This window comes from Callospermophilus lateralis, chromosome 15, assembly GCF_048772815.1.
Source record: "Callospermophilus lateralis isolate mCalLat2 chromosome 15, mCalLat2.hap1, whole genome shotgun sequence".
NCBI lineage: Eukaryota > Metazoa > Chordata > Mammalia > Rodentia > Sciuridae > Callospermophilus > Callospermophilus lateralis.
In genome coordinates, this window is record NC_135319.1 from 1,999,705 (window position 1) to 2,071,793 (window position 72,089).

Here is a 72,089-nt window from a genome sequence, read left to right on the forward strand (position 1 = left end):
TTTGGCAATCCTCATATCAGTAGTTACCAAGGAAGACTGACTCTGTCCTTGGTAAATCCAAACAAGTGAGACCACTGGGATTGGGACTGGGGCTGGCTCTCGGTGCCTGGCTTTCTGGATCCCAAGTTCAGAGATTTCCATTACCAAGGAAGTGAGGTGAGGTCACTTCCTTCAGGAACTCTATGAGATCACTTCCTTGGCAACCACCTTGTCCTACCAGATTCTTCCAAGGGTCCCATGAGGTGGAGGCTGCCCCTAATTCCTGTGACACTTTCACAAGTTAGAATGGTATATCAACCATAGGCACCTGGGAACAGCTCTCCACACAGGAATGGGTTGATCAATCTTCTCTACATTAAGAAAGGAGAGGCTGATTCAGATACATACCATCATACTGACCAGGTTGTTTGTCAAGGAAGATGACTTTTGCTCTATTAGGTCCTTCATAGCTGCCTGCAACTTCTCCAGGGTATCATTTCTGCATGGACCTTTGATGTTCTCAGCAGGTGGAAGATACCCTACATTACTGTATTGTAAGACAAACTCTGTCCCGGCTCTTCTGTAAAGTTAGTTTGAGGGTACAGTGTATGGTAAGGGTAATAACATGTTCAATTTAGGTTAGGAATCATACTTAGGAATGAACAATGATATTGGGAACTCGCGATATTTACGAGAATATATAGGTAAAATATAAGTATGAAAACAGAAATCTAGATAAGATTTGAATCCAAGAAGGGCATTGGGCTGTTGATTGGGATAATTAGCTTTGAATTATGTTCTGCACAGATGTCTTAGATAAATTGATAAACAGTGGCATAGGACCTTGTACCTTGGATAATTGATTGTCAAAGAGAACTTCCAGTCAAAAAGGGATAGTCAGTAGGATTAGTAAGATAGTCGGTAGGTTTAGAAAAAAGAGTGAGTATAGGATTTGGACCAAAAGTTCTTTAGCAATAGAATTTCGGATAGAGAGTGAATGTACATGTCAGCACATGTGAAGAGCCAGTAACAATGATGAACTCGGGAAAATATTTAGGAAAGCAGATATCAATAGAGACATTAGGAAATCAGGCAAAGTATTAAGTGAGGAATAGTATTAGTCATTTTCAACAGGATTGAGGTTGAATATATAATTTTAGGAAAAAAACAAATATGTAGTCACCAATAGAATTGATTTGACAATATTAAGCAACCTGGACATGGATGTTTTTAGTAATCCATGCTCACTATCCATTTAGGATTTTTGAAAGCTTAATATGATAGGTACTTGTCACTTCCTGTTTTTCTGTATGCTTAACAAAACACTGTTGAAACCTTGAGGACTGTTTGCTAATCTTGTTCCCAGAATGTGCTGTCCTCAACTGCCAAACTGCAGAATGTCCTCCCTCACCTGTTTGAACGCAAACCGCCCACTCGCCCTGACCCATCAATAAACTTCCCTCCCTGCCCTCTCCAAGGAAAGTATATAAGCTCTGCTAAAGCTGTTCTCATTGCTCTCTGCTCTATTCAAGTGAGCTCTGAGCCCCAGAATGCTAGAATTCCAATAAACCCTTTACTGTTCCATGAGACATTCTCTTGGTGATCTCTTCCTAGCCAGACCTTTACATCTGGAGGCACCAGCGAGATCCGGCAGCAGCGAACGAAAAACCCCCAATGGGCTCCATTCAGGATAAGTAAGGTGCCTTTTTCTGGTTTCAGGATTCAGGTTAGGGCTTGGCAAAATGGCTCTTGTTGATGAGTGTGAGCTCTCTCTGATGGTGGCTGACAGACGTGTCACAGAGCCACAGGCCACTTCCCTGGGGGACGCCCCAGAGGCCTCAGGAAATCAAGGAACAATAGTCTCCTTGACTCTGTGATATTTTGTTTCGGATTCGATATTGCCAGCCCATCAGGTTTTGCTGACTACTCAGTCCTGGTCTCAGTATTGGACGTCCATTGTCTGTCTTTATTGCGTTGTCTTTTCTGTGTAGTGTGTTGTTGCTTTCACTGTTTGTGTATCTCTCATTATGGGACAGAGCACTTCAACGCCTCTGTCCCTGACCCTTGATCACTGAACCAAAGTCCGCTTAAGGGCCCAGAATCTTTTTTTTTTCAGTAAGACGCCAGACCTGGCAGACTCTCTGTGCCTCAGAATGACCCACCTTTGGAGTCGGATGGCCCCCAGAAGGATATTTCTACTACCCACTAATTTGAAAAGTCAGAGATATTGTCTTTCAGCTGTGGCCACATAGCCATCCGGATCAACAGCCATATATCTTAACTTTGCAGGACCTCTGCAAATCTCCTCCTTCATGAGTGAAGCCTTTCCTTCTCCCTGCCCCCACACCTACTCTTTCCCCCATGATTCTATCTCTCAAACCCTTTGCTCCTCCTCCTCCACCGTCTCTTCTCCCTGAGTCTCAAGGTTCTACTGCACTCTCCTCACCCTTCTTATGCCCTGCCCTCGTCCCCCAACCCCCAAAGACCTCTAAGTGATTCCCCTGCTGCTGACTCAGCCTCTCCGCCATTGGAGGAAACTAGGCCGGCCCAGAGCCCTCCAGATGACTCCCGCGCCGCACACACAGCACCTACTTCCCTGGAGGAAGCTGACCCTTCTAAAAGTACTCAAAGAACTCCCTGGCGTTTTCACACCTGCCTACTTGGGATGACTGCCAACAAATCCTAGGGACTCTCTTCATGACAGAGGAACGACAGAGAAACCTCCTGGAAGATAGAAAAAAATATCTTTGAACCAGATAGGTGACCGACACAACTTCCCATCATAATCAAAGCCAGCTTCCCCTTGAACTGACCCAACTGGGACACCAACAGCTTTGAAGGTAGGGAGCATCTTTCCACTTATTGCTGGGCCCAAATACTGGGTTTCGAAGTGGTTGCTAGGCGACCAACTAATTTGGCCAATGTAAGAGAGATTATTCAAGGGCCTGATGAATATCCCTCTTTGTTTCTAGAGAGAATTATGGAGGCATATAGGAGATATACTCCTTTCGATCCTCAGGCAGAGGATCAAAATGCATCTGTCATGATGGCCTTCATTGGGCAAGCTGCCCTGGATATTAAAAGAAATTTACAATCATTAGATGGATTACAAGGTATGACTTTGAGAGATTTAGTCAGAGAAGCCGAGTAAGTATACTATAAGAGAGAAACAGAGAGAAAGAAAGAGAGCAAAGTGAGGATGAGAGGGTCAAAAGACAGACTAAGGCATTGACTAAGGTCCTGGTCACAAGAATAAATAGGCAAGAAATTAAGAAACAGGGAGAGAGGAAGGGATACCTGGGCCCATGCCAGAGCCACCCCTGGATTCAGATCAATGTGCCTACTGTAAAGAAAATGGACACTGGGCCAAAGAGTGCCCTAGAAAGAGACAGCCACGCCAGCCAGTCATTCTGAGTCTTCAGGATGACTAAGAAAGTCGGGGCTCAGATCACTTCCCAGTGCTCAGGGTAACTATTGATGTGAAGGGGACCCCAGTAAACTTTGAAGTGGATACAGGGGCAGTATAATTAGTCCTTAAGGCCCCACTGGGCATTATATCAAATAAAAGGTCTCTAGTTCAAAGGGCTAACACCAGTAAATATGGGAATTAGACAACTAAAAAAACCATGGACATGGGGAAAGGAAAAATCCATCACTCCTTCCTAGGAATTCCAGAATGCCTGGCCCCATTGATGGGCAGAGATCTGCTCACCAAGCTCCGGGCCAAAACAACTTTTAACCCCAATGGCCCCAAAATGAAATTTCTAAATCCTTCAGTAAAAACTCCTATATTCACGGCTTTAAATATGTCACTAGAAGATGAACAGCAACTCTTCACACCCCCCAAGACTGATCAAACAGGCAAGCTACCCCAGAAATGGATAACAGATTACCCAGATGCCTGGGTAAAAACTGCTGGGTTAGGCCTAGCCATGAAACAACCTCCAATAACAGTGGTGTTAAAAACCTCAGCCTCCCCAATCAATGTCAAACAATATCCTCTGAGCAAAAAGGCTAAAGATGGGATAAGGCCCCATATTCAGAAATATCTGGCCTTAGGGTCCTAAGGCCCTGTCAATCGGCCTGGAACACTCCCCTGCTACCAGTAAAAAAAGCCAGGAACCGGGGATTATCCCCCATTCAAGACATAAGAGAGATCTACAACAGAGTGTAGGACATTCACCCCACGGTACCTAATCTATACAATCTGCTTATCACTCTGAACCCTGAGCAGAAATGGTATACTGATATGGACTTAAAAGATGCTTTATTTTGCTTGCCTATGCATAAAGATAGTCAGTTGCTGTTTGCTTGCTAGTGGGTAGACCCAGAAACCAGAACGCCTGGTCAACTAACTTGGACTAGCCTCCCCAAAAGGGTTCAAAAACTCCCACACTCTCTTTGATGAAGCCCTCCACAGAGATCTGAACAGCTTCAGAACTACGCACAGCGAAGTCACCCAGCTTCAATACATGGATGACCTGCTACTGGCAGCCAACACCAAGGAAATCTGTGAGTCTGGGACTCAAGCACTATTATATGAGCTTCCTCAACTCGGGTATAGAGCTTCTAACAAAAAGGCCCAAATTTGCCAGCAAGAAGTAATCTTCCTGGGCTATTTCCTTAGGTGCGGGAAACGATGGCTCACTGAGCCCAGAAAACAAATGGTTGTGCAGATACCACCCCCATCTAACAGCAGACAACACAAAGAGTTTCTTGGGATTGCTGGGTTTTGCAGGTTATGGATTCCTGTGTTTGCGTCCTTAACTTCTCATTTATACCCGCTGTTAAAGGGAGATGCCCAATTGCAATGGACCCCGGAGCACCAGCAAGCTTTTGATAAGATCTAAGGACACTGACACTGAACTCCTCAACTTCACTGAGCCAAGCCTGCAATTTCAGAAAGCCCTACACTACATTAAAAATGTACATCAGTTCACTCACCTTGATTCAAAGAAATTGCAGGCATTCCTGAAAGATCAAGAACAGATTTTTCCACTACCTGACTCACAGCGAAAGGAAATAACTGAACAGGTAAAAAAAAAAAAAAAAAAAAAAAAAAAACCTGTCGGTTCTGTCAATAGGTTAATGCTTACCCTTCCAAGCTTCCTGTAGGAAAGCACCTATGAGGAACCAGACCAGGACAATTCTGGGAAGTGGACTTTACTGAAATTAAGCAAGACAGGTATGGACTTAAATATCTCCTAGTCTTTGTAGATACATTTCAGGATGGATTGAAGCCTTCCCCCGGCCCCCCAAAAAAAGGCGCAAATGGTGGTCAAGAAGATCCTGAAAGATATTTTTCCAAGGTACGGCCTGCCTAAGGTAATAGGGTCTGATAATGGACCAGCGTTCATGGCCCAGGTAAGTCAGGGGTTAGCAAGGACCCTGGGAATTAATTGGAAGTTACTGTGTGCTTATAAAACCCAGAGTTCAGGACAGGTAAAAAAAAATAGAACCATTAAAAAGACCTTAACGAAATTAAGCTTAGAGAGCGGCATAAAGGATTGGACTATGCTCCTGCCTTATGCACTGTTTCATGCAAGAAATACTCCCTCTGTTTCTGTGTGTAACCTCACCCCCTATGAAATTCTCTATGTGGCCCCTCCTCCAGTAAGGGACCTAACCCTAACTCTAAGACCTAACGATCCCTCCCACACCACCTTGCTTGACAGACTTAAAGATCTGGAAAGCACTCAGCAATACTTGTTGAAACATCAGGCCACTGCCTACCAACCTGGTGAAGATGGGACTCCACATCGATATCAAGTAAGAGACTTTGTCTACATAAGACGACATCAGGTGTCATCTCTGGAACCCCGCGGGACAGGACCATACCAGGTGATACTTATAACACCTACAGTGCTAAGTTAGACGGAATCACTTCCTGGTTCCTAATTCTCATCTCAAGCTTGCGTCCTGTCCAGACTCTGGCTGGAAACTGGAAAAGACTGGTAACACTTTCAAATTGCGTATTCGCCATGTGAATAAGACTATAGACTCTCCCCTTGGCCACGAGAAGTCCTAACCCTCATCAGCCCATTCAGCAGCGATGGCTGATCACAAATCCTACTAGACAAGAAGTATGGTCTATCTCGCAAAAAGCACCCTTAGGGACCTGGTGGCCATCTCTCCACCCAGACATTTGTCAGCTTGCTATAGGTCTTTCCTATTGGGAAATCCCTAATGAAGAGGATCCCAAAAAAATTCCATTAAATCCCTTCCATACCAAAGATAATGGAAACAAACATTATGGATGTAGGGACACGCGTGCCAGATGCAGGTTGGCTAGCCTAGATTACTATGTTTGCCCGGCAGACTATCAAAGCCAAAAACAGCCACGACTGTGTGGGGGAAAAGGCCACTTCTTCTGTATGTCATAGGGATTTGAGCATACAGGGGCTGCCTGGTGAAATCCAAACTCCTCATCAAATTCAGTACACAGCATTGGCCATATTACCAATTAGATAACCAAAACCGATGGCCCCCAGAGCGGTCTCTATATCCTCAAATTCTGCGTGACCTTTTCAACTTCAGCAAGTACTCAAAAGGGTGGAAGGAAATTCCCCTATGTGTAGGCCTTTTTCCTCCTTTGCTCACATCCTGAACTATGCTTCTCCAATAGATTCTCACCCCCGCCTTCTGCTGTAGACTCTCTGCTGTCACTCCCACATCAGCAACCTTATTTCTCAGCTCCAATTACTAGATCAAAATCCCAAATCTCCGTCGGTTCTCAGACCATTGCCCCCTTGCTGAGGTTGCAGGTACTGAGGTAGCCTTCCACCCACTCACTTCTCTCTTCTCCTGTCAGTGCCCGCACCGGGTCCCACCAGGTCCTCTTACCAGCTAACCCTAAGATCAAACCAGCTGAGGAGTGCCCTCAGATGCCTATCCAAGATGTAATTAAAATGGCCTTTAAAGTTGCTTTGTATCACAGGCTTTTTGTGATACTCACTCCCGTCTTCCCCTCTGTTCTACCTGTTCTACTGCTCAAGTTTTGTTGCCAGGAAAATCCCAAACACCTTTCCCATTATTCTTTTATATCACCTTTTCCTCATTCTCAGATCCACGGAGCTGTTCTCACCCACTGCCTTCCCCATCTTCCCCTCTGTACCAGGCCCACATAAACGTCTTAAACGACTTTCTCCAAAAGTCTTCACCATGGCTGAATTTAGGCCTTTCAGCAACAGAGTCCCTATAAAAGAGTTCAATGTAGATAAACTTCCTCTTTTTGTGTTGCTCTGTTCTACTTGGCCACTGGCTGGAAATATCAGCACTCCTAAGCTAGACACCACCTTACTAGTTTTTCACAAAATATGTGAACAAGGCATCTGGCCTTGAGCTGGGGCTTCATAGAGATGGCTACATTTCTAAGATAAAGAAGTTATCAACTGGGCTCCATGGTAACAGCTGGCAGGGAGAAAAAAAAGAGAACAAAAAAGCTCTTCCCCTCCAAGGTGTCCTTAAAAAGTTAACTTGCCAAGAACAGAGAAAAAAAAAAAAAAACAGAAACAAAACTGCTTTTTGTGAACTTCTGCAGACTGTGAACTTCTGAGCCCCTTCCCTTACATGCAGGGTACAAAATTCTGAAAATACCTAAACTTGGGGTTCAGGGATTAATTGATTACAACAGAAGCAATGCCCTGTAAATCTGGCTGCAACAAAATAAGACTGTTTCCCTGTCTTCTGTGCTATGTTAGGTGCCTTGCCTCGTCCGTCCCTACAACAATATAATTCCATATACTTAAACATTGTTTATGTTTTCATAAAATGGTCAACAGATATGATTAATTATGTAATGGTGCATAAGATACGAGTGTGCTCTATCATGACACAGGTACATTTAAATATCAAATAGGAGGGCATTCAACCCGGTTCTGCCGGGAACCTGTATCCCTACCTTCAGCCATCCTATTAGGAATAGGAGTTGCTGCAGGGGTGGTCACAGAAACCACTGCCCTGGTCCATGGGACAGAACAAATGACCCAATTAGAAGCAGTAATAGACCAAAACTTAAAGATATTAAAAACCTCCATCACAGCTTTACTCGAATCTTTAACCTCTCTCTCTGAAGTTGTTTTACAGAACAATCGATGTTTGGACCTCCTCTTCATTAGAGAAGGGCCCTTCGTCCTGCATTGAGGGAAGAATGCTGTTTTTATGCCGACCACACTGGAGTTGTAAAAGAATCTGTGATTAAATTAAGAAGATGCCTTGAAGAGCATCAACAAGAGAGAGAGGCCCAAAAAGGGTGGTTTTAGTTTTGGTTCACAGAGTCCCCCTGGTTTACTACGTTTTTATTAGCCCTGGCTGGTCCATTAACAATCCTCATATTATTGTTAACTGTAGGACCCTGTTTGATCAACCGTGTAGTTTCCTTTCTCCAAGCTCAAATTAGACAAGTTAAACTTATGGTAATCAGAAAACAATATACCACACTAGCAGACATAAAATGTGACACCCCCAATGATCACTTTTATGATTAAAAGTAACCAAAATAAGAAGTGAGGAATGAAAGGTTAATAAAATAGATACTTGTCACTTCCAGTTTTTCCATATGCTTAACAAAAAACTGTTGATATCTTGAGAACTGTTTGCTAATCTAGTTCCCTGAATGTGCTGTACCCAACTGCCAAACTGTAGAATGTACTCCCTCACCTGTTTGCACGCAAACCGGCGACTCACCCTGACCCATCAACAAACTTCCCTCCCTGCCCTCTCCAAGGAAAGTATATAAGCTCTGCTTAAGCTGTTCTCAGGGCTCTGTGCTCTATTCAAGGGAGCTCTGAGCCCCAGCATGCTGGACCCCCATAAACCCTTGGCTGTTGCATGAGACATTCTCTGGTGGTCTCTTTCTCCGATGCTCATCTGACCTTTACATTGGTAAAATAATAAGTGTGACCTTTGCTTTTTGTGTCCAGAATATTACTGTGATAAAATGTATATGTAAATAAGGTGACGTGAGTATTTCTTCCACCAATTGTGGTAGCAATATTTTGAATATGTATAAATTGGTATTGGGGGTACAAATATGTATACCCTATGTCTATGAATATAGAGATAATGCATGAATAGACCATACTGTGAATAAATAATATAACGGGTTCCAAATTTAAATAATGGATTCAACTGATATCTGAAAATACACAGGAAATCTTATATTGATATACATACAATCATTCCAACCACTTATACATCTAATGGTAATATTAGGATTATGGTTTATCATGAAGTGTGTGTGAGTTTTGATTCAAAAGTGATTATGGAAATTGAAAATAATGTGTTTGGAAAGAATTCTCATGAAAAGCCCAGTAAAGAAACCTAGAGGAATCCATGTGTTCTGAAGAAGGAAGTGATTGAAAGTGAAACAAATGCCTATAAGTTTGCTAACTTGTGGATGAAATATATATCCTATGATGTGCATAAATTGAAGAAATAGTAATGACCAGAGCTGAATATAATTGACCATCAAAATACACATCATGTCCCATATGTGAGTATATATATATATATATATATATATATATATATATATATATATACACACACACACACACACACTATACACACATACACACACATTAAATTAGCAATATATATGCCAATCGAAATTTATCATGACATATATATCATCCACAGATGCAAAAATATTTCTTTTACTGAACTTGGATTTATGTATAATGTTGTTCAACTAGGAAGCTCACCCATAGGTTGAATTCTCAGTTCCAACAGCTTTTAAGAGTAGTGATCACTTCTCACAAATTGTATTTGCCAAATCAGCCACCTCACACGAATGTACATGTGATACCAGGTAGGATTCTATATGTGAATTTAAAAGTACATGTGCTAAATATGCTACAGAGAAAGGGAAACAGGAATCCACATATTTGTTAACCTTATAAACACATGGAGAACTATTTCAATGAAAAATTGACTAGATTTATAACACCTACCATTAATCATGAAAAAGAAAAAAATACAACTATACACTGTGATTCCTCTGAACTGCTTGTATTCCTATTCTGTTTGTGTTATTTTTCTCCATCATATTAGGAATAGTAGTCAGAGTCTAGTAGGGTATGGGTTAGAGTCAGGGATTTGGTATATTGAATGGAAAATTGTAAAATAAATCCAATGTGTATGTAAATATGTGCTACACAAAAATGTTCACATTCTCATCCAGAACATTGCCTTGACATTGCCTTCGTTCCATGTAAGACACAATTAGAGGAGAAAAGTTAGAAAAACTGTGAATATATATCAGGAACAAAAAAATGCTCAGGAGTTCACAACCTCCGAGGTGGTAGAGGAGTTTTCAAAAGTAAGGGACAGGGTAAACATTCCACAAACATGGACTTCTGCTGGTGTAAAGACTACTTGAGAAACTTTCTCTGAGGTTGGCACTTAAAATATATGTTGTTGTCAGTAGCTTTAGCTTCCTTTGTTGGGAGACCATCAAATCTGGGTGTGCAAATATGAGACCTGGAGGACATTGTTTCTAATTTTCCAATGAACATGAGGCACAGTGCTGAATACTCTCTTTGTAGTTAAACTATGTTCACTGGGGTGTAAGTATCTCCCCGTGTGGACTGTGAAGCCATTTGGTCATTTTCTAATTTCCGTGGTGTTGCTCGCTGGTGCACTGGGAGTTTGGTATTTGCTTCATTAAATACAAGGAGTTCAACTGGGACACAGTGCTGGAGAGAGTTCTGTCACGTGTGGTGGGTCACAGTCTGCATGAGAATGTACCAACCAGGATTCTATCCCACATACGTTGCCCCCTTGTCCATAGAAACCTGATTCTGAACATTGCCCTGAAACCTCTCTATATAAAAAATGCCTTTGCATTGAAGGGTCTGCTGGCTGTACCATGTCAGACACAAGCCATCTGGAAGCCAATGGCAGATCCACATGGAACCACCACACATGTTTCATCACACACCTTCACACCACTGCTCTAGGCACACTAATGAGTAGATCAACTTACTGGCATCACTGTTCTACACAAATTTCATAAAACGCAGTCAATAAAGGTACTGTCTGGTACACTCATCATCAGCAACAGGACTTCCAAAAGTTCTCCAGTGCCACCTGGTCATGGGAATTTCAAAAAATTCATGGTATTTATCAAGTCATTTGTCAAGGATGAAGTTGGATGCTCTGTGGGTTTCAATTTATTCAGGAATCATTAAATGTTGAGGAAGATCATTTCAATGAAAGCTCTAGAGAACACTCACAGGCAAGGCTTCCCAAAGAGTGGCCAAGAGGTCACATGAAGCTAGGCCCATTGAGGTCTACAATGTGAGGTCCATGTGTGTTTTGAGTCACCTGTGGCTGCAAAGTCTTTCAGAATAAAATCATGTGATATCCTGGCTGAGATTCCCAGTGCTTTGTGGAAAGCCACCCTGGACCTAGATCTCAGGTTCCAAGGGCAACTCTCATGCATGGTCTAGTAAAATCCAAACACAATTCATGACAATTTTTCTCTGAGGTCAGTTCCGGAACTCAGACTCTAAGGGAAATCACACCACAGTTCAAGTCCAGGTGGACCCAGGCATCTCTTCCAACTGCCACACAACTTACCACAATTCAAAACAAAATGCTCCCACATGATCCTTATCTTCTTCCATGTTGACACTCATCATAACTTCTGGATGGAGTTTTCCATGAGGGGCACAGACCAAGACAGTGTCTAAAATAAACTCCCTTTCCCCTCATTTGCCTAAAATCAGTGTGGCCTGGAAATCCTGACTGTGAACTAGGAGTGATCAAATAGGCCTACCATTAATACTGCTCGGCTTCTCCAATTTGAGGCCTACTGACTGTGGGGTTTAGATTCTTTATGTGAATTGGAGTCATGGAAACACCCAAGCGCATATGGCTAGCCTCTGCAGAGGTTTGAATAACTCATTTGACCCAAAGGATCCCTATTCATACTTGATGGATGTCAGGAACCTTAGAGAGGAAGGCAAGTCTTCATCCACAATGACAGCTCTTTTGGCTATTTTGGTTTTGTATGCACCCATGGGATCTTTCCTTAGATCCATCAGGTGCTGATAATCTAAGCCACAGGCTCACACAGGGCCAAGAGGCTGATTCAGACTCATCCCTTTCCAAAGCAATTAAGCAAACAGCCACAGGTGATGCCCATTCATTTTCATTTGAAAACTGTTTTCTTCAGGCTTCACAAAGTCGTGGCCTGAGGAAAAGAACTTCGTGACATTCATGGCAACAGAATGATAGGTAAGCAAAAGGCCCAAAGCAGGGTTTCTCCACTGAGATTTAATGGTCACACTTATATCTGACTTTTCTGAGATGCTCGCCATTCACTTGAGCTATCCAGTACACGGCCATGTCACATAGCTTGGAGGTGGTACATACCTTAGAGACAAAACCATGAGACTCTTCTGGAGAGGGGCCAGAATTCCAGAAGATTACTGGAACTTAGAAAGATTGCAAGTGTTACCCATTGATAAGGCAATCTTAAGTCCATTCATAAATTGGGCAGGATGAATGCTGGGAAGCTTTCTACTAGACAGGACACATCCATTGATGCATTCTCTTTTCTAATGTCTACAACCACAGACACAGTGAGGTAAACAGACATAGAAACACTCGCCTTGTCAAATGACTTACTATAAACAGCTCATTCCACACCAAAAAAAGCGCCTTGCCAACCTATTCTCAGAACATGAGACAAAACCACAAACCAACACCCACAAAGGCACCTCCTTCCCCCAAGAAGGTCTGTGACTATCCGGAGTGTCCTCTGACTGGTGGGCCATACTATGTTCCCCCGAAATGGCCTGAAATGTCTCAGATCTCTTCTCCTTGGCCAACTCTGTGAAGGTGTCAGGACCCAGAGGTAAGCCACTACCTGGTTTCTCAGGAAAGGCCCCACTTCAGAGCTTTCCTGGCATTTGGCCATCCTCACATCAGTAGGTACCAAGAAAGACTTACTCTGTCCTTGGTAAATCCAAACAAGTGAGACCATTGGGACTGGCACTGGGACTGGCTCTGGGTGCCTGGATTCATGAATCCCAAGTTCTGAGATTTTCTTCACCAAGGAAATGATGTGAGGTCACTTCCTTCAGGAACTGAATGAGGTCACTGCCTTGGCAACCACTTTGTCCTACCAGTGGCTTCCAAGTGTCACATGAGAAGAAGGCTGCCCCTACTTCCTGTGACACTTTCACAAGTTAGAATGGTATATCAACCATAGGCACCCGATAACAGCTACCCACACAGGCCTGGTTTGGTCCATCATCTCTACATAAAGAAGACAGAGGCTGACTCAGACAGAACTCTTCATTCTGACCAGGTTGTTTGCCATTGAACATGACTTTTGCTCTCTCAGGTCCTTCATAGCTGCCTACATCTTCTCCAGTGATAATTTCTGCATGTAACTTTGAGGTTCTCAGCAGGTGGAAGACCCCCTACATTTCTTTACTGTAAGACCAACTCTGTCCCTTCTCTCTGCAAATTTAGATTGATGGAACAGTGTATGGTTAGGGTTAATAACATGTTTGATTTGTGTTAGGAATAATTTTGCAGGATAAATAATGCTATTGGGTACCTGCAATATTTATAAGAATATTATATGAAATATAAGTATGAAAAGAGAAACCTAGGTAAGATTTGAAGCCAGGAAGGGCATTGGGCCCTTGATTGTAATATTGAGCTTTGAATTACATTCTGCATTGTGGTCTCAGATAAATATACATACAATGGAATAAAACCTTGTACCTCAGATGCCTGAATGTCTAAGAGAACATCCGGTCAATATTGGATATTCGGTAGGATTAGGAAGGTAGTTGGTTTAGGTTGAAGAGTGAGTCTTCAACTATTGGAACAATAGTTCTTTAGCAATAGGGTTTTGTTTAGACAGTGAATGTAAATTTCAGCACATGTGAAGAGTCAGTCACTATGATGAACTGGGGAAAATATGTAGGAAAGAAGATATAAAATAGAGACATTAGGAAATCAGGCAAAAAATAAAGTGAGTAATAGGATTAGACATTTTCAACAGAGTTGAGGTTGAATATATGATATTAGGAAAAAACAAATATGTAGTCACCAATAGGATTGAAATTTGAGAGCATTAGGCAACCTGGACATGGATGTTTTTAGTAATATGTACTCACTTTCAATTTAGGCTTTGGTACAATCATAAGTGTGACCTATATATTTGTGTCCAGAATATTACTGTGATAAAATGTATATATACATCAAGTGACATGAGTATTTCTTCAACCATTATGGGGAGCAATATTTTTAAAACCTATAAATTAGTATTGGGGATAAAATTAGGTGTATCATGTGTCAATGAATAAAGAGATGATGCATGAATAGACCATACTGTGAATAAATAATATAATTGGATACAACTTTAGAAATTGGAATTGGAATAAATTGATATCTGAAACTATACAGAAAAAACTTATAATGATATTGGTATACATACATTCATTACAACCAGTTGTACATCTAATGGTAATATTAGTGTTACAGTTTATCAAGAAGAGTGTGTGAGTTTGGCTTCAAAAGTGATTATGGAAATCAAAAATAATGTGTTTGAAAAGAAGTGTCATAAAAGTCCAGTCAAGAAACATGGAGGAATACATGTGTTCTGAAGCAGGAAGTGATTGAAAGTGAAACAAATGTTTTAAATTTTGAAATTTTGGATGAAATATATATCTTATGATGTGCATAAACTGAAGAAATAGTACTGTACCAGTATTGAATAAAAATGAACGTCAAAATACATATCATGTCCTATAGGAATGTACTTGCATTGATGTTAAACTGGGTAAGTTTCTGCAGAAATTTTAGGATTTGTATGCACCTTTCACTGAAGTTAGTTTTCAGTACTAGGACACAAATATGTATTTCAGGGGGATGAATATTTCTGAGAATAATCTTGTGAAAAGTTGATTATAAATTCACATACATGAACATGAATGTATTTAGTGAGTGTATAATAACACACATATATTTCATATTTTAAAAAATCTGGAGAGTGTGTGTATATATATATATATATATATATATATATATATATATATATATATATACAAAACACTTACAGACCTTAAAAAAGTAGCAGTATATATGCCAATCTAAATTCATGGTAAAATATATATCGTCCACAGATTCAAAAATATTAATTTTACTGAACATGGATTTATGAATAATGTTGTTCAACTAGGAAGATCACCCATAGGTTGAATTTTAAGATCCAACAGTATTTAGGAGGAGTGATCTCTTCTCATAATTTTTATCTGCCAATTCAGCCGCCTCACAAGAATGTACATGTGATACCAGCTAGGATTCTATATGTGCATATAAAAATACATTTGCTGAATAGACTACAGAGAAAGGGAGTCAGGAATTCACATATTTGTTAACTTTAAAAACACATGGAGAACTATTTCAATTAAAAATTAACTAGATATATAACACCTACCTTACATAATGCAAAAGGCAAGTCCAACTATAAACCATGCCTCCTCTGAACTGCTTGTATTTCTATTCTATTTGGGTTATTTTTCTCCATCATATTAGAATTAGTAGTCAGCGTCTAGTAGGGTATGGGTTCTTGTCAGGGATTCAGTATTTTGAATGGGAAATTGGAAAATGAATGTAATGTGTATGCAAATATGTGCTACACAAAAATCTTCCCACTCTCATCCACAACAATCCTTGACATTACCTTCGCCCCAGGTAAGACACAATTAGAAGAGAAGAGTTAGACAATCTGTGAATGCATATCTGGAATGGAATACGCTCAGGAGTTCACAACCTTGGAGCTGGTAGAGCAGTTTCCAAAAGTAAGGGACATGGTAAACACTCCACAAACATGGAGCTCTGCTGGCCTAAAGACTTCTTGAGAAACTGCCTCTGAAGCTGGGCACTTGAAATATATGTTGTTGTAAGGAGATTTAGCTTCCATTGTAGGGAGACCATCAAAGCTGGATCTCCATCTATATGACATGGAGGACATGGATTCTTGTTTTCCAATGAACCTGAGGCAGCAGTGCTGAATTCTCTCTTTGTAGGTAAACTGTGCCCACTGAGGGCTAAGTGTCACCCCGCATGGACTGTGAAGCCATTTGGTCCTCCTCAACTTTTTGTGGTGGTTCCTGTTGCTGCACTGAGACTTTGGTATTTGCTTCACGGAATACAACAAGTTCAATGGGGACACAGTGCTAGAGAAAGTTCTGTCATGTGTGGTGCGTTAGGGTCTGCAGGAGAATGCACCAACCACGCTTCTTTCCCACATAGCTTGCACCCTTGACCATATCAACCTGATTCTGATCAGTACCCTGAAAGCTCTCCAAATAAAAAGATGACTTTACAAATAAGGGTCTGCTGGCTGAACCATGTCAGTCACAAGCCATTTGGAAGCCAATGGCGGAATCAAATGGACCCACCACAGATGTTTTATCACACACGTGGCCACCAATGCTCTAGACCCACTACTCAGCAGGCTCCAACTTACTAGCATGTATGTTCTATATTATTTTTATAAATCCCAGTCAATCAAGGCACTCTCTGGTATACTCATGATCACCAACAGGACATCCAAAGATTCTCCAGTGCCACCTTGTCATGGGAATTTCAAAAATTTCATGGTTTTTATCCAGCCATTTTTCAAGGATGTAGTTGGGAGGCACTGTGTGTTTCAAGAACCATTAAATGTTGAGGAAGCTCATTTCAATGAAAATCTGGAGAACTCTCATAGGCAATGCTTCCCAAAGAGTGGCCAAAAGGTCACATGAAGCCAGGCACATTGAGGTCTACAATGTGAGGTCCATGTGTATTTTGACTTTCAAGTATGGCTGCCAAGTCTTTAAGAATAAAATCATGGGATATCTTGGCTGAGATTCCCAGTGCTCTGTGGAAAGCCACTCTGGACCTTGATCTCAGTTTATAAGGGTGACTCTCATGCGTGGCCTCCTAAAATCCCAACACAATTCATGTCAATACTTCTCTGAGGTCAGTTCCAGAACTCAGTCTCTAAGGGGATTCACACCAGAGTTCAAGCCCAGGTGGACCCAGTCATTTTATCCAACCGCCACACAAATGACCACAATTAAAACCAAAATACTTTCACATGGCTCTCATTTTCTTCCATATAGACACTCATCATAACCTCTAGCTGGAGGTTTCTATGAGGGGTGCAGGACAAGACAGTGTCCGAAATTTGCTCCCTTGCCCATCATTTTCATAAAGTCAGGGTGGTCTGGAGACCCCTCCTGTCAACCAGGAGTGATCAAAAAGGCCAACCATTAATACTGCTCCACTTCTCCAAGTTGAGGCCTACTTACTGTGGGGTTTAGATGCTTTATGTGAATTGGGGTCATGAGAAAACCCATGCACCTATTGGCTAGCCTCCGTAGGGCTTTGAAGAACTCATTTGGCCCAAAGGTTTCCTATTCTCACTTGATGGAGGTCAGAAACCTTACAGAGGAAGGCAAGAGATTTCATCCATAACGAATGCTCTTTTGTCCATTTTGGTTTTGGATGCACACATGGCATCTTTCTTTAGATCCATCGGGTGCTGAGAATCCAAGCCACAGCCTCACACATAGCCAACAGGCTGACTCAAACACATCCCTTTCGAAAGCAATTACTCAAAGAGGGACAGGTGATGCCCATTCATTTCCATTAGAAAACTGTTTTATTCAGGTATCACAAAGTGGTGGCCTTAGGCAAAGACCTTCCTGACATTCAGTGCTACAGAACAATATGTAAGCAATAGGCCCAAAGCAGGGATTTTCCACTGAGACTTTCCTAGTCACACAGATATCTGAGTTTTCTGAGATTCTCGCCATTCCCTTCAGCTATTTAGTACATGGCCATGTCACAGAGCTTGGAGGTGGTACATATCTTGGTCACAAGACCATGAACCTATTCTGGAGAGTGGCCAGAATTCAGGAAGAAAACAGAAATGTAGGAAGAGAGCAGGTCTTGCCCATCAATAAGGCAAGCCTCCGTCCTTTCAAAATTGGGCAGGATGAATGTTGGGAAGCTTTCTCTTAGACAGAACACATCCATTGATGCATTTTCTCTTGTAATGTCTACAACCACGGACACAGTTGGATACACAGACATAGAAACACTCGCCTCCTCAAATGACTTACTAGAAACAGTCCACTCCAAAACAAAGAAACCGCCTATTCTCAGAGCATGAGACAAAACCACAAACCCACACCCATTCCCACAAAGGCACCTCCTTCCCCCAAGTGGGTCTGTGACTATCCAGAGTGTCCTCTGCCTGTGGGCCAGACTATGTTCCCACAAAATGGCTTATCTGTTCTCGAATCTGGACTCCTTGGCCCACTCTGTGAAGTTGTCAGGAGCCAGCGGTGAGCCAATACCTGCTTTCTCAGGAAAGACCCCTCTTCAGATCTTTCCTGGCATTTGGCCATCCTCACAAATGTAGGTACCAAGAATGATTGACTCTCTCCTTGATAAATCCAAACAAGTGAGACCTCTGTGACTGTTATTGGGCCTGACTCTGGGTGCCTGGTTTCTGGGATCCCAAGTTCAGAGAGTTCCATCACCAAGGAAGTGAGGTAGGTCACTTCCTTCATGAACTGAATGAGCTCACAGCCTTGGCAACCACTTTGTCCTAACAGTTTTTTCCAAGGGTCTCATGAGATGGAGCCTGCCCTTCCTTCCTGTGATACTTTCAAAAGTTACAATGGTATATCAACCATAGGTACCGGAGGAAAGATCTCCACACAGGCCTGGTTTGGTCCATTTTCTATATATTAAGAAGAGAGAGGCTCATTCAGACACATCCCTTCATCCTGACCAGGTTGTTTGCCATGGAAGATGACTTTTGCTCTCTCAGGTCCTTCATAGCAGTCTACATCTTCTTTAGGGATCATTTCTGCATGGATCTTTGATATTCTCAGCAGGTGGAAGATCCCCTACATTCCTGTATTGTAAGATAACTCTGTCCCTGCACTGCTATAAAGTTAGATTGAGGGAACAGTGTATGGTTCCCTCAGTGTATGGTTAATAATATGTTCAATTTTGGTTAACAATCATTCTGCTGGATGAATAATGGTATTGGGAACCTGCAATATTTACAAGAATATAGGTGAAATATAAGTATGGGAACAGAAATCTTGGGAAAATTTGAAGGCAAGTAGGGCTTTGGGTCCTTCAGTGGGATTCTAAGCTTTGAATTATATTCTGCACAGATGCCTCAGATAAGTAGATATAGTGTGAAATTGGATCTTGTACCTCGGATGATTGAATAACAAACAGAACATCCAGTCAGAAAGGGATAGTCCGTAGGATTAGCAAGATAGTCCGTAGGTTTAGAAAGAAGAGTGAGTATAGGATTTGGACCAAAAATTCTTTACAAATAGGGTTTCGGGTAGAGAGTGAATGTAAGTGTTAGCACATGTGAAGAGTCAGTCACAATGATGAACTGGGGAAAATATGTAGGAAAGCAGACATAAATAGAGAAATTAGAAAATCAGCAAAAGAATAAAGTGTGTAATTGGTTTAGACATTTTAAACAGGGTTGAGTTTGAATATATAATCTTAGGAAGAAACAAATATGTTGTCACAAATAGGATTGAATTTGAGAGCAATAGGTAACCAGGACTTGGATTTTTTTTTTTTAATCCATGCTCACTTTCCATTTAGGCTTTTTTAAAATCATAAGTGTGACCTTTGCATTTTGTGTCCAGAATATTACTGTGATAAAATGTATGTGTAGATTAGGTGACATGAGTATTTCTTCCACCATTTCTGGAGCAATGTTTTGTAGACATATAAATTAGTATTGGGGGTACAAATAGGTGTACCCTGTGTCTATGAATATGCAGATAATGCATGAATAGACCATACTGTGTGTAGATAATATAACTGGTTCCACTTTAAATAATGGATTGAATTGATATCTGAAAATATAAAAGAAATCTCATATTGATATGCAATCATTCATTCCAACCACTTATACATCTAATGGTAATATTAGGATTATGGTTTATCCTGAAAGCTGTGTGAGTTTTGATTCAAAAGTGATTATGGAAATCAAAAATAATGTGTTTGGAAAGAAGTCTCATGAAAAGAATATTGAAGAAACCTGGAGGGATTCATGTGTTCTGAAGCAGGAAGTGATTGAACGTGAAACACATGCATATAAATTTGCGAAATTTTGGATGAAATATATACAGTATATTTTGCATAAACTGCAGAAATAGTAATGTACCAGTGTTGAATTAAAATGTACATCAAAATAGACATCATGTCCCCTAGGAATCTACTTGCATTGATGTTAATCTGGGTCAGTTAATGTAGAAATATTAGGATTTTTATGCACCATTTACTGAAGTTAGTTTTCAGTACCAGGAAACAAATATGCATTTTAGGTGGATGAATATTTCTGAGAATAATCTTGTGAAAAGTTAATTTTAAATCCACATAAATCACAAAACATTATAAACACAAAACACACACGGACATTAAAATGTAGCAATGTATATGCCAATTCAAATTCATCTTGAAGTATATATCATCCACTGATCCAAATCTATTTATTTAATGAACTTGGAATAATGTATAATGTTGTTCAACTAGGAAGCTCCCCCATAGATTGAATTTTCTGTTCCAACAGTGTTTAGGAGGAGTGATCTCCTAAATGTATATGCAAATATTTGCCACACAAAAATCTTTCCACTCTCATCCAGAACAATGACTTGATATTACCTTCGCTCCAAGTAAGACACAATTTGAGGAGAAGATTTAGAAAATCTGTGAATACATATCTGGAATGTAAAATGCTCAGGAGTTCACAACCTTGGAGTTTGTAGAGGAGTTTCCAAAAGCAAGGGACAGGCTTGATGGACCCAACCTGATCTCTTATTAAAATCGGGAGCCACCTTGCCACAAAGCCATGAAAAGATAATTTTGGCTTTACTATAAATTACTGCAAATTCTGAACCTGCTTGGAATGCCTGCCCGTGCCTTGAACTCATCCATGCCTCGCTCTCTGACCAGATAACAGTGCTTTCTTATACTTTAGTGACACCTCATAAATATTGGCCTTCCCTGGCCAGACAACGACCCTCTCTGAGGCTCTAATTGTCCTCATAATTTCTGATGTTGGGGCCAGCAAAAAAAATGTAAACAACCATTAGTGTGATGCTTTTAAAGTTTTGTTATCTGTAACCCCCCTTTTGTGTAACTTTCTGGGCTATATAGCTGGGCTGTAGGAAAGGTGGTGTTGCTGTCTTGTTCCCGCCATTTTGGGAGGGAGAGGCAGCCCGGCCGTTTTTAATAATAAGCTTGCCTTAATTTGATTTTAATTGGAGTCAGTGGTCTTTTCTTGCATCCTTGTCCAACATTTTAGAGTTCCGCAGCGAGATGACCCTGCCTGACCAGATCACAAGACCAGACTGCTGAAAATTCTGAAGCTGGCCTTCCCTCCAGGGCACCGAGCTGGAGAGCCACGCTAGGGGGTGCACAACTTGAGATGTTCCAAGGCTTTAGAGTGAGCCTTCAGTCTGGGGAGCACTGCAGTGAACCACCGCACTAAAACTATTACCAAGCCCTGGTGGAGGAGGCCTCCATAGGTAAGTGGTGCCTTTATAACATCTGATATCTGGTTAAGGGCGATCTCTTCTGATGACAGAGAGGTGGTCTGGGGAGGCTCACATACACTCCTGTCTAGGACAGTAATGAGAATCATGCTGTCCTCTGTTCTGTTCTGTAGGGAATTTCTCTGGAAGGGTAGAGAGGTGACGATGGGCACGCACACGCTCCTACCATGAAGCTTTAGCAAGACGTTGCATTGCTCCTCTGTTTTTCTGTTTTGGCACCAGGATTCTGTTTTTTGTGTTTTGTTCTGTGTTCTATATGTTTTTTTGTTGTTTGTTATTGTGCGTTTTGTTGTTTGATTTCTGTGGTAAAATCTTAAGGATATTGGACATGAAAAAAAGTAACAAAGCAAGTAAGCCTGACACCCTTTGGACTGTGTTTTAAGGAACTCTGATGAACTTTACCCCCCTTTGTTAAGCAGGATGAAAGAAGCCCCTAGCTGGCTGCCTGGAGCACACCCACTGCACAGGACAATGCCTGCTGAGGAATGAAGAACTGAGTATATCCCAGGTAAACAAGTGAAACTCCTTTAAAACCCGTCTCCCTACAGATCATGAGAGTCACAAACTTTGGGCAGAGTCCCCTTGTTTTTCCTTTGTTAGCAAAGCAATAAACCTCCATTTTCTTTTTCTCAAAACCCTGTCCTCATTATTAAATTGGCTTTAATTGGCTTCAAGGTCAGGAACCGAACTTTAAGTTACAAATTTTGATATACCCCCCCCTTTCTGGAACTTTTTGACAGCTGACTACTGAAATGTTAGGAGATGGAGCATGCTTGGGATGGAAGCGAAACAGAAGATCTAATCCTTTAAGTAAAAGGAGGAACTGAGGGACTCTAGCAACTGCTGAAGCCCTGTTGCTTCAGGGAATTCCCTCCTTTCTTCCCTGCACTGTAAGAATTATGCCACCTCTGTCTTCTTAAAAAACAGAAAAAGAAAAAGGGGACACTAAATGCAGTAAAGTCACCATGGAGACCCTTGATTTTACATTTCAGGTTGCTCCTCTGTGAAAACATCTGGTCCTCTTGTGGCGACATCTGTGGTGCCACTGGTGTAGGAGATTTTTCTCTTATCTGCTCTGTTTTAAAGGCTTCTGTCTGTCAGCCATATTCTGGAGTTCCTCTCGATCTGTCTTGTGCCTTTGTTTCTGGCCCTTTAAGATATGTGCAATAATGTGTTGATATTATAAATTGTTTCTTGGGAATGATCTTAGCTGAATGTGTGTCTAAATGATGGTGTTTTATTGTAATAATCTGGTGTCTCAATGGGTTTTTGAAGCATTGCACAATATTGCAGTTAAAAGTCGGGTTTAGGTAATTGTTTAGCTTATGATTTCAGATAATTCATGCCAGAGAACTTAAATACTTAAGATGGAAAACTAAAGAACTCTACTTTTAAGTTGGCAAGTAACTTCCCAATCATTCATTCTTTTTTTCACCAATTTTGAATTGGGTATCCTGGGAAAATGTCACTGTGTCTACCAGTGCATTAATTTGGACAAAGATAGTAAATCATAGTATGGTATCTGTTGACAAAACAAGATGTAAAGATATAAAATTTTGTGAATTGTACCTTAAATTGCTTCATAATTTTCAAAATCCTAACCTGAAAATTATGGTTAAAATGCCTTAGGCCTGAGGTGTCTTCTCAGAATAGCAGTTTTTTCCTGCTCTTTCCAGACCTCAGCCAGGACTTATGTTGAAATGCAAATGAAAGACTCTGGTAAGCTCAGTAGGAGACTGATCTGAGGCCTAAGGGGAAAAAAAGGTAAATTTATGGTATTTACTAATTACTGGCCAGTCATTTTTTCTGGGACTCATAATTTTTTCTTAGATTCTTTTTTTTTGAGTTTATGATTTTGATCCTACAGACCTAGATTAATGTTTTTCTGATTAGTTCTATCTTTGACCAACTGTGGAGTTTTTAAAATATTGCAATGGTGATTTCACCTGTGAAAAGCTTCAAGGCCTTCACTATTATTATGTGTGCACACTTTTGTTATGTGTTGTATGTCTATATATATACATATGTCCGTATATCATACATATGATACACAAATTAACATATATAAGGAGCACTCATATAAAAAAGCACTCATAAAAACAAATTTTAAAAAGTGGACCAAAGATCTTTAATTCATGTGATTTAAATGTTTCAATTTAAATTGGATAAAAAGATAAATATAAATGTCTTTAAATTTATGCCTACAAGTTTTTCTAGGTGTTGAAAAATCTAATAAAATATTATTGTCTATCAAAGGTCTATATGCCTTTGTTCGAGGACTTTTCCTTCAACCAAAAAAAAATGGTTTACACTGTTTAATACATTTTTCTAATATTTTGATAAATAAGTAAAGTAAATTTGATATGGATTTACTCATTCATGAGTACTTTTGTTTGATATCTGATTGATATACTGAGGCCTATCAATTTTTAGTACAAAGTCTGTATAAGGTTTTTACAATCTTATACAGACTTTGTACTAAAGTCTGTATAAGATTGTAAAAATCAGTCATGTGTTAAAGAGACAAAAATTTCTTAAAACATAAGTTTACCCATAACATTGTGTTTATTAAGTTTTATTTTTTTCCAGAGCAAGCAACCATAAAAATTAAACAACTGTTTAAAATAGAACTGGTATTTTAGAGTACTTTACTGCCATTTCTTTAAAGCTAATCTTGGTTAATGTAGAAACATCAATATTATTGTGATGGTATTAATTTGCTCATATCTTCCAGATATACAATTCTATAAGGTAGAAACTTTAAAAGAGCATTATATCAAGCTGGTATTCTGAAGGTGTATGGTAAATAATACATATATTGGGGATTGATTTACCTGTTATCAATAAGATATGTAAAGTTTTATGTTAAATTTTACATTGTGGAACAATTTAAATGTATTTTTAAATTAATAAGAGCCTAATCTATGTAAATGTTAAAAACTTTCAGCCGTTCTTTAATTCATGTTTTAAATGTGATATCATATGGTGTTAGCTAATGTTGATGTGACCTCAAACAATATATGTAAAGTTTGTAAATACAAAGATAAGCTTTAGAACTAAAACACTTAAGATTTATAAAGAGCCCTGCCTTACCTGAGATAAGGCTCTGTGTCCCATCTTACTATATGTGAGAATGACTACGAAAGCGGTAGTTAAGATTTTATTTCATTTAAAGTTATGTTCAAAAGTTTTGTTTTTTTTCTTTTTTTTTCTGTCAAGTTTACTAGGATCTCAAACAGGGGATATAAAGTATAAGTCACCCAAAAAATTCAGAGTAGCTATTAAATGAACTAAGTATTTTTACTCTTGTTGAAAAATTTTACTTTTTAATTTGCTTAAATGTGATCTAAAGATTCCCTGTTAGTGTTTTACAGAAGTGTTGCTTTAAGAACACAACATGGGTCAATTTAAGATAATAAGTCATCACCTACAAGAAAGACAGAATAATACAGATCCCAATTGATAAAAAGATAAATAATTATTAAGTTATAGACATTAAAGCCCAGTACTCTTAATATAAGGCTGTTAAAATTTATTTGCTGGATGTTTCAGATTAGGATTTAAAAATTAAAGTTAAATGAAAAGGGCCAAAGAAACCAATATTTGGCTCTTGCCCTCTGAGTCAGTCTGAATCCAGGGAACAGGGGATTTCTCTAAGAGCTTTGCAACTCTGGGCCACATAACCTCCCCATCAGGGAGATTAATGAGATCATTGGAGAACAGAAAGCAAATCAGTGCTTTTGCTACAAAGAGGAGAGTCATCAGAGAAGGGAGACATCCCTGATGCTTCCGTGGGAAGCCACATGGTCAAGCAACACCTGGACCCACCTAGCGCAAATGGCACTAGCAGAAGTGAGAAGCTGCACTCAAGTTTCCCCAGGAATGACTCCCATGAAAGCTCAGCTGACTGTTAACAATAGATAGAAACAAAAGTCAGTTTGACTGCTTCATCTTAAACACTTAGCAAAGACAGTTGAAAGCAAAATACAGCCATTCCTTGTCATTTTTAATAATAATAATAATAATAATAATAATAATAATAATAATATTTTAATGTATACACTTTATGTTAGCCTCCCAAAATAAGTAAGACTGGAGGCTACAAAGAAGGATTCTTAGACAGGAATGCCTGAGACCGGTTTTCGGTGAGTTCAAAAAATTTTGAGACTGTTACCTGAGGGATTAAAATTTCCTCAGTGCTCTTCCCCTACCCTATCAAACATTTGAAAGGGACACATAAGAAAAGGGGGGAATGATAGATCCAACCTTATCTTTTATTAAATTTTGGAGCCATCTTCCAACAAAGCCATGAAAAGATAATTTTGGCATTACTAAAAATTACTGCAAATTCTGAACCTGCTTGGAATGCCTGCCCATGCCTTGAACTCGCCCATGCATGGCTCTCTGACTGGAGAGCAGCCCTCTCTGAAACTTTAGTCACACCTCATTAATATTGGCCTTCCTTGGCCAGACAATGACCCTCTCTGAGGCTCTAATGGTCCTCATAAATTTTGATGTTGGGGCTAGCAAAAAAAAAAAAATATATATAAACTACCATTATTGTGATGCTTGTCAGAGTTCTGTTATCTGTAACCCCCCTTTTGTGTAACTTTCTGGGCTATAAAGCTGGGCTGTAGGAAAGTTGGGGTTGCTCTCTTGTTCATGCCATTTTGGGAGGGAGAGTCAGCCCAGCCAATGGAAATAATAAGCTTGTTTTAATTTGATTTTAATTGGAGTCAGTGTTCTTTTCTTACACCCTAGTTTAACAGATAAACACTCCACAAACATAGAGCTCTGCCTAAAGACTTCTTGAGAAACTGACTCTGAGGTTGGGTACTTGAAATATATGCTGTTGTCCGGAGCTTTAGCTTCTTTTCTGATGAGAACATCAAAGCTGGGTCTGCATCTATGTGACTGGAGAGCATGGTTTCTTATTTTCCAATGAACATGAGGCAGCAGTGCTGAATTATTTCTTTGTAGGTAAACTGTGACCACTGGGGGATAAGTGTCTCCCCGTGTGGACTGTGAAGCCATTGGGTCATGCTCCATTTTTGTGGTGTTTCTTGGTGCTGCACTGGGAGGTTGGTATTTGCATCACGAAACACAAGGAGTTCAACTGGGACATAGTGCTGGAGGGAGTTCTGTCACGTGTGGTGGGTCAGGGTCTGCAGGATAATGCACCAACCAGGCTTCTATCCCACATAGCTTTCCCCTTGATCATAGCAACCTGATTCTGAACATTGCCTTGAAACTTCTCCATATAACAAGATGCCTTTACATATAAGGGTCTGCTGGCTGCACCATGTCAGCCACAAGACATTTGGAAGTCAATTTGAGGTCCCCACCTCAGATATTTTATCACACACCTGCACACCACAGCTCTGGGCCCACTACTCAGCAGTCTCAACTTACTGGCATCTCTGTTCTTCTCCATTTTCATGAAACCCAGTCAATCAAAGCACTGTCTGGTACCCTCATGATCAGCAACAGAAGATATAAATGTTCTCCAGTGCCACCTGGTCATGGGAGATTCAAAAATTTCAGAGTATTTATCTAGCCACTTTTCAAGGATAAAGTTGGAAGCACTGTGGGTTTCAATTCATTCAGGATGATTAAAAGTTGAGGAACATCATTTCAATGAATGCTCTGGAGAACTCTCAAAGGCAAGGCTTTCCAAAGAGTAGCCAAAAGGTCTCATGAAGCCAATCCCATTGATGTCTACAGTGTGAGGTCCCTGTGTGTTTTGACTCTCAACTATGGCTGCCAAATCTTTCAGAATGAAATCATGTGATATCCTGGCTGAGATTCCCAGTGCTCATTGGAAAGCCACCCTTGGCCTAGATCTCAGTTTCCAAGGGCGACTCTCATGTGTGGCCTTCTAAAATCCCAACATAATTCATGGCAATTCTTCTCTGAGGTCAGTTCCAGAACTCAGTCTCTAAGGGGAATCACACCAAAGTTCAAGCCTTGGTGGACCCAGTCCTTTCTTCCAACCACCACACAAATGAACACAATTAAAACCAAAACACTCCCACATGGCCCTCACCTTCTTCCTTATAGACACTCATCATAACCTCCAGCTGGAGGTTTCCTTGAGGGGCGTAGCACAAGACAGTGTCCAAAATAAGCTCACTTGCCCCTCATTTGCCTAAACTCAGGGTGGCCTGGACACCCTTCCTGTGAACCAGGAGTGATCAAATAATCCTGGCTATAATACTGCACTGCTTCTCCAATTTGAGGCTTCTTCACTGTCAGGTACAGATTCTTTATGTGATTTGGAGTCATAAGAAAACCAAAGCACATATGGGCTAGCCTCTGCAGGGCTTTGAATAAGTCATTTGAGCCAAATAATCACTATTCTCACTTGATGGAGGTCAAGAACCTATCATAGTAAGGCAAGAGACTTCATACACAATGACTTATATTTTTGCCATTTTGGTTTTGGATGCACACATGTGATCTTTCTTTAGATCCATCAGGTGCTGAGAATCTAAGCCACTGCCTCACACAGGGCCAAGAGGCTGAATCAGACACATCCCTTTCCAAATCAATTAAACAAAGAGCCACAGGTGATGCCCATTCATGTCCATTTGAAAACTGTTTTCTTCAGTCTTCCCAAAGGGGTGGCCTGAACCAAAGACCTCCTGACATTCAGAGAAACAGAACAATAGGTAAGCAAAAGGCCCAAAGCAGGGTATCTCCACGGAGACTTTCCTGGTCACACTGATATCTGAGTTTTCTGAGATGCTGGCCATTCCCTTCAGCTATCCAGTACATGGCCATGTCACAGAGCTTGGAGGTGGTACATATCTTGGTCACAAGACCATGAACCTATTCTGGAGAGTGGCCAGAATTCAGAAAGAAAACAGGGACTTAGGAAGTTAGTAGGTGTTGCCCATCCATATGGCAAGCCCCACTCCATTCATAAATTGCACAGCATGAATGCTGGGAAGCTTTCTACTAGAGAGGACACATCCATTGATGCATTCTCTTTTCCAATGTCTACAACCATGGACACAGTGGGATACACAGACATAGAAACACTCACCTTGTCAAAGGACTTACTAGAAACAGTCCACTCCAAACCAAACAATCCTCCTTTCCTACCTATTCTCAGAACAGAGACAAAACTACACACCCACACTCACTAAGGCACCTCCTTCCCCCAAGTAGGTCTGTGACTATCCGGAGTGTCCTCTGACTGGTTGGCCATACTATCTTCCCTGGTAATGGTCTGTCCTGTCTCAGATCTGGTCTCCTTGGCCAACTCTGTGCTGCAGTCAGGAGCCAGCGGTGAGCCACTACCTGCTTTGTCAGGATAGGCCCCTCTTCAGATTGTTCCTGGCATTTGGCCATCCTCACTTCAGTCGCTACCAAGAAGACTGACTTTGTCCTTGGTGATTCCAAACAAATGAGACCACTGGGACTGGGACTGGGACTGACTCTTGGTGCCTGGCTTCCTGGATCCCAAGTTCAGAGAGTTCTATCAACAAGGACATGACGTAAGTCACTTCTATCAAGAACTGAATGAGGTCACTGCCTTGGCAACCACTTTGTCATAACAGTTGCTTCCAAGGGTCACATGAGATGGAGGCTGCCCCTACTTCCTTTGACACTTTCACATCTTAGAATGGTAAATCAACCTTCGGCACCCGGAAACAGCTCTCTACACAATCTTGGTTTGGTCAATCTTCTCTATATTAAGAAGAGAGAGAATGATTTCAACACCACCCTTCATACTGACCAGGTTGTTTTTCCATGGAAGGTGACTTTTGCTCTCTCAGTTCCTTCATTGCTGCCTACATCTTCTCCGCAGATCATTTCTGCATGGACCTTTGAAGTTCTCAACAGGTGGAGGATCCCCTACATTGCTGTATTGTAAGAACAAATCTGTTCCTGCTTTTCAGCAAAGTTAGATTGAGTGAACAGTGTATGGTTAGGGTTAATATCATGTTCGATTTGGGTTAGGAATCATTCTGCTGGATGAATAATGGTATTGGGAGCCTGCGATATTTATAAGAATATAGAGGTTAAATATATGTATGAAAACCGAAATTAAAGTAAGATTTGAATCCCAGAAGGGCATTGGGCCCTTGATTGGGATATTTAGCTTTGAATTACTATCTGCAAAGATGTCTCATATAAATCAATACACAATGGCAGAGGAACTTGAACCTTGGATGATTGAATGCGGAAGAGAACATCCAGTCAAAAGGGATAGTCAGTAGGATTAGGAAGATAGTTTTTAGGTTTAGCAAGTAGAGTTAGTATAGGTTATGTAACAAAAGTTCTTTAGCAATATTTTTTCGGGTAGAAAGTGAATGTAAATGTCAGCACATATGAAGAGTCAGACACAATGATGAACTGGGGAAAATATGTAGGAAAGCAGATATCAATAGAGACATTAGGAAATCAGGGAAAGTATAAAGTGAGTAATAGGATTAGACATTTTCAACAGGGTTGAGATTGAATATATAATCTTAGGAAGAAACAAATATGTAGTCACCAATAGGATTGACATTTGAGAGCATTAGGCAACATGGACATTGATGTTGTTAGTAAACCATGCTCACTTTCCATTTAGGCTTTGGTACAATCCTAAGTGGGACCTTTGCATTTTGTTTCCAGTATGTTACTGTGATAAAATATATATGTAGATCAGGTGACATGATAATTTCTTCCAGCATTTCTGGGAGCAATATTCTGAATACTTATAAATTAGTATTGGGGGTACAAAGAGCTGTACACTGTTTCGATGAATATAGAGATAATGCATGAATAGACCTTACTGTGAATAAATAATATAACTGGTTCCACTTTAAATAATGGATTAAATTGATATCTGAAAATATATAAGAAATCTTATATTGATATACAATCATTTATTCCAACCACTTATACACCTAATATTAATAATAGGGTTATGGTTTATCATGAATTTTGTTTGAGTTTTGCTTCAAAAGTGATTATGGAAATCAAAAATTATGTGTTTGGAAAGAAGTCTCATGAAAAGACCAGTCAAGGAACACCGAGGAATTCATGAGTTCTGAAGCAGGAAGTGATTGAAATTGAAAAAAAAAAGAGGATAAATTTGCTAACTTGTGGATGAAATATATATCCTATGATGTGACTTAACTGAAGAAATAGTAATGTACCAGTGTTGAATAAAAATGAACATCAAAATAAACATCATGTCCCATAGGAATCTACTTGCATTGATGTAAAACTGAGACAGTTACTGTAGAAATATTATGATACGTTTGCACCTTTCACCGAAGTTATTTTTCTTTTTTTTTTTAAATTTTTATTGTTGGTTGTTCAAAATATTACCTAGTTCTTGATATATCATATTTCACAATTTGATTCAAGTGGGTTATGATTTCCCATTTTTACCCCGTATACAGATTGCAGACTCACATCAGTTACACATTCATTGATATACATATTGCCATACTAGTGTCTGTTGTATTCTGCTGCATTTCCTAACCTCTAGTATCTCCCCTCCCCTCCCCTCCCTTCCATTCTTCTTTCTCTACCCCTCTACTGTAATTCATTACTCCCCCTTGCATTATTTTTCCCTTTCCCCTAACTTCCTCTTGTATGTAATTTTGTATAACCCTGAGGGTCTCCTTCCATTTCCATGCAATTTTCCTTCGCTCTTCCTTTTCCTCCCACGTCTCATCCATCTTTAATGTTAATCTTCTTCTTATGCTCTTCATCCCTACTGTGTTCTTAGTTACTCTCCTTATATCAAAGAAGACATTTGGCATTTGTTATTTAGGAATTGGCTAGCTTCACTTAGCATAATCTGCTCTAATGCCATCCATTTCCCGGCAAATTCTATGATTTTGTCATTTTTTAATGCAGAGTAATACTCTATTGTGTATAAATGCCACATTTTTTATCCATTCATCTATTGAAGGGCATCTAGGTTGGTTCCACAGTTTTGCTATTGTGAATTGTGCTGCTATAAACATCGATGTAGCAGTGTCCCTGTAGCATGCTCTTTTTAGGTCTTTAGGGAATAGACCGAGAAGGAGAATAGCTGGGTCAAATGGTGGTTCTATTCCCAGCTTTTAAAGAAATCTCCATACTGCTTTCCAAATTGGCTGCACCAATTTGCAGTCCCACCAGCAATGTACAAGTGTACCCTTTTCCCAACATCCTTGCCAGCACTTGTTGTTGTTTGACTTCATAATGGCTGCCAATCTTACTGGAGTGAGATGGTATCTTAGGGTGGTTTTGATTCACATTTCTCTGACTGCTGGAGATGGTTAGCATTTTTTCATGTACTTGTTGATCGATTGTATGTCTTCCTATGAGAAGTGTCTGTTCAGGTCCTTGGCCCATTGGTTGTTTGGGTTATTAGTTATCTTATTGTCTATTTTTTTTAATTCTTTGCATACTCTGGATATCAGGGCTGTATCTGAAGTGTGGGGAGTAAAGATTTGTTCCCAGGATGTAGGCTCTCTCTTTACATCTTTTATTGTTTCTTTTGATGAGAAAAAACTTTTTACTTTGAGTAAGTCCCATTTGTTGATTGTAGTTATTAATTATTGTGTTATGGGTATCCTATTGAGGAATTTGGAGACAGACCCCACTGTATGTAGATCATAGCCAATATTTTATTCTATTACATTCAGTGTCTCTGATTTGATATCAAGCTCCTTGATCCATTTTGAGTTAGCTTTTGTGCATGGCGAAAGAAAGGGATTCAATTTCATTTTGTAGCATATGAATTTCCAGTTTTCCTAGCACCATTTGTTGAAGATGCTATCCTTCCTCCATTGCATGCATTTAGCCTCTTTATCAAATGTAAGATAGTTGTAGTTTTGTGGATTGGTTTCTGTGTCCTCTATTCTGTACCATTGGTCCACCCGCCTGTTTTGGTACCAGTACCATGCTGTTTTTGTTACTATTGCTCTGTTGTATAGTTTGAAGTCTGGTATCGCTATACCACCCGATTTACACTTCCTGCTTAGCATTGTTTTTGCTATTCTGGGTCTTTTATTTTTCCATATGAATTTCATGATTGCTTTCTCTATTTCTACAAGAAATGCCTTTGGGATTTTGATTGGCATTGCATTAAACCTATAGAGAACTTTTGGTAATATCGCCATTTTGATGATGTTGGTTCTGCCTATCCATGAACAGGGTATATTTTTCCATCTTCTAAGATCTTCTTCTATTTCTCTCTTTAGGGTTCTGTAGTTTTTATTGTATAAGTCTTTCACCTCTTTTGTTAGGTTGATTCCCAAGTATTTCATTTTTTTTTTTGAGGATACTGTGAATGGAGTGGTTGTCCTCATTTTCATTTCAGAGGATTTGTCAGTGATATACAGGAATTCCTTTGATTTATGCGTTTTGATTTTTTATCCTCTCACTTTGCTAAATTCATTTATTAGCTCTAATAGTTTCTTTGTAGGACCTTTTGGGTCTGCTAGGTATAGAATCATGTCACCTGCAAATAGTGATAATTTAAGTTCTTCTTTTCCTATTTTTATGCCTTTAATTTCTTTTGTCTGTCTAATTGCTCTGGCCAGTGTTTCGAGAACTATGTTTAACAGAAGTGGTGAGAGAGGGCATCCCTGTCTTGTTACAGATTTTAGAGGGAATGTCTTCAATTTTTCTCCATTCAGAATGATGCTAGTCTGAGGCGTAGAATAGATTGCTTTTTCAATATTGACGTATGTTCCGGTTATCTCTAGTTTTTTCTAGAGTTTTGAACATAAAGGGATGCTGTACTTTGTCGAATGCTTTTTCCCCACCTATCGAGATGATCATATGGTTCTTATTTTTAAGTCTATTGATGTGATGAATAACATTTATTGATTTCCATATATTGAACCAGCCTCGCATCCCAGGGATGAATCGTACTTGATCATGGTGCACAATTTTCTTGATGTGTTTTTGTATCCCATTCACCAGAATTTTATTGAGGATTTTTGCATTTTTCCTGAAATAGCTTGAAACGTATTGGTATTAGTTCCCCTTTAAAGGTTTTGTAAAACTGTTCTCTATATCCATCCGGTCCTGGGCTTTTCTTAGTTGGTAGTCTTTTGATGGTTTATTCTATTTCCTCAATTGATATTGGTCAGTTTAGGTTGTCTATATCCTCCTGACTCAATCTTGGCCGATCATATGACTTAAGACATGTATCGATGCTTTCACTATCTTCTATTTTATTGGAGTATAAGAATTCAAAATAATAAATCACTATCTTCTGTATTTCTGAAGTGTCTCTGGTGATATTGCCTTTTTCATCCCGTATGCTACTAATTTGAGTTCTCTCTCTTCTTCTCTTCGTTAGCATGGCTAAGGATCTGTCAATTTTATTTATTTTTTCAAAGAACCAACTTTTAGTTTTGTCAATTGGTTCTTTTTTTCGATTTCTTTAATTTCAGCTCTCTTTTTAATTATTTCTTGCCTTCTACTTCTTTTGCTGTTGTTTTGCTCTTCTTTTTCTAAGATTTTGAGATGAAATATGAGATCATTTATTTGTTGGTTTTTTTCTTTTTTTTTAAGGAATGAACTCCAAGTAATGAATTTTCCTATTAGAACTGCTTCAATGTGTCCCATAGATTCTGATATGTTCTGTCTGTGTTTTCATTTATCTCTCATAATTTTTTAATTCCCTCCTTGATGTCTTCTATAACCCATTGATCATTCAGTTACCTATTGTTCATTCTCCAAGTGATGAATGATTTTTCCTTCTTTCTTTTATCGTTGATTTTTAGTTTCATTCCATTATGATCAGATAAGATGCATGGTATTATCTCTACTCCTTTACATTTTCTAAGAGTTGCCCTGTGACATAATATATGATCTATTTTTTGAGAAGGATCCATGTGGTTCTGAGAAAAAAGTGTAAGTGCTTGATGTTGGGTGGTATATTCTATATATGTCAATTAAGTCTAGGTTATTAATTGTGTTATTGAGCTCTATAGTTTCCTTATTCAACTTTTGTTTGGAAGATCTCTCCAATGGTGAGAGAGGTGTGTTGAAGTCTCCCTTGATTATTTTATGGTGGTCTATTAGACTCTTGAAATTGAGAAGAGTTTGTTTGATCAACATAGCTGCATCATTTTTTGGGGCATATATATTTATGATTGTTATGTCTTGTTGGTGTATGGTTCCTTTGAGCAGTATACACTGTCCCTCTTTATCCCTTTTGATTAACTTTGGCTTGAAATCTGTTTTGTTTGGTATGAGTATGGACACTCCTGCTTGCTTCCGAAGTCCATATGAGTGATATGATTTTTCCAACCTTTCACCTTCAGTCTATGTATGTCCTTTACTATCAAATGCATCTCCTTTAGGTAGAATATTGTTGGTTCTTGTTTTGTGATCCATTCTACTAGCCTGTGTCTTTTAATTGGTGAGTTTAAGCCATTAACATTTAGAGTTATTATTGAGATATGGGTTGTTCTTCCAGCCATATTTGTTTGTTTATGTTACTAAACATGGTTTGTTTTCCTCTTTGATTATCCCCCCCATTTACTGCCCTACCTCCTACTGTTGGTTTTCATTGATATTTTCCATTTCCTCTTCCTGTAATGTTTTGCCAAGGATGTTTTGAAGAGATGGTTTTCTGGCTGCAAATTCTTTTAACTTTTGTTTATCGTGGAAGGTTTTAATTTCATCTTCCATCCTGAAGCTTAATTTCGCTGGATACATGCTTCTTGATTGGAATTTCCTTTCAGTTTTTGAAATATGTTATTCCAGGATCTTCTAGCTTTCCGTGTCTCTGTTGAAAAATCAGCTGTTATCCTGAATGGTTTACCCCTAAATGTATTCTACTTCCTTTCTCTTGTAGCTTTTAAAATTCTCTCCTTATTCTGTATGTTGGGCATCTTCATTATAATGTGTCTAGGTGTGGATCTCTTATGATTTTGCACATTTGGTGTTCTGTGGGCTTCTAGGATTTGGGATTTTGTCTCATTCTTCAAGTCTGGGAAGTTTTCTCGTATTATTTCATTGAATAGATTGCTCATTCCTTTGCTTTGGACCTCTATACCTTCCTGTATCCCAATGACTCTTAAGTGTGGTGTCTTTATGTTATCCCATATTTCTTGGATGTTCTGCTCATGGTTTCTTAACAGTCTTGCTGAGCTGTCTATGTTCTTTACGAGTTGAAATACTTTGTATTTATTGTCTGATGTTCTATCTTCTAAGTATTCTACTCTGCTGGTAGTATTCTCAATTGAGTTTTCAAGATGGCTCATTGCTACATGCATTTCTAGGATTTCTGTTTGTTTGTTTTTTATAACCTCTATCTCCCTGTATAGTTGATATTTTGCTACTTGGATTTTTTGTTTAATTCATTGTCGAAGTGATCATTCATTGTGTGATTTTACTGTCTAATGTGTTTCTTGAGACTCCAGATCATCTGAAGCATGTACATTATGAATTCTTTATCTCACATTCGTCTGCTGCAGCTATTACCTCTCCTAAAGTTGAGTTGACCTGCATTGCTTGCGGTCCTTTCTATCCTTTCTTTTCATACTGCCCACGTTACTTTCCACTTGGTGAAACTGTTGGCTTTTTGAAATTTTCCCCCTATATATTTATATTGCTCTTGTATAGTGGAAAAGTCTCCATTGCAGGGGCGGTCGGCGGCTGTGCTGCTCCTCCAATTGGGGTTATCTATCTACCACGCTGACTGGCCGCTGGGCCTGTTGTGCCAGTCAGTCGCAGCTCTGCCTACCTTGCAGGCATGGGTGACAGCTCTGCTCTGCCCCTCCTTCAATTGGTGAGACGTATCTACCACACCCGCAGACCCCTGGGCTTCTTCTACCAGTCTGTGGCAAGTCTTCCTACCTTGTAGTCATGGTCTGCGGCTCTGCTCTGCACTTACTAAAATTTGGGTGACGTGTCTACTACACCAGCGGGTCACTGAGCCTGTCCTGGGCGCGTGTGGCAGCTCTGCTTTGCTCCTGCTCCAATTGGGGTGATTTGACTAACACGCCGGTGGGCCTCTAGGCCTGTTCCGGGGCGGGCAGAAGCTCTGCTCTGCCCCTACTCCAATTGGGGTGACATGTCTACCATTCCGGCAGGCGGCTGACCCTGTTTCACCAGTCAGTCGCAGGTCTGCCTACCTTACGGGCACAGGTGGTGGCTCTGCTCTGCCCCTACTCCAAATGGGCTGACGTGTCTACCATCCCACCAGGCCGCTGGGTCTGTTCCTCCGGTCCGTCCCAGGTCTGCCTACCTTGCGGGCGTGGGTGGCGGCTCTGCTCTGCCCCTACTCCAACTGCGGTATCATGACTACCACGGTGGCAGGTCTCTGGGCCTGTTCTGGGAGAAGGCAGTGGCTCTGCTCGGACCCTACTCCAATTAGGGTGACGCATCTACCATGCCGGCAGGCCGCTGGGCCTGATCTACCGGTCGTTTGCAGGTCTGCCTACCTTGCAAGCACGGACGTTGGCTCTGCTCTGCCTCTCCTCCAATTGATGTGACGTGGTTACCACTCCTGCGGAACACTGGGCCTCTTCTGCAGGTTGGTCGCAGGTCTGCCTATCTTGTGGTCTCAGGAGGCAGATCTGCTCTGCCCCTACTCCAATTGGGGTGAGGTGACTACCATGCGAGCGGGTGGTTGGGCTTGTTCCGGATGCGGGCGGCGGCTCCGCTCGGGCCCTACTCGAATTGGGGTGACGTGACTACCACGCCTGCGGTTCACTTGGCCTGTTCCGGGCATAGGCGGTGGTTCTGCTCTGCCCTTAGTCCAATTGGGGTGATGTGACTACCACGCCGGTGGTTCGCTGGGCCTGTTCTGGGCACAGGCAGCAGCTTTGCTCTGCTCTTCTGGCTTTATGACAAAGTGAGAGAGACTCGGGTGTTTGTGACTCACTTTCTTTACCAGGAGATCAACTGTTTCTGTCGCCGCTTGTATCGATGAAGTTACCTTCCCCGCTGCTTTCTGACATCAGATCTCTGCCATGTGGGTATCCCATGTGAATGGCAGCATTTCATTCCCTTTGCCGGGTGGCCAAAGCAACGGGTGAGTCCTGACCGGCCCTCACATCCCTGTCTCAATCCTGTTGCCATTGCCTATGAAGGCTCGGTTGGTATTTACCTCCACAGTATTCAGCAGGACCCGGACCGATAAGCAGTTTCCGCGGGTTCTTTATCCCTGGGTCAGAGCATTTCCGGGACCCGGAAATCAGCCGCTCTGGGTTTGGTGTATGTTCTGATAGCAGAAGGCTCCAAGAAGCAATTTCCGTGGGTTCTTTAGCACTGAGCCTCAGTAATTTGTCTGCAAGATGTAGGCGAATGGCAGCCTGAAATTACCAGTTCTATATCTAAATGAGCTGCGATCAGTCGAAAACAGGGATGGTGATGTCAGCTCTCCAAGATGGTGGCTGATAGCTTCCTCTGTGGTCTGACTGGTGTGCAGAACTGAATTTGACAGCTTCTTTCCCCCATGTCTAACCCAGAATTCAGCACTGAGCACAGTGACTGCACAGCTGGCAGGAGCCCGCAGAATCCGCAGCGCTGTATAGTTGTATTGCTATCTCGTCGTTTCCCAGCGGGCACTGCAGACTTTAGCCGCAGGGCAATTTGCTGAATAAGCAGGGTGACGCTCCGTGCAGAAAAATCGCTCACATTTGAGCCCCCGTAGCTGGTCCTCGTGCGATAGAAATCCTTCCTCTAGGTTTTGGAGCACCCCAATTTTGCTGGAAATTCCTAACAAGATAGCTTTTAACCGTTCTAACTCATCATTCTTCCACAAAGTGACGCAGTACACGGGGGTGATGAACTTCCTTCACCACCATCATATGATCCCCTGAAGTTAGTTTTCAGTACTAGAAGACAAATATGTATTTCAGGTGGATGAATATTTCTGACAATATTCTTGTGAAAATTTGATTATAAATCCACATACATGAATATGAATGAATTTATTGAGTGTATAATAAGACACATATATTTCATATTTTGAAAAATCAGGAGAGTGAATATATATATATATATATATATATATATATATATATATATATATATATATTTACACACACACACACAAACATAGACATTAAAAAGTAGCATTATGTACGCCAATCAAATTTACCATGAAATATATATCATCCACAGATCCAAAAATATTCCTTTTACTGAACATGGATTTATGTTGTTCAACTAGGAAGCTCACCCATAGGTTGAATTTTCAGTTCCAACAGAGTTTAGGAGGAGTGATCTCTTCTAACAATTTGTATCTGCCAAATCAGGTACCTCACAAATATGTACGTGTGATACCATGAAGGATTCTATATGTGCTTATAAAAATACATGTGCTGAATAGGCTACAGAGAAAGAGAGACAGGAATTCACATATTTGTTAACTTTGAAAACACATAGCAAACCATTTCAATTAAAAAATTAATAGATTTATAACACCAACACTTTATCATGTAAAAGGCAAGTTCAACTATACACCATGCCTCCTCTGAATTGCTTTTATTTCTACTCTGTTTCGGTTATTTTTCTCCATTATATTAGGATTAGTAGTGAGAGATTAGTAGGGTATGGGTTAGTGTCAGGGATTCAGTATTTTGAATAGAAAATAAGAAAATGAATCTAATGTGGATACAAATATTTGCTAGACAAAAATCTTCCCACTGTCCTCCAGAACAATGACTTGACATTACTTCGCCCCAAGTAAGACACAATTAGTGGAGAAGAGTTTGAAAATCTGTGAATATATATCTAGAAAGTAAAATGCTCAGGAGTTCACAAACTTGGAGGTGGTAGAGGAATTTCCAAAAGTAAGGGACAGGGTAAACACTCCAAAAACATGGAGCTCTGGTGGCCTAATGAATTTCTGAGAAACTGCCTCTGAGTTTGGGACCTTGAAACATTTGTTGTTGTCAGGAGCTTTAGCTTCCTTTGTAGTGAGACCATAAAATCTAGGTCAGCATCTATGTGACCTGGATGACATGGTTCCTTAATTTCTATTGAACATGAGGCAGCAGTTCTGAATTCTCTCTTTGTAGGTAAACTGAGGCCACTGTGTTCTAAGTGTCTAACCATGTGGTCTGTAAAGCCATTTTGTCATACTCAAATTTTTGTGGTGTTATTTACTGCTGTACTCTGAGTTTGGTATTGGCTTCACGAAGTACAAGGAGAAAAACTGGGACACAGTGCTAGAGGGAGTACTCTCACGTGTGGTGGGTGAGCGTCTACAGGAGAATGCACCAACCAGGCTTCTATCCCAAAAAGCTTGCATCCATGTCCATAGATTTTGAGAATTGCCCTAAAACCTGTCCATATAACAAGATCCCTTTACTTGTAAGGGTCTGCTGGCTGCACCATGTCAGTCACAAGCCATTTGAAAGCCAATGGAAGATCCATGTGGCCCCAGGAAAGATGTTTTATCATACACCTGCCAACCACTGCTCTAGGCCCACTACTCAGCAGGCTCCAACTTTCTGGCATCTGTGTTCTACAACATTTTCATGAAACCCAGTCAATCAAGGCACTGTCTGGTATACTCGTGATCAGCAACAGACATCAAAAGGTGTTCCAGTGCCACCTGTTCATAGGAATTTCAAAAATTTCATGGTATTTATCTAGCCAATTTTCAAGGATGAAGTTTCAGGCACTGTGGGTTTCAATTAATTCAGGAACCATTAAATAGTGAGGAAGCTCATTTCAATGAAATCTCGGGAGAACTCTCACAGGCAAGGCTTCCCAAAAATGGGCCAAAAGGTCACAGGAAGCCAGGCACATTGAAGTCTGCATTTGAGTTCCATGTGTGTTTTGACTGTCAACTATGGTTGCCAAGTCTTTCTAAATAAAGTCATGTGATATCCTGGCTGAGATTCCCAGTGCTCTTTGGAAAGCCATCCTGGGCCTAGATCTCAAACTCCAAAGGCAAATCCCATGTGTGGCCTCCTAAATTCCCAACACAATTCATGCCAATACTTTTCTGAGATCTGTTCCCGAACTCAGTCTCTAAGGGGAATCGCAGAAGAGTTCAAGCCCAGGTTGACCCAGGAATCTTTTCCAACCGTAACACAAATGACCACAATTAAACCAAAATACTCCAACATGGCCCTCATCTTCTTCCATATAGACAGTCATAATAACCTCTGGCTGGTGGTTTCCATGAGGGGCACAGCCTAAAACACTGTCCAAAATAAGGTCACTTGCCCCTCATTTGCCTAAAGTCAGGGTGGCTTGGAAACCCTTCCTGTGAACCAGGAGTGATCAAATAGGCCTGCCATTAATACTGCTCTACTTCTCCAATTTGAGGCCTACTCTCTGTGGAGTATAGATTCTTTATGTGAATTGGGGTCATGAGAAAACCCAAACACCTGTGGGATACCCTCTGAAGGGCTTTGAAGAACCCATTTGAGTGAATCAAGGAGTTGGATCAAAAGTACTTTAGATATAGGATTTTGGTTAGAGAGTGAATGTAAATGTCAGCATATGTGAAGAGTCAACCACAGTGATGACCTGGGGAAAATGTGTAGGAAAACAGATATCAATAGAGACATTAGGAAATCAGGCAAAGTACAAAGTGAGTGATCGGATAAGACATTTTTAACAGGGTTGAGTTTGAATATACAATCTTAGGAAGAAACAAACATGTAGTCACCAATAGGAATGATATTTGAGATCATTAGTGAATCAGGACAAGGATGTTGTTAGTAATACATGCTCACTTTCAATATAGGCTTTGGTACAATCATAAGTGTGACACTTGCATTTTTTGTCAGGAATATTACTGTGATGAAATGTATATTTATATCAGGGGACTAGAGTATTACTTCCACCATTTTTGAAAGCAATATTTTAAAGACTTATAAATTAGTAATGGGGATACAAATAGGTATACCCTGGGTCTATGAATATAGAGATGATTCCTTAATAGACCATACTGTGAATAAATAATATAACTGGTTCAAACTTTAAATAATGGATTGAATTGATATCTGAAAATATACAAGAAATCTTATATTGATACACATACATTCATTCCAACCAGTTATACATCAAATGATAATACTAGCATTACAGTTTATCATGAAGTGTGTGTGAGTTTTGCTTCAAAAATGATTATGGAAATCGAAAATAATGTGTATGGGAAGAATCTCATGAAAAGAACAGTCAAGAAACATGGAGGAATACATGTGTTCTGAAGTACGAAGTGATTGAAAGTGAACCAAATGCCTATAAATTTGTGAAATTGTGGATGAAATGATATATCCTATAATGTCCATGAACTGAAGAATTTGTAATGTACCAGTGTTGAATAAAAATGAACTTCAAAATACACATCACGTCCCATAGGTGTCTCCTTGCATTGATGTTAAACTGGGTCAGTTACTGTAGAAATATTAGGATTCGTAAGCACCACTCACTGAATTTAGTTTTCAGTACTAGGAAATAAATATGTATTTCAGGTGGATGAATATTTCTGAGAATAATGTTGTGAAAAGTTTATTATAAATCCACATACACACACATGAGTGAATTTAGGGAGTGTATAATAAGACACATATAATTCATATTTTGGAAAATCTTGAGAGTAGATATCTATATCTATGTAGATAGATAGATAGATAGATAGATAGATAGATAGATAGATAATTACATATATACACACATACACAGACATTAAAATGTAGCCATATATATGCCATTCAAAATTTATCATGAAATATATATCATCCACATATCCAAAATATTCATTTTACTGAACATTCATTTATGCATAATATTGTTCATCTAGGAAATTCACCCATAGGTTGAATTTCCAGTTCCATCAGTATTTAGAGGGAGTGATCTCTTCTCACAATTTGTATCTTCCAAAATAAACGAGCTTACAAGAATGTACATGTGATACCAGGTGGAATTCTAAATATGCATAAAAAAATACATGTGATGAATCGGCTATAGAGAAAGGGAGACAGAAATTTACATATGTGTTAACTTTTAAAACGCATGGAGAAGTATTACAATAAAAAGTTGACTAGATTTATAACACATATCCTTGATAAAGCAGAAGGCAAGTCCAAGTATACACCATGCCTCCTATGAAAGGCCTGTATTTCTATCCTGTTAGGTTTCTTTGCCTCCATCATATTTGGATTAGTAGTCAGAGTCTAGTACGGTATGGGTTAGTGTCAGTAATTCAGTATTTCAAATGGAAAATAGGAAAATGAATCTAATGTGTATGCAAATATGTGCTACACAAAAATCTTCCCACTCTCATCCAGAACAATTCTTTGACATTACCTTCGCCCCAAATAAGACATAATTGGTGGAGAAGAGTTAGAAAATTTGTAAATACATATGTGGAAAGGAAAATGCTCAGGAGTTCACAACCTTGTAGAGGTAGAACAGTTTCCAAAAGTAAGGGAGAGGGTAAACACTCCACAAACATGGAGCTCTGCTGGACTAAAGACTTTTTGAGAAACTCCCTGTGAGGTTGGGCACTTGAAATATATGTTGTTGTCAGGAGCTTTAGCTTCCTTTGTAGTGAGACCATCAATGCTGGGTCTCCACCTATGTAACCAGGATGACATGGTTTCTTATTTTCTAGTGAACATGTGGCAGCAGTGCTGAATTCTCTCTTTGTAGGTAAACTTTGGCCAATGGGGTGTAAGTATCTAACCGTGTGGTCTGTAAAGCCATTTGGTCATCCTCCGCTGTCTTGGTGTTTCTTACTGCTGCACTGTGAGTTTGGTATTGGCTTCATGAAATACAAGGAGTTCAACTGGGACACAGTGCTGGAGGGAGTACTCTCATGTGTGGTGGGTGAGGGTCTGCAGGAAAATGCACCAATGAGGCTTCAATCCATCATAGCTTTTCAACTTGACAATAGCAACCTGATTCTGAACATTGGCAGGAATCCTCTCCATATAGAAAGATGCTTTTACATAGAAGGGTCTGCTGGCTGTACCATGTCAGTCACAAGTCATTTGGAAGCCAATGGCAGATCCATGTGGCCCCATCACAGATGTTTTTTTCAACACACCTACACTCCACTGCTCTAGGCCCACTAGTCTGCAGGCCCCAACTTTCTGGCATCTCTGTTCTACACCATTTTCATGAAACCCAGTCAATCAAGGCACTGTCTGGTACAATCATGATCAGCACAGGACATCCAAAGGTTCTCCAGTGCCACCTGGTCATGGGAATTTCAAAAAATTCATGGTAATAATCTAGATATTTTTCAATAATGAAATTGGAGAAACTGTGGGATTCAATTTATACAGGAACCATTAAATGGTAAGGAATCTCATTTCAATGAAACCTCGGGAGAACTCTCACAGGCAAGGCTTCCCAAAGAGTGGCCAAAAGGTCACATGAAGCCAGGTGCAATGAGGTCTACAATGTGAGGTCCATGTGTGTTTTGACTCTCAACTATGGCTGCCAATCTTTCAGAATAAAATCATGTGATATCCTGGCTGAGATTCCCAGTTCTCTGTGGAAAGCCACCCTGGGCCTAGATCTCAGTTTCCAATGGCGAATCTCATGTGTGGCCTCCTAAAATCCCAACACAATTTATGGCAATACTTCTCTGAGGTCAGTTCCACAACTCAGTCTCTAAGGGAAATAACAACAGTGTTCAAGCCCAGGTGGACGCAGGCATCTCTTCCAACTGCCACACAAATGACGACAACTAAAACCAAACACTCCCACATGGCCTTCTTTATCTTTTACATAGACACTAATCATAACCTCTAGCTGGAGGTTTCCATGAGGGGCGCAGCACAAGACAGTGTCAAAAATAATCTCCCTTGCCCCTCATTTGCCTAAAGTCAGGGTGGCCTGTACAACCTTTCTGTGAACCAGAAGTTATCAAAAAGGCCTGCTGCTAACACTGCTCCTCTTCTCAAATTTGAGGCCTACTGACGGTCGGGTTTAGATTCTTTGTGTGAACTGGAGGCATGGGAAAACCCAAGCACCTATTGTCTAGCCTCTGCAGGGCTTTGAAAAAGTCATTTGACACAAATGATCCCTATTCTTACTTAATGAAGGTCAGGAATCTTAATCTTACAGAGGAAGGCGAGAGAATTCATCCACAATGACTGATCTATTTTCCATTTTGGTTTTGGATGCACACATGGGATAATTCTTTAGATCCATCAGGTGCTGACAATCTAAGCCACAGCCTCACACAAGGCCAAGAGGCTGATTCAGACAAATCCTTTTCCAAAACAATTAAGCAAAGAGCCACAGGTGATGCCCATTCATTTCTCTTTGAAAACTGTTTTCTTGAGGCTTCACAAAGGGGTGGCCTGAGGCAAAGACTTTCCTGACATTCAGGGCAACATAACAATTGGTAATCAAAAGTCTCAAAGCAGGGTTTCTCCACTGAGACATTACTGGTCACTCTGATATCTGAGTGTTCTGAGATGCTCGCCATTCCCTTCAGCTATCCAGTATATGGCCATGTCACAGAGCTTGGAGGTGGTACATATCTTGGACACAAAACCATGAGTCTATTCTGGAGAATAGCCAGAATTCAGGAAGAAAACAGGGACTTAGGAAGATAGTAGGTGTTGCCCATGGATAAGGCAAGCCCCAGTTCATTCCTAAAATGGGCAGGATAAATGCTGGGAAGCTTTCTACTAGACAGGACACACCCATTGAGGCATTCTAATTTCTAAAGTCTACAACCACTGAGACAGTGGGATATACAGACATAGAAACACTCACCTTGTCAAATGACTTACTAGAAACAGTCCACTCCAAAACAAACAAACCACCTTTTTTACCTATTCTCAGAACATGAGAATAAACCACAAATCCACTCCCACACCCAACAATGCACCTCCTTCCCCCAAGTAGGTCTGTCACTATCTAGAGTGTCCTCTGACTGATAGGCCATATGATGTTCCCCAGAAATGGACTTTTCTGTCTCAGATCTGGTCTCCATGGTAAACTCTGTGAAGTTGTCAGGAGGCAGTCGTGAGCCAATTCCTGTCCTCTCAGGAAAGACCCCTCTTCAGAGCTTTCTTGGTATTTGTCCACACTTACATCAGTAGGTACCAAGAAAGACTGACTCTGTCCTTTGTAAAACCAAAGAAGTGAGCCCTCCGGGACTGGGACTGGGACTGGCTCTGGGTGCCTGGCTTCCTGGATCCCAAAATCAGAGAGTTCCATTACAGAGAAAATATGTCAGGTCACTTCCTTCAGGAACTGTTTTAGGTCACTGCCTTGGCCACCACTTTGTCCTAACAGTTGCTTCCTACAGTCTTCTGACATGGAGGCTGCCCCTACTTCCTGTGATACTTTCACAAGTTAGAATGGTATAGAAACTATAGTCACCTGGGAACAGCTCTCCACACAGGTCTGGTTTGGTCCATCTTCCCTACATTAAGAAGAGAGAGGCTGACTCAGACACATCCTTTCCTCCTGACCATGTTGTTTGCCATGGAATATGACTTTTGCTCTCTCAGGTCCTTCATTGCTGCCTATATCTTCTTCAGGGGTCATTTCTGCAAAGACTTTTAGGTTCTCAGCAGGTGGAAGATCCCCTACCTTCCTTTATTGTTAGACCAACTCTGTCCCTGCTTTCTATAAAGTGAGATTGAGGGAACAGTGTATGTTTAGGGTTAATAGCATGTTCGGTTTGGCTTAGGAATCATTCTGCTTGATGAATAATGGTATTGGGAACCTCGGATATTTATAAGAATATAGACATGAAATATAAGTATGAAAACAGAAATCTTGGAAAGATTTGAAGCCCATAAGGGCAATGTACCCTCAATTGGGATACTTAGTTTGAATAATGTTCTGCACCGAGGACTCAGATAAATCAATATACAATGGCATAGGACCCAAAACCTCGGATGATTGAATGTAGAAGAGAAAATCCAGTCAAAAATGGATAGTCCGTAGGATTATGAAGATAATCAGTATGTTTAGGAAGAAGAGTGAGTCTAGTAGTTGGACCAAAAGTTGTTTAGCTTTAGGGTTTCGAGTAGAGAATGAATGTAAATGTCAGCACATGTGAAGAGTCAGTCAGAAATGATGAAATGGGGAAAATATAGGAAAGCAGATATCAATAGAGACATTACAAAATCAGGCAAAGTATACAGTGAGTGATAGGATTAGACATTTTCAAAGGGTTGAATTTGAATATATAATCTTAGGAAGAAACAAATAAGTAATCACCATTAGGATTGATATTTGAGAGCATTAGGCAATCTGGACATGATATTTTTAGTATTCCATGCTGAAGTTCCATTTAGGCTTTGGTAAAACCATTAGTGTGACCGTTGCAATTTGTTTCCAGATTATTACTGTGATAAAATGTATATGTATATCAGGTGACATGAGTATTTCTTCCACCATTACGGGGAGCAATATTTTTAAAACTTATAAATTAGTACTGGAGATATAAATAGGTTTACCCTGTGTTGATGAATATAGAGTTGATGCATGAATAGACCATATTGTGAATAAATTATATAACTAGTTCCAACTTTAAATAATGGATTGAATTGATATCTGAAAATATAAAGTAAATCTTATATTGATATACATACATTCATTACAACCAGTTATATATCTAATGGTAATATTAGGGTTACGGTTTATCATGAAGAGTGTGTGAGTTTTGCTTCAAAAATGATTATGGAATCAAAAATAACGTGTTTTGAAAGAAGTCTAGTGAACAGATCAGTAAAGAAACATGGGGGAATACATGTGTTCTGCAGGGAGGAAGTGATTGAAAGTGAACCAAATGCATATATATTTGAAAACTTGGTGATGAAATGATATATCCTATGATGTCCATAACCTGAAGAAATAGTAATGTACCAGTGTTGAGTAAAAATGAATTTCAAAATACACATCATGTCCCATAGAAATCTACTTGCATTTATGTTAAACTGGGTCAGTTACTGTAGAAATATTAGGATTTGTAAGCACCATTCACTGAACTTAGTTTTCAGTACTAGGAAACAAATATGTATTTCAAGTGGTTGGATATTTCTGAGAATAATTTTGTGAAATGTTGATTATAAATCCACATACAGGAACATTAATGAATTTAGGGAGTGTATAATAAGACATATATATTTCATATTTTGGAAAATCTGGAGATATATATATATATATATATATATATATATATATACACACACACACGCACACACACACACACACATTGAAATGTCCAATATATATTCCAATTGAAATTCATCATTTAATATAATTCATCCACATATCCAAAAATATTCATTTTACTGAACATGGATTTATGTATAATATTTTTCATTAGTAAGCTCACCCATAGGTTGAATTTTCAGTTTGATCAGTATTTAGGGGGAGTGATCTCTTCTCACAATTTGTATATTTGAAAATCAGTGAGCTCACAAGAATGTACGTGTAATACCAGGTAGGATTCTATATATGCATAAAAACACTACATGTGCTGAATAGTCTACAGAGAAAGGAAGACAGGAATTTACATGTAAGTTAACTTTAAAAACTCATGGAGAAGTATTACAATGAAAAGTTGACTAGATTTATAACACATACCCTTGATAAAGCATAAGGCATGTCCTAGTATACACCATGCCTCCTATGAACGGCCTGTATTTCTATTCTGTTATGTTTCTTTTTCTCCATCATATTAGGATTAGTAGTGAGAGTTTAGTAGTGTATGGATTAGTGTCAGGGATTCAGTATTTCAAATGGAAAATAGGAAAATAAATCAAATGTGTATGCAAATATGTGCTAGACAAAAATCTTTCCACTCTCCTCCAGAATAATGCCTTGACATTACCTTCGTCCCTATTAAGACACAATTAGAGGAGAAGAGTAAGAAAATCTGTGAATACATATCTGGAAAGGAATATGCTCAGGAGTTCACAACCTGGGAGGAGGTACAGGAGTTTCCAAAGGTAAGGGACAGGGTAAAGACTCCACAAACATGGAGCTCTGCCAGCCTAAATACCTCTTGAGGAACTGCCCCTGAGGTTGGGCACTTGAAATATATGTTGTTGTCAGGATATTTAGCTTCCTTTCTAGTGAGACCATTTCAGCTGGGTCTGAGTCTATGTGACCAGGAGGATATGGTTTCTGATTTTCCAATGAACATGAGGCAACAGTGCTAAATTCTCTCTTTGTAGGTAAACTGTTGCCACTGGGGGCTAAGTGTCTCCCCATGTGGACTGTGAAGCCATTTGGTCATCCTCCACTTTTTGTGGTGTTTCTTGCTGCTGCACTGGTAGTTTGGTATTGACTTCATGAAATACAAGGAGTTCAACTGGGACACAGTGCTGGAGGGAGTTCTGTCACGTGTGGTAGGTCAGGATCTGCAGTAGAATGCACCAACCTTGCTTCTATCTCACATAGATTGTCCCCTTGACCATAACAACCTGATTCTAAACATTACCCTGAAACTTCTCCATATAACAAGATGCCTTTATATAGAATGCTCTGCTGGCTGGAACATGTCTGTCTCAAGCCATTTGAAAGTCAATGGAAGATCCACATGACCCCAACACAGATGTTTTATCACACACCTGCCCACCACTGCTCTAGACCCACTACTCAGCAGGCTCCAGATTACTGGCACCTTTGTTCTACACATTTTCATAAAATCCAGTCAATCAAGGCACTGTCTGGTATACTTATGATCAGCAAAAGGACATCCAAAGGTTCTCCAGTGCCATCTGGTCATGGGAATTTCTAAACCATCATGGTATTTATCTAGCCATTTTTCACAGATGAAGTTGTTGGCACTGTGGGTTTCAATTCATTCAGGAACAATTAAATGTTGAGGAAGCTCTTTTCAATGAAAGATCTGGAGAATTCTCACAGGCAAGGCTTCACAAAGAGTGGCCAAAAGGTCACATGAAGCCAGGCCCATTGAGGTCTACAATGTGAGGTCCATGTGTGTTTTGACTCTCAACTATGGCTGCCAAGTCTTTCAGAATAAAATCATGTGATATCCTGACTGAGATTTCCAGTACTCTTGGAAAAGTCACCCTGGGCCAAGATCTCAGTTTCCAAGGGCAACTCTCATGCGTGGCCTCCTGTAATAGCAACACAATTCATGGCAATACTTCTCTGAGGTCAGTTTCAGAACTCAGTCTCTAAAAGGAATCACACCAGAGTTCAAACCCAGGTTGACCTAGTCATCTCTTCCAACCACCACACAAATGACCACAATTAAAATCAAAACACTCCCACATGACCCTCATCTTCTTCCATATAGACACTCATCATAACCTATGCCTGCAGCTTTCCATGAGGGGCGCAGCCCAAGAGAGTGTCCAAAATAAGCTTCCTTGCCCCTCATTTGCCTAAAGTCAGTGTGGCCTGGACACCCTTCTTGTAAACCAGGATTGATCAATAGGCCTGGTATTCATACTGCTGTGCCTCTGCAATTTGAGGCTTACTGACTGTGTTGTTTAGATTCTTTATGTGAATTGGAGTCATGAGAATACCCAAGCACCTATGGGCTAGCCTCTGCAGGGCTTTGAAGTACTCATTTGACAGAAAGGATCCCTATTCTCACTTGATAGAGGTCAGGAATATTACAGAGGAAGGCGAGAGTCTTCATCCACAATGACTCATATTTTTGCCATTTTGGTTGTGGATGCACACATGGGATCTTTCTTTAGATCCATCAGGTCCTGAAAATCTAAACCACAGCCTCACACAGGGCCAAGAGGCTGATTCAGACACATCCCTTTCAAAAGCAATTAAATAAAAAGCCACAGGAGATGCCCATTCATTTCCATTTGAAAACTCTTTTCTTCAATCTTCACAAAGATTTGGCCTGAGGCAAAGCCCTTTCTGACATTTAGGGCAACAGAACAATAGGTAATCAAAAGACCCCAAGCAGGGTTTCTCCACTGAGACTTTCCTGGTAACTCTGATATCTAAGTTTTCTGAGATGCTTGCCATTCCCTTCAGCTATCCAGTACACGGCCATGTCACAGAGGTTGGAGGTGGCACATATCTTGTAGAAAAAACCATGAAACTAATCTTGAGGGTGTCCAGAATTCAGGAAATAATGGGAACTAGAAAGATAGCAGCTGTTGCCCATGGATAAGGCAAGCATCAGTCCATTCATTAATTGTGCAGGATGAATGTTGGGAAGCTTTGTACTAGGCAGGACATACAAATTGAGCCATTTTCTTTCCTAATATCTACATTGAAGGACACAGTGGGATACACAGACATAGAAATAGTCTCCTTGTCAAATGACTTACTAGAAGCAGTCCATTCCAAACCAAAGAAACCTATTTTTTGCCTATTCTCAGAACATGAGACAGAACCACAAAATGACATTCACACACACCAAGGCACCTCCTTCCCCCAAGTAGGTCTGTTACTATCCGGAGTGTCCTTTGACTAGTAGGCCATACGATGTTTTCTAGAAATGGCTGGTCCTGTCTCAGATCTGGTCTCCATTGCCAACTCTGTGAAGTTGTCAGGAGGCAGTGGTGAGCCATTTCCTGCCCTCTCAGGAAAGGACCATCTTCAAAGCTTTCTTGGCATTTGGCCACCCTCACATCAGTAGGTACCAAGAAAGACTGACTCTGTCCTTGGTAAATCCAAAAAAGTGAGAACAGTGCACAAAATTCAGAGAGTTACATCACCAAGGAAGTGAGGTGAGGTCACTTCCTTCAGGAAATGAATGAGGTCACTGCCTTGGCCACCACCTTGTCCTACAGTTGCTTCCTAGGGTCTCAGGAAAATAAGGCTGCCCCTATTTCCTGTGACACTTTCACAAGTTAGAATGGTATAGAAACCATAGGCACCCAGGAACAGCTCTCCACACAGGCCTGGTTTGATATATCTTCCCTACATTAAGAAGAGATAGGATGATTCAGACACATCCTTTCATCCTGATCGGGTTGTTTGCAAAGGAAGATGACTTTTGCTGTCTCAGGTCCTTCATAGCTGCCTACATCTTTTCCAGGGATCATTTCTGCATGGATTTTGAGGTACTCAGCAGTTGGAAGATTTCCTAACTTCCTGTATTGTAAGACCAACTTTGTCTCTGCTCTTCTGTAAAGTGAGATTGAGTGAATAGTGTATGGTTATGGTTAATAGCATGTTCGATTTGGGTTAGGAATAATTTTGCTGGATGAATAATGATATTGGGAACCTGCGATGTTTATAAGAATATAGAGGTGAAATATAAGTATGAAAACAGAAATCTAGGTAATATTTGAAACCCAGAAGGATTTGGGCCCTTGATTGGTATCCTTAGCTTGAATTATGTTCTGCACCGAGGTCTCAATTAAATCGATATACAATGGCATAAGACCCTGTACCTCAGATGATTGAATGTAGAAGAGAACATCCAGTCAAAAAGGGATAGTCTGTAGGATTAGGACGATAGTCGGTAGGTTTAGGAGGAAGAGTGAGTCTAGGATTTGGATCAAAAGTTCTTTAGCAATAGGGTTTCCGTTAGAGAGTAAATATAAATGACACCACATGTGAAGAGTCAGGCACAATGATGAACTGGGGGAAATATGTAGGAAAGCAGACATCAAAAGAGACATTAGGAAATCAGGCAAAGTATAACGTGAGTGATAGGATTAGACATTTTCAACAGGCTTGAGGTTGAATATATAATCTAAGAAGAAACAAATATGTAAGCACCATTCATTTAACTTAGTTTTCAGTACTAGAAAACAAATATGTATTTCAGGTGGTTGGATATTTCTGAGAATAATGTTGTGAAAAATTGATTATAAATCCCCATACAGGAACATGAATGAATTTAGGCAGTGTATAGTAAGACACATATATTTCATATTTTGAAAATCTGGAAAATATATATATATATATATATATATATATATATATATATATATATATATATATATATATAGACACACAAACACAACACATTATAATGTAGCAATATATATGCCAATCGAAATTCATCATGAAAAATAACTCATCCGCATATCAAAAAATATTCATTTTACTGAACATGGATGTATGTATAATATTGTTCATCTAGGAAGCTAACCCATGGGTTGAATTTTCAGTTCCAACACCGTTTAGGAGGAGTGATCTCTTCTCACAATTTGTATCTGCCAAGTCAGCCTCCTCACAAGAATGTATGTGTGAAACCAGGTAGGATTCTATTTGTGCATATAAAAATACATGTGCTTAATAGGCTACAGAGAAAGGGAGACAGGAATTCACATATTTCTTAACTTTAAAAACACATGGAAAATTATTTCAACAAATAATTGACTAGATTTATAACTCCTACCTTATATCATGCAAAAGGCAAGTACAACTGTACACCATGCCTCTTCTGAACTGCTTGTATTTCTATTCTGTTTGGATTATATTTCTCATCATATTATTAGTTATATTTCGCATCATAATATTAGTATTAGCAGTCAGAGTCTAGTAGGGCATGAGTTAGTGTCAGGGATTCAGTATTTCGAATGAAAAATTGGAAAGTGTATCCAATCTGGATGCAAGTATGTGCTACAAAAAAATCTTCCCCCTCTCATCTAGAACAATGACTTGACATTACCTTTGCCCCGAGTAAGTCACAATTAGAGGAGAAGAGTTAGAAAATCTGTGAACAAATATCTGGAATGGAAAATGCTCAGGAGTTCACAACCTTGGAGGTGGTAGAGGAGTTTCCAAAAGTAAGTGACATGGTAAACACTCCACAGACATGGAGCTCTGCTGGCCTAAACACTTCTTGAGAAACTGCCTTTCAGGTTGGGCACTTGAAATATGTTCTCTAAAGGGAATTACACCAGTGTTGAAGCCCAGTTGGACCCAGTCATCTCTTCCAACTGCCACACAAATGACCACAATTAAAACCAAAACACTCCCACATTGCCCTCATCTTCTTCCTCATAGACACTCCTCATAACCTCTGACTGGAGTTTTCCATGAGGGGTGCAGCCCAAGACAGTGCCCAAAATAAGCTCCCTTGCCCCTCATTTGCCTAAAGTCAGGGTGGCCTGGACACCCTTCCTGTGAACCAGGAGTGATTAAATAGACCTACCAATAATACTGCTCCACTTCTTCACTTTGAGCTCTTCTTACTGTGGGGTTTAGATTCTTCTTTTTTTAATATTTTTTGAAATTTAATTGGAAAGTTAAAAAAAAATTGTATTGCAGAATATTAAATTTCTTATGGAAAAGCCTACATCTTGTTTTTGAAGGAAACCTTGATGCCTTGCCAATCTGGTTATATGGAGACACTCAAATTTTCTGTTACATACTACATGGATGAATGGCTACAGCACATAGTTTTTTCAAACTGAAAGGCAGATAACAGCAAGTAAGATAACAAATAAAAGACAATTTTATTAAAAAATAAAGTTGTAAAATGTATCAAATATTGGAAATTAAATTGCTTTATTTTTCTTTTTTTTTTTTGGTTGTTCAAAACATTATTAAGGTCATGCTATATCATCTTTCATACATTTGACTCAATTGGGTTATGAACTCCCATTTTTACCCCAATACAAATCGCAGAATCACATCAGTTACACACACACATTTTTACATAATGGCATATTAGTGATTGTTGTATTCTTCTACCTTTCCTATCCCCTACTATCTCCCTCCCCTCCCCTCCCATCTACCCTCTCTACCTCATCTGCTGTTGTTCAATTCTCTTCCTTGTTTTCCCCCCTTTCCCCTCACAACCTCTTATATGTAATTTTGTGTAACATTTAGTGTCTTCTACCATTTCCATATGCTTTCCCTTCTCTCTCCCTTTCTCTTCTCCCACTCATCTCCGTTTAGTGTTAATATTTTCCTCATGCTCTTCTTCCCTGTTCTGTTTTTACTTGCTCTCTTTATATCAAAGAAGACATTTGGCATTTGTTTTTTAAGGATTGGCTAGCTTCGCTTAGCATAATATGTTCTAATGCCATCCATTTCCCTGCAAATTCTATGATTTTGTCATTTTTTAGTGCTGCATAATACTCCATTGTGTATAGATGCCCCTTTTTTATCAATTCGTCTATTGAAGGTCATCTAGGTTGGTTCCACAGTGTAGCTATTGTGAATTGTGCCGCTGTGATCATTGATGTGGCAGTATCCCTATAGTGCGCTCTTTTAAGATCCTCAGGGAATAGTCAGAGAATGGCAATAACTGGGTCAAATGGTGAATGTATTCCCAGATTTCCCAGGAATCTCCATACTGCTTTCCAAATTGGCCTCAAAAATTTGCAGTCCCACCAGCAGTGTACAAGTGTACCCTTTTCCCCACATCCTTGCCAACACTTATTGTTGTTTGATTTCGTAATGGCTACCAATCTTACTGGAGTGAGATGGTATCTTAGGGTGGTTTGATTAGCATTTCCCTGACTGCTAGAGATGGTGGGCATTTTTTCATGTACTTGTTGATGGATTGTATGTCCTCCTCTGTGAAGTGTCTGTTCAGGTCCTTGGCCCATTTGTGGATTGGGTTACTTGTTATCTTATTGTTTAATATTTTGAGTTCTTTGAATATTCTAGATATTAGACCTCTATCTGAAGTGTGAGGGGTAAAAATTTGTTCCCAGGATGTAGGCTCTCTATTTACCTCTCTTATTGTTTCTCTTGCTGAGAAAAAACTTTTAGTTTAAGTAAGTCCCATTTGTTGATTCTTGTTATTAACTCCTGTGCTATGGGTGTCCTATTAAGGAATTTGGAGCCCAAACCCACAGTATGTATATCGTAGCCAACTTTCTCTTCTATCAGACGCAGTGTCTCTGATATTATATCTAGCTCCTTGATCCACTTTGAGTTAACTTTTGTGCATGGCAAGAGAAAGGGATTCAGTTTCATTTTGTTGAATATGGATTTCCAATTTTCCCTGCACCATTTGTTGAAGATGCTATCCTTCCTCGGTTGCATGGTTTTAGCCCCTTTATCAAATATAAGAAAGTTGTAATTTTGTGGATTGGTTTCTGTGTCCTCTATTCTGTATCGTTGGTCCACCTGCCTGTTTTGGTACCAGTACCACGCTGTTTTTATTACTATTGCTTTGTAGTACAGTTTGAACTCTGGTATCGCTATTACTCCAGATTCACACTTCCTGCTTAGAGTTGCTTTTGCTATTCTTGGTCTTTTGTTTTTCCATAAGAATTCTATGATTGCTTTATCTTTTTCTATAAGAAATGCTGTTGGGATTTTGATTGGCATCACTTTAAACCTGTAGAGAACTTTGGGTAATATTGCCATTTTGATGATGTTAGTTCTGCCTATCCATGAACAGGGTTCATAGAATGAATTTGGAAGAGCTCCTTCTTTTTGTATTTCTTGAAACAGCTTGAAAAATATTGGTATTAATTCTTCTTTGAAGGTTTTGTAGAACTCCGCTGTATACCCATCCAGTCCAGGGCTTTTTTTGGTTGGTAGTCCTTTGATGGCTTCATCTATTTCTTCCTTTGTTATTGGTCTGTTTAAATTGTGTGTGTCTTCCTGACTCAATCTGGGCAGATCGTATGACTTAAGAAATTGATTGATATCTTTACTATCTTCTATTTTATTGGAATATAGTGTTTCAAAATACTTTCTAATTATCTTCTGTATTTCTGTAGTGTCTGTTGTGATATTGCCTGTTTCATCTGGTATGTTAGTAATTTGAGTTCTCTCTCTTCTTCTCTTCATTGGCATTGCTATGGGCCTGTCAATCTTATTTATTTTTTCAAAGAACCAACTTTTAGTTTTATCAGATTTTTCAATTTTTTTTGTTTCAATTTTGTTGATTTCTGCTCTAAATTTAATTATTTCTTGTCTTCGACTGCATTTGTTTTTGTTTTGCTATTCCTTTTCTAGGTTTTTGAGGTGTAGTGTGAGTTCATTTATTTGTTGTTTTTTTCTTTTTCTGAGGAAAGAACTCCAAGAAATGAATTTCCCTCTTAAAACTGCTTTCACTGTGTCGCTTAGATTCTGATACATTGTGTCTGTATTATCATTTGTCTCTAAGAATTTTTTTTATCTCCTTTATGTATTCTGTAACCCATTGATCATTCAGTAGCATGCTGTTCATTTTCCATGTGATGTAGGAGTTTTCCTTCCTTGTTTTATCATTGATTTCCACTTTCATTTCATTATGATCAGATATGGTGCATGGTATAATTTCCATGCCTTTATATTTATTAAGAATTGCCCTATGGCATAATATATCTTTGAGTAGGATCCATGTGCTGCTACTGAGAAGAACGTGTATCAACTTGATGATGGTTGATATATTCTATATATGTCGGTTAAGTCTAGGATATTGATTGTGCTGTTGAGTTCTATAGTTTCTTTATTCAGTTTCTGTCTAGAGGATCTGTCTAATGCTGAGAGTGGTGTGTTGAAGTCACCCATAATTATTGTGTTGTAGTCTATTTGACTCTTGAACTTGAGGAGAGTTTGTTTTATGAACGTTGCAGCTCCATTGCTTGGTGCATACAAATTGATAATTGTTATGTCTTGTTGGTGGATGGTTCCTTTTAACAGAATATAGTGTCCTTCTTTATCCCTTTTGATTAACTTAGGTTTGAAGTTGATATTATTCCATATGAGTATGGCCACTCCTTCTTGCTTCTGAGGGCAATGTGAGTGGTATGATTTTTCCCAACCTTTTACCTTCAGCCTGTGTATGTCTTTTTTTAATGATATGAGTCTTCTGAAGGCAACATATTGTTGAATTTGTTTTTTTGATCCACGTTACTAGCCCATGTCTCTTGATTGGTGAGTTTAGGCCATTAACATTTAAGGTTACAATTGAAATATGATTTGTACTTAAAGTCATGTTTATTTATTTATTATATTTTAGTTTGGCTAGTTTTTACTTTTTTGGTTATTTTCCTCCCCCTTTACTGAGATACCACCCGCTGTTACTTTTGGGCAATATTTTTCAATTCTTCTTCTTATAGTATTTTGCTCAAAATGCTTTGCAATGCTGGTTTTCTGGCTGCGAATTCTTTTAGCTTTTGTTTCTCGTGAAAGACTTTAATTTTATTTTCAAATCTGAAGCTTAATTTTGCTGGATACAGTATTATTGGTTGGAATCCATTATTTTTCAGCATTTGAAATACATTGTTCTAGGATCTTCTCACTTTCAAAGTCTGTGATGAAAAATCAGTCGTTAACCTAATTGGTTTACTCCTGAATGTAATCTGCCTCCTTTCTCTTATAGTGTTTAAGATTCTCTCCTTGTTCTGTATGTTGGCTATCTTCATAATTGTATGTCTTGGAGTTGGTCTATTACGGTTTTGAATGTTTGGGGTCCTGTAGGCTTCCAGGATTTGGCAATCCAATCCATCTTTCATCTCTGGGAAGTTTTCTTTTTTTTATAACATCCCATATCTCTTGAATAGATTGCTCGTGGGATTTAAGCATCTTTTCTGTGTTGACTATATTCTTTTCAAGGTGATAAACTTTGTCTTCATTATTTGATGTTCTGACTTCTACTTGATCTAGTCTATTTGTAATATTCTCGGTTGAGTTTTTAATTTGCTTTATAGTTTCCTGCATTTCTAGAATTACTGTTTGAATTCTTTTAAGATCTCTATCTCCTGGTAAAGCTCGTTGTTTGCCATTTGAATTTGTTTGTTTAATTCATTTTCAAAATATACTTTTTTTCCTTGGACTTGCTGCCTCATGTTTTCTCTAATATTCCATTCAATCTGAGTTAGGTATGCCTTGAGTTCTTTCCCTATCCCTGTTTCTGATGCTTCTAGGTCCTCCTGTAGAATTAAGTTTTCCTTCATTGTTTGTACTCCTTTTTTCCCTTTGTTTTTTTCATGATGCTCATGTTACTTTCCAGATCTATTTGATTGCTGTGTTTCTGCTTTATTCTATAGATTTGTTTTGGTGTTGTATATCTCTGTTGTCTCTCTTTTGTGTTGGTAGACTATGCCTACTAAAGTGAATTTTGCTTGGAAGTAATTCTGAAGGCCGAGCTCCAGTGACATCACCTCTCTTTTTTGGCGGGGCCCAGGCCTCTTGCCAAGGTGTCCGAATAGGGGGATGTGACTGGACTGTCTCTGGTTGTTTTCAGCTCCGGGTCACTGGTGGGCATGCGGTCTCTAGCTGCCCAGTCACGTGGGCAGCAGGTGGGCTGTCACTGGCGGGCGGGCGATCTCTAGCCACCCACTGGCACGGTCGTTCGCCGGCGGGCGGGCGTTCTCCAGCCGCCAAGTCACGCGGGCAGCAGGTGGACTGTCGCCTACGGGCCTGCAGTCTCCAGCCACCCAGTCACAAGGGCCTGGCCTATAGTCCCCTGGTTTCTCCTGCTAGTCCTGGTTTCTCCTTGTAGACCAGATTTCTTCTGAGTGATGCCTCTTGGCAGTTAAAACTGTACTCTGGGCCTGCCGTGTGTTGGGTGTGAAGGGTGTCTATTGGGAACCCAGACACGCTATTGTTTTGATTTTATCGGCTTGCCCCTCGCACAGCGCTGGCTAGACACGTTTCGATTTTGCCACTGATGCTAGGGGAATTGAAAGTCAGGTGTCTCTAGTTTTACCTGCATCTTTATGCCGGCTCGCTCTGATAATCCCTCTCCCGGAAAGCTTAGTAGAGATTTTATGCTAATTCCCCACTGTATGGGAGATGAGCTGAGTAACATACACCTGTTTTATTGTTGCAATCTGTTGGAGAGTGGCGGTGGTTACTTCAGCTCTCCAAGATGTTGGCCGCTGGTTTCCTTGGTGGAGTTTCCTTTTTGGGGGATAGCAGTTTACTGCTTCCTTCCCGTCTGATATCCCGAACTCAGCCCGGGGCTCAGTGTGGGCTCTACCGGCAGGATTCCACAGAATCCCCAGCAACATTTCTCCCAGCTTGCAGGTCGCTTCTCGGTGGTGCCCCGCCATCTGTAGCACTGGGTCTGGCCGCACATTTCAATCAGCCTGGTTCTCCGGTCGCACAGTTGGCTATTGGGAACCCCGGCGATCTATTGTTTTGATTTTTTCCGCTTGCCCCTCCCCCAGTGCTGGCTAGACAGGTTTCATTTTCGCCACTGATGGGAGGGGGAGTTGAAGGTCAGTTGCCTCTAGTTTTCCCCCATCTTTATGCAGGCTCGCTATGATAATCTCTCCCCCAAAAGCCTCGGAGAGATTTTATGCAAATTCCCCGATGTATGGGTGATGAGCTGAGTAACACACACCTGTTTTATAGTTGCAATCTGTAGGAGAGTGGCTGTGGTTACTTCAGCTCTCCAAGATGGTGGCCGTTGGTTTCCTTGGAGGAGTTTCCATTGGGGGAATTAGAACTGAACCGCTTCCTTCCCCGTCTGAAATCCTGAACTCAGCTCAGGACTCAGTGGGGGCTCTACCGGCAGGATTCCACAGAATCCGCATCAACGTTTCTCCCTGCTTATTGGTCGCATCTCGGTGGTGCCACGCCGTCTGTAGCCACTGGGCGGGCCGCTCCAATCAGTCAGACCCGATCTCGGGTCGCAGAGTTGGCTCGTGTTTGAGACTCAATTACCGGTCCATGGTGCTAGAAATCCTTCTTCTAGGTTTTGGTGCACCATGATTTTGCTGTAATATCCTAACAAGATAGTTTTTTGTTGTTCTAACTCGTTATTCACCTGTGCAGTGGTGCGGTACACTCGGTATGATGCACTCTATTCGCGGCCATCTTGCAATGACGAAATATTATGATTTGTATGCAGCATTTACTGAAGTTAGATTTCAGTATTAGGAAACAAATATGTAATTCAGGTGGATGAATATTTAAGAGAATAATCTTGTGAAAAGTTGATTATTAATCCACATACATGAATATGAATGATTTTAGGGAGTGTATAATAAGACACATACATTTCATATTTTGAAAAATCTGGAGAGTGTATATACACACACACAAACACACACACACAGACATTAAAAAGTAGCTATATATATGCCAATCAAATTTATCATGAAATATATATCATCCACATATCCAAAAAAAATACATTTTACTAAAATTGGATTTATGTATAATGTTGTTCAACTAGGAAGCTCACCCATAGGTTGAATTTTCAGTTCCAACAGCGTTTAGGAGGAGTGATCTCTTCTCACAATTTGTATCTGCCAAGTCACCCACCTCAGAAGAAGGTACGTGTGATACCAGGTAAGATTCTATATGTGCATATAAAAATACATGATCTGAATAGGCTACAGAGAGACAAGTATTCACATATTTTTAACTTTAAAAACACATGGTGAACTATTTCAATAAACATTGACTATATTTATAACTCCTACCCTATATAATGCAAAAGGGAAGTCCAACTATACACCCTGCCTCCTCTGAACTGCTTGTATTTCTATTCTGTTTGGGTTACTATTTTCCATCATATTAGGATTATTAGTCACAGTCTAGTAGGGTATGGATTAGTGTCAGAGATTCAGTATTTTGAATGGAAAATAGGAAAATAAACCCTCACATCTGTAGGTACCAAGAAAACTGACTCTGACCTTGGTAAATCCAAACAAGTGAGCCCACTGGGACTGGGACTGGGACTGCCTATGGGTGCCTGGCTTCTTGGATACCAAGTTCAGAGAGTTCCATTACCAAGGAAATGAGGTATGTCACTTTCTTTGGAACTGAATGAGGTCACTGCCTTGGCAACCACTTTGTCCTAAATGTTGTTTCCAAGGGTCCCATGAGATTGAGGCTGCCCCTAATTCCTGTGACACTTTCACAAGGTAGAAAGGCATATCAACCATAGGCACCCGGGAACAGCTCTCCACACATGCCAGGTTTGGTCCATCTTCTCTACAATAAGAAGAGAGAGGCTGATTCAGACACATCCCTTCATCCTGACCAGGATGTTTGCCATGGAAGATGACTTTTACTCTCTCAGGTCCTTCATACCTGCCTACAACTTCTTCAGGTATCAATTCTGCATGGACCTTTGAGGTTCTCAACAGGTGTAAGGTCCCCTATTTTTCTGTATATTAAGAACCACTCTGTCCTTGCTCTTCTGTAAAATGAGATTGAGGGAACAGTGTATGTTTAGGGTTAATAGCAGGTTCGATTTGGGTTACGAATCATAATGTTCGATGAATAATCGTATTGAGAACATGCAATATTTACAAGAATATAGAGGTGAAATATAATTATGAAAACAGAAATCTAGGTATGATTTGAAGCCCAGAAGGGCTTTGGAAAATTGATTGGGATACTTAGCTTTGAATAATGTTCTTCAAAGATGTCTCAGATAATTTGATATACAATGGCATAGGACCTTGTACCTTGGATGATTGAATGTAGAAGAGAACATACAGTCAAAAAGGGATAGTCGGTAGGATTAGGAAGATAGTCAGTAGGTTTAGGAAGAAGAGTGAGTCTAGGATTTGAACCAAAAGTTCTTTAGCAATAGCGTTTCGGTTAGAGAGTGAATGTAAATATCAGCACATATGAAGAGTCAGTCAGTATGATGAACTGGGGAAAATATGTAGGAAACCAGGTATCAATAGAGACATTATGAAATCAGGGAAACTAAAGTGAGTGATAGGATTAGATATTTTCAACAGGGTTGAGTTTGAATATATAATTTTTGAAAGAAACAAATATGTAGTCTCCAATAGTATTGACATTTGAAAGCATTAGACAACCTGGACATGGATGTTTTTAGTTATCGATGTTCACTTTCCAATTAGGCTTTGGTACAATCATAAGCGTGACCTTTACATTTTTTGTCCAGAATATTACTGTGATAAAATGTATATGTAGATCAGATGACATGAGTATTTCTCCCACCATTTCTGGGAGCAATATACTAAAGATGTAAAATTAGTATTGGGGGTACAAAGAGGTGTACCCTGTGTCTATGAATATAGAGATATAGCATGAATAGACAATACTGCTAATAAATAATTTAACTTGTTTCAAATTTAAATAATGGATTGAACTGATTTCTGAGAAATTACAGGAAATCTTATATTGATATACAATCATTAATTCCAACCAGTTATACATCTAATGGTAATATTAGTGTTATGGTTTATCATAAAGAATGTGTGAGTTTTGCTTCAAAATGATTATAGAAATCGATAATAATGCGCTTGGAAAGAAGTCTCATTAAAAGACCAGTCAAGAATCCCTGACAATACATGTCTTCTGAAGGAAGAAGTGATTAAAGTTGAAACAAATATCTATAAATTTGTGAACTTGTGGATGAAATGTATATCCTATGATGTGCAGTACCTGAAGAAATAATAAAGTACCAGTGTTGAATACAAATATACATCAAATTACATATCATGTCCCATAGGAATCTACTTGCATTGATGTTAGACTGGGTCAGTTACTGTAGAATAATTAGGATTTGTATGAAACATTCACTGAAATTAGTTTTCCGTACTAGGAAACAAATATGTATTTCAGGTGGATGAATATTTCTGAGAAAATCTTGTGCAAAGTTGATTATAAATCCACATACATGAATACATGAACATGAATAAATTTAGAGAGTGTATATAAGACACATATATTTTATATTTTGAAAAATCTGGAGAGTGTGTGTGTATATATATATATATATATATATATATATATATATATATATATATACACACACATACACACAGAAAAAACACACACAGACATTAAAATGTAGCAATATATGTCATTCAAAATTCATCATTAAATATATATCATCCACAGATTTAAAAATATTTATTTTACTGAACATGAGTTTATGTGTAATGTTGTTCTAATAGAAAGTTCCCCTATAGGTTGAATTTTCAGTTCCAACAGTGTTTAGGACGAGTGATCTCTTCTCACAATTTGTATCTGCCAAGTCAGCTACCTCACAAAAATGTACGTGTGATTCCTGGTAAGATTCTATATGTTCATATAAATATACATGTTTGAATAGACTACAGAGAAAGGGAAAGAAGAATTCACGTATTTGTTAACTTTAAAAACTAATGGAGAAATATTTCTATTAAAAATTGTGTAGATTTATAACTCCTGCCTTATATAATGCAAAAGGCATGTCCAGCTATGCAACATGCCTCCTCTGAAATGCTTGTATTTCTATAGGTTTTGGTTATTTTTCTCTATCATATTAGAATGAGTTGTCTGAGTCTAGTAGGTATGGGTTAGTGTCAGGGATTCAGTATTTCAAAAGCAAAATTGAAAAATGAATCTAATGTGTATGCAAACATGTGCTGCACAAATATCATCCCACTCTAATCCAGAACAATGCCTTGACATTACCTTTGCCCCATGTAAGACACAATTAGGGGAGAAGAGTTAGAAAATTAGTGAATGCATATCTGGAATGGAAAATTCTCAGGAATTCACAACCTTGGAGGTGGTAGAGGAGTTTCCAAAAGTAAGGGACAGGGTAAACACTCCACAAACATGGAGCTCTGCAGGCCTAAAGACTTCTTGAGAAACTGCCTCTGAATTTTGGCACTTGAAATATATGTTGTTGTCAGGAGCTTTAGCTTCCTATGTAGTGAGAGCATCAAAACTGGGTCTGCATCTATGTGTCCTGGAGGACATGGTATCTTATTTTTCAATGAACACGAGGCAGCAGTGCTGAATTCTCACTTTGTAGGTAAATTGTGGCAACTGGGGTCTAAGTGTCTCTCCGTGTGGACTGTGAAGCCATTTGGTCATCATCTAGTTTTCCTGGAGTGTCTTGCTGCTGCACTGGGAGTTTGGTATTTGCTTCACGAAATACAAGGAGTTCAACTGGGACATAGTGCTGCAGGGAGTTCTGTCACATGCGGTGGGTCAGGGTCTGCAGGAGAATGCACCAATCAGACTTTTATTCCACATAGCTTGCTCCCGGGACCATACCATTCTGAACATTACTCTAAAACCTCTCCATATAACAAGATGCCTTAACATATAAGGGTCTGCTGGCTGCACCATTTCAGTCGCAAGCCATTTAGAAGCCAATAGCAGATCCACATGGCACCAACACAGATGTTTTATCACACACCTGCCCACCACTGCTCTAGGCCCGCTACTAAGCAGGCTCCAAATTACTGGCATCTCTGTTCTACACAATTTTCATGAAACCCAGTCAATCAACGCATTGTCTAGTATACTCATGATCAGCAAACGGACATCAAAAGGTACTCCAGTGCCACCTGGTCATGAAAATTTCAAAAATTCCATGGTATTTATCTAACCATTATTCCAGGATGAAGTTGGAGGCACTATGATTTTCAATTCATTAAGGAACCATTAAATGTTGAGGAAGCTCATTTTAATGAAAGCTCTGGAGAACACACACAGGCAAGGCTTCTCAAAGAGTGTCCAAAATTTCACATTAAGCCAGGACCATTGAGGTCTACAATGTGAGATCCATGTGTGTTTTGACTCTCAACTATGGCTGCCAAGTCTGTCAGAATAAAATCATGTGATATCTTGGCTGAGATTCCCCGTGCCTTGTGGAAAGCCTTCCTGGGAACACATCTCAATTCCAAGGATTACTCTCATGCATGGCCTCCTAAAATCCCAACAGAACTCATGGCAATACTTCTCTGAGGTCAGTTCCAGAACTCAGTCTCTAAGGAGAATCACACCAGAGTTCAAGCCCAGGTGGAGCCAGTCATCATTTCCAACCATCAAACTAATAACCACAATTAAAACCAAAACACTTCCACATGGCCCTCATCTTCTTCCATATAGACATTCATTATAACCTCTGACTGGAGGTTTCCATGAGGGGCGGAGCCCAACACAGTGTCCAAAATAAGCTCTCTTGCCCCTCATTTGCCTAAAGTGGGGGTGGCATGAACATCTTCCTGTGAACCAGGAGTGATCAAGAAGGCCTGCCGTTAATACTGCTCTCTTTCTCCAATTTGAGGACTACTGACAGTGGGGTTTAGACTCTTTATGTGAATTGGAAACATGAGAAAACCCTAGCACCTTTGGGCTTCCCTCTTCAGGGCTTTGAAGAAATTATTTGACCCAAAGGATCCCTATTTTCACTTGATGGAGGTCAGGAACCTTAGAGTGGAAGGCGAGAGACTTCATCCACAATGACTGCTCTTTTGTCCATTTTGGGTTTGGATGAAAACATGGGATCCATCAGGTGCTGAGAATCTAACCACAGCCTCACACAGGGCCAAGAGGCTTATACAGACACATCCATTTCCAAAGCAAATAAGCAAAGAGCCACAGGTGATGCCCATTCATTTCCATTTGAAACTGTTTTCTTCAGGCTTCACAAAGGAGTGACCTGAGGCAAAGACCTTCCTGAAATTCAGGGCAACAAACAGCAGGTAAACAAATGGCACAAAGCAGGGTTTCTCCACTGAGACTTTCCTGGTCAAACTGATATCTGAGTTTTCTGAGATGCTAGTCATTCACGTCAGCTATCCAGTATGTGGCCATATCACAGAGCTTGTAGGTGGTACATATCTTGGACACAAAACCATGAGGCTATTCTGGAGAGTGGCCAGAATTCAGGAAGAAAACAGAAACTTAGGAAGATGGCAGGTGTTGCCCTTTGATAAGGCAAGCTACAGTCCATTTATAAATTGGGCAGTATGAATACTGGAAAGCTTTCTACTAGACAGGACACATCCATTGATGCATTCTCTTTTCTAATGTCTACAATCACAGACAGAGTGGGATACATAGATATAAAAGCACTCGCCTTGTCAAACGACTTACTAGAACCAGTCAACGCCATCCAAAGAAAAAGCCTTTCCTACCTATTCTGAGAACATGAGACAAAACCACAAACACACACCCACACCCACAAAGGCACCTCCTTTGCCCAAGTAGGTCTGTGACTATCCAGAGTGTCCTCTGAATGATGGGCCATATTATATTTCCCCCCAATAGCCTCTCCTGTCTCAAATCTGAAACAAGTGAGACCACTGGGACGGGGACTGCGACTGGCTCTGTGTGCCTCTCTTCCTGGATCACAAGTTCAGAGAGTTCCATCGCCAAGGAGGTGAGGTGAGGTCATTTCCTTCAGGAACTGAATGAGGTCACTGCCTTGGCAACCTCTTTGTCTTAACAGTTACTTCTAAGGGTCCCATGAGATGGGGGCTGTCCCTAATTCCTGTGACACTTTCACAAGTTAGAATGGTATATACCATAGGCACCTGGGAACAGCTCTTCACACAGGGCTTGTTTGGTCCATCTTCTCTACATTTAGAAGATAGAGGTTGATTCAGACACATCCCTTCATCCTGACCAGGTTGTTTGCCATGGAATATGACTTTTGCTCTCTCAGGTCCTTCATTGCTGCCTACATCTTCTTTAGGGATCATTTCTGCATGGACCACTGATGTTCTCACCAGGTGGAAGATCCCATACATTCCTGTATTGTAAGACCAACTCTGTCCCTCCTTATCTGTAAAGGTAGATTGAGGGAACAGTGTATATTTAGGGTTAATAACATGTTTGATTTGAGTAGGAATCTCTCTGCCGGATGAATAATGGTATTGGGAACCTGTGATATTTAGAAGAATATATAGGTGAAATACAAGTATGAAAACAGAAATCTAGGTAAGATTTGAAACCAGAAGGGCATTGGGCCCTTGAGTGAGATATTTTGGTTTGAATTATGTTCTGCATTTATTTCTCAGATAAATTGAAATACAATGACTTAGGACCTTATACCTTGGATGATTGATTGTCGAAGAGAAAATAGAGTCAAAAAATGATAGTAAGATTAGGAAGATAGTCAGTAGGTTTAGAAATAAGAGTGAGTATAGGATTTGGACTAAAATATCTTTAGCAATAGGGTCAAGGGTAGACAGTGAATGTATATGTCAGCATATGTAGTGTCAGACACAATGATGAACTGGGGAAAATATGGAGGAAAGCAGATATCAATAGAGATATTAGGAAATCAGGCAAAGTGTAAAGTGAGTGATAGGATTAGACATTTGCAACAGGCTTGAGGTTTAATATATAATTTTAGGAAGAAAAAAATGTAGTCATCAGTAGGATTTACATTTGAGAGCATTAGGCAACCTGGACATAGTTGTTTTAGTAATCCATGTTCACTTTCCATTTAGGATTTGATATAATCATGAGTGTGACCTTTGCTTTTTGTGTCCAGAATATTACTGTGATAATATATATATATATATATATATATATATATATATATATATATATATATATAGAGAGAGAGAGAGAGAGAGAGAGAGAGAGAGATAGATAGATAGATATATAGATATAGATATATAGATATAGATAGATAGATAGATAAGGTGACTAAGGTGACATGAGTATTTCTTCCACCATTTCTGGGAGCAATAACTTGAAGAGGTATAAATTAGTATTGGGTGGACAAAGAGGTGAACACTGTGTCTATGAATATAGAGATAATGCATTAATAGACCATACAGTGAATAAATAGCATTAGTGGTTCCAACTTTAAAAAATGGATTGAATTGAAATTTAAAAATATACAGGAAATCTTATATTGATATACATACATTCATTCCAACCAGTTATACATCTAATGCTAATGTTAATGTTATGGTTTATCTTGAAGAGTGTGTGAGTTTAATCTTCAAAATTGATTATGGAAATCGAAAATAATGTGTTTGGAAATAAGTCTCATGAAAAGACCAGTCAAGTAACATGGAGGAATACATGTGTTCTGAAGCAGGAAGTGATGGAATGTGAAACAAATTCCTATAAATTTGTGAACCTGTGGATGAAATATATATCCTATGATGTGCAAAAACTGAAGAAATAGTAATGTACCAGTGTTGAATTAAAATGAACGTCAAAATAGAAATTATGTCCCATAGGAATCTACTTGCATTGATGTTAAACTGGGTCATTTACTGTAGAAATATTAGGATTTTTAAGCACCATTTATTGACGTTAGTTTTCAGTACTGTGAAACAAATATGTATTTTAGGTGGATGAGTATTTCTGAGAATAGTCTTGTGAAAAGTTGATTGTAAATCCACATACATGAACATGGATGAATTTACGGAGTGTATATAAGACACATATATTTCATATTTTATAAAATGTGGAGAGTTTATATATATATATATATATATATATATATATATATATATATATATATTTATATATGTGTATATATATATGTATGTATCACAAAAAATACATTAAATGTATGAATATATATATATGCCAATCGTAATTTATCATTTAATATAAATCATCCACAGATGGAAAAATATTTATTTTACTAAACATGGATTTATGAATAATATTGTTTTACTAGGAAGCTCACCCACAGTTTGAATTTTCAGTTCCAACAGCGTTTAGGAGGAGTGATCTCTTCTCATAATTTTTTTCTGCCAAGTCTGCCAACTCATAAAAATGTACTTGTGATACCAGGTAGAATTCTATATGTGCATATAAAAAATACATGTGCTGAGGAGGCTATAGAGAAAGGGAGACAGGAATTCACATATTTGTTTACTTTAAAATCACATGGAGGACTATTTCAATTAAAAGTTGAGTAGATTTATAAAACCTACCCTTTATCATGCAAGAGGGAAGTCCAACTATACACCATGCCTTCTCTGAAATGCTTTTATTTTCATTCTGTTTGGGTATTTCTCTCCATCATACTAGTATTAGTAGTGAGAGTCTTGTAGGGTATGAGTTAGTGTCAGGGATTCAGTATTTCGAATGGAAAATTGGAAAATGGTTCAATGTTTATGCAAATGTGTGCTGCAAAGAAATTTTCCCACTCTCATTCAGAACAATGTTTTGACATTACCTTCACCATAAGTAAGACACAATTAGAGGAGAAGAGTTAGAAAATCTTTGAATACATATCTGAAATGGAAAATGCTCAGAAGTTCACAAACTTGGAGATGGTAGAGGAGTTTCCAAAAGTAAGGGATAGTGTAAAAACTCCACAAACATGGAGATTTGCCTGCCTAAAGACGTCTGGAGTAACTGCCTCTAGGTTAGTCACTGAAATACATGTTGTTGTCAAGATCTTTAGCTTAATTTCTAATGAGATTATCAAAGCTGGGTCTCCATCTCTGTTATCTGGAGGACATGGTTTATAATTTTCCAATGAACATGAAGCAGCAGTGCTGAATTCTCTTTGTAGTGAGAGCATCAAAGCTGGGTCTGCATCTATGTGACCTGGAGCACATGGATTCTTATTTTACAATGAACATGATGCACCAGTGCTGAATTCTCTCTTTGTAGGTAAACTGTGGCCACTGGGGGCTAAGTGTCTCCCCATGTAGACTGTGAAGCCATTTCATCATTCTCCACTTTTCACAGTGTTTCTTGCTGCTACATTCGGAGATTGGTACTTTCTTCACAAAATACAAGGAATTCAACTGTGACACCGTGCTGGAGGACGTTCTGTCACGTGTGGTGGCTCAGGGTCTGCAGGAGAATGCACCAACAGGGCTTGTATACAACATAGGTTCCCCCCTTGAGCATAGCAACCTGATTCTGAACATTGCCCTGAAACCTCTCCATAAAACAAGATGCCTGTACACATAAGGGTCTGCGGTCTGCACCATGTCAGTCACAAGCCAGTTGGAAGGCAATGGCAGATCCACATGACCCCACAACAGATGTTTCATCACACACTTGCTCACCACTGCTCTAGGTCCACTACTAAGCAGGCACCAACGTAATGGCATCTCTGTTCTCCACCATTTTCATGAAACCCAGTCAATCAAGGCACTGTCTTGTACAGTCATGATCAGCAACAAGACAAATCTTCTTCAGAGCCACCTGGTCATTTGAATTTCAAAAATTTCATGGTATTTATCTAGCCAATTTTCAAGGATGAAGTTGAAGGCACTGTTGGTTTCAATTCATTCAGGAATCATTCAATGGTGAGGAAGCTCATTTCAATGAAAGCTCTGGAGAACTCTCACAGGCAAGGCCTCCCAAAGAGTGGCCAAAAGGTCACATAAATCCAGGCCCATTGAGGTCTACAATTGAGGTCCATGTGTGTTTTGACTAGCAAATATGGCTTCCAAGTCTTTCAGAATAAAATTATGTGATATCCTGGCTGAGATTCCCAGTGCTCTGTGGAAAGCCACTCTGAGCCTAGATCTCAGATTCCAAGGACGAATCTCATGCGTGGCCTCCTAAAATCCCAACACAATTCATGGCAATACTTCTTTGATGTCTGATACAGAACTCAGTCTTTAAGGGGAATGACACCAGAGTTCAATCCCAGGTGGATCCAGTCATCTCTTCCAACTGCCACACGAATGACCACAATTTATACCAAAACACTCCCACATGGCCCTCATCTTCGTAAATATAGACACTCATCATAATCTCTGACTGGAGATTTCAATGCAGGACGCATCCCAAAAGAGTGTCCAAAATAATCACCCTTACCCTTCATTTGCCTAAAGTCAGGGTGGCATGGACACCCTTCCTGTGAACCTGGAGTGATCCAATCGGCCTGCCATTAATACTGCTCTGTTTATCCAATTTGAGGCCTACTGACTATCAGGGATAGATTCTTTATGTGATATGGAGTCATAAGAAAACACAAGCACCTCTACAGGGCTTCGAAGAACTCATTTGACCCAAAGGATCCCTATTCTCACTTGATAGAGGTCAGGAACCTAACAGAGGAAGGCAAGAGACTCATCAACAATGACAGATTTTTGGTCATTTTCCTTTTGATTGCACACATGGAATCTATCTTTAGATCCATCATGTGCTGAGAATCTAAGCCACAACCTCATACAGGGCCAAGAGGCTAATTCACACACATCCTTTTCCAAAGCAATTAAGCAAAGAGCCACAGGTTATGCCCATTTATTTCCATTTCAAAACTGTTTTATTCAGGCTTCACAAAGGCGTGGCCTGGGGCAAAGACCTTCCTGACATTCAGGGCAACAGAACCATAGGTAAGCAAATGAACCAAAGCAGGGTTTCTCCACTGAGAGTTTACTGGTCACACTGATATCTGAGTTTTCTAAGATGTTCCCATTCTCTACAGCTCTCAAGTACATGGACATGTCACAGATCTTGGAGGTGGTACATATCTTGGACACAAAACCATGAGCCTATTCTGGAGAGTGGCCAGAATTCAGGAAGAAAATGGGAACTTAGGAATTTACTAGGTGTTGCCCATCCATTAGGCACGCCACAGTCCATTCATAAATTAGGCAGGATGAATGCTGGGAAGTTTTCTACTAGACAGGACAAATTCATTGATGCATTCTCTGTTCTAATATCTACAACCACGGACACAGTGGGATATACAGACATAGAAACACTAGCCTTGTCAAACGACTTACTAGAAACAGTCCACTCCAATCCAAATCAACAGCCTTTCCTACCTATTCTCAGAACTTGAGAGAAAACCACAAACTCACACCCACACCGAAAAAGGCACCTCCTTAACCCAAGTAGGTCTGTGACTATCCAGAGTGTCCTCTAACTGGTGGGCCATACTATGTTTCCCTGAAAAGGCCTGTCCTATCTCAGATCTGGTCTCCTTGGCCAACTATGTGAAGTTGTCAGGAGCCAGCGGTGAACCAATACCTGCTTTCTCAGGAAACGTCCCTCTTCAGAGCTCTTCTGGCATTTGACCATCCTCATATCAGTAGGTACCAAGGAAGACTGACTCTGTCCTTGGTAAATCCAAACAAGTGA